The sequence below is a fragment of the Aotus nancymaae genome, unplaced genomic scaffold (assembly GCF_030222135.1).
Source record: "Aotus nancymaae isolate 86718 unplaced genomic scaffold, 86718_ANA_hifiasm-v0.15.2.pri h1tg000007l, whole genome shotgun sequence".
Lineage (NCBI taxonomy): Eukaryota > Metazoa > Chordata > Mammalia > Primates > Aotidae > Aotus > Aotus nancymaae.
The window spans coordinates 3776795-3848883 of NW_026988418.1; the positions used below are offsets into that span (position 1 = coordinate 3776795).

Sequence of the window (72089 nt, forward strand, 5' to 3'; positions counted from 1 at the left end):
GTCAAAGCAAAATTCAAGACTTCAAAAAAATGTGAAAATAAATAAATAAAAAGACCAAAAAAAAAAAGTGTACTTAGGAAGAGCAGTTCGCTTTGTTTATATCCTCAGACCCTGTGCTATGCACTCACTTTACTCTGCTATTAGTAATGATAATGAAAAGAGCTAATGCTTGATGTATCTGTTAGGATAGGCTAGCTTATACAGTAGTAAACAAACAAACAAAACTCAATGGCAACACAGTGCTTATTTCTTGCTTATGCTGTTATCCTTTATGGGCTGGCAGCTGGCAGAGAGTTCTTGCTTATCAGCTACACCGAAATCCAGGCTAATAGAGCAACCAACATATTCAGTGTTGTTGGTTGCCATGCCAGAGGGAAAGAGAAGCAGAAGAGTCTCAAAGCAGCAAATAGATGCTTCAGACACAAAGTGATACATCCATTCTGTTCAAACTCATTGGTCTTTCCCAATCACTTGAAGGCCAGGAAATAAAACCCTACCATGTTCTCAGAAGGCAAAACGCCAGAAATATTTAGTGAAGAGCACTAATTGTCTATCATTCACTATGTGCCAAGGGCTGTTCTAATTATATTACAGGGATTATCTCAGTTAAGCCTCATAATAATCTTGTAAAATAGCTACTATTAATGTTATCATCATTCCCATTTTATAGATGAAATCACTGAGGTACCAAGAGGCTAAGTAACCTGCTCAAAGTCACGCAGATAATAGGTGGTAAAAGCTGAGGATTAAAACCTAAGCATTCTTGCCCCAGAGTCTGTGTGCTTAACCACAAAACCATGAGATCTCTCACTAGGTGGAAAAATTTGAGAAACACTGCCACAGGCAATGGAGAGCCACTAAAAGATTTTTAAGCAGGAGAGTGTGATTCAATCAGATTTGGCATTTAAAAGCTCCCTGTAAAGAGCAGGGTGAAGGATTAATTTAACCAGATTTAGACTAAGGCAGGAAGGCTATTTGCAGAGTGAAGGGATGAAGATGAGGAGGGCTTGAACTAAGGCACAATCACCATTCACCACAATTAACTGGGATTTTTTTTTTTTTAGAGATGGGGTAATGGGGTACATTGGGGGTTGGAGGGATGATTTTTATGATGTTGCCTAGGCTGAGTTCCAGCTCCTGGGCTCAAGTGATGCTCTGGCTTCAGCTTCTTGAGTAGCTGGGACTACAGGTGTGCCACCACACCCAGCAACTGGTTAATCTTGATTGTTTGTTTCAACTGAAAATAGTGATGGTAATACCTATTTGGATGGGTTTTGTTTTTTTTTTCTTTCTTTTTTTCTGAGACAGAGTCTCATTCTGTCACCCAGGCTGGAGTGCACTGGCATGATCTCGGCTCACTGCAACCTCTCCCTCCCGGGTTCAAGTGATTCTCCTGCCTCTGCCTCCCGAATAACTGGAATTACAGGTGCCTGCCACCATGCCCAGCTAATTTTTGTATTTTTAGTAAAGACAGGGTTTCACCATGTTGGCCAGGCTGGTCTTGAACTCCTAACCTTGTGATCTACCCTCAGCCTCCCAAAGTGCTAGGATTATAGGCATGAGCCACCGCATGACCTGAACTTGTATGTTTTTAAAAGTGAGGTTTCCTAGGCATGACTAGAAGGGAAGAGGCTTCGCCAGAAAATTCAATTGTTCTGATTAATAAAGTAATAGAGGCCGGGCATGTAATCAATCCCAGCACTTTGGGAGGCTGAGGTGGGTGGATCACAAGGTCAGGGGTTCAAGACCAGCCTGGCCAAAATGGTGAAACCCCATCTCTACTAAAAATACAAAAATTAGCTGGGCATGGCAGCGGGTGCCTGTCATCCTAGCTACTTGGGAGGCTGAGGCAGAGAATTGCTTGAACCCAGGAGGCGGAGGTTGCAGTGAGCCGAGATTGCACCACTGCACTCTAGCCCGGGTGACTTCGCAATACTTTGTCTCAATAAATAAATAAATAAATAAAATAAAGTAATAAAAATGTTTAGTTTTCCTCTGATGAGATGAAAGCTTTGAGGGGATCCCGGGCACTTAGGAGAAAATAAGGAAATGGAGGAGAGTGTTTCACTAGTTTAGATAACTGTTTGCATCTGCTTACCATCTTCTCTGATTCATTATTTCCATGGCAGCCAGAGTGATTTATTTATTTATTTATTTTTTGAGACGGAGTCTCGGTCTGTCACCAGGCTGGAGTGCAGTGGTGCAAATTGGATCATGCTGTTTCCCTCTCCCCTAATGCAATGCCTGATACTTAGAAATTTCTCAGTAACTTTGTGCTCAGTGAATGAATGAATGAAAACACAAGCCAGATGGCAGGTTGATTCCTAAGGAAAAGGACAGCTAATGAGAAATTCTCTGTAGCAAGGGTGGCTTTGGACAATGATGCTTAATAATCATTTATAAGTAGTTGCCTGATCTGTGTTATGCTTTAATCTCCGTCCCCCCACCCTTCCCAAATATACGTTCAGTAAAAGTCTGCTACACAAAAGTCACTGTTGTGTGAGAATTTAAGAAATGGAAGAAGCAAACTGTCTGAGCACCAGGCTAACAATAACCAAAAATGGTGGGAGTCACAGAGGAGAGCTAGAGTATTAGTGGGAGCAGGTATTCCAAGTGAGAGGTGACCAGAGTCCTCTGAAAATCTGGGGAGGGGGTGACGTTCCTGTATCCTGGTACTCTTCTATTTGGCTGTTGGAAAAAACAAGCTGGAGGAATTTGGGTTATCCACAACCCTCAGGTTACATAAGGATGATAAGTATTTAATTCATAGTGTTGTTGTGGGGATTATATTGGGATAATTCATATAAAGCACTTAATACAGTGCCTGGCGCATAGTAAGAGCTCAGTCAATGTTAGTTGTTGTCTTCCTTCACTTTCTTCCATTCCCTCCACTCCCCTTCTACCAGGCTCCATTCATTCTCTTCCAAGGACACGCAGGGGGAGTGCCCACCCCTTCCCTCCGCCCCCATCCAAGCCCCGCCCCCCGCTTCTCCCCGGATTGGTTCCCGAGAGGCGGAGCCGAAGGAAGAGCCCAGTGCAGCGCCGTGGGGGCGGGGCGCATGCGCGGGCTGGGCAGGGTGGAGGTGGGGAGGAAGAGCTGCCGGAAGTAGGCTGCGGAGGTGGTGGTGGAGCTGGTGGCATCTGCCAGGGAAACCGAGGCGCGGGACATACGGCCAGCAGACAGGCCGGCCGGAGGGTCATTTCTGCGTCAGGCACCCAGGAGCCCCGAGGTCTGCCTTTGCCTCGGCTGAGGGTCCCTGGCCCCGTAGCCTCTCCTGGACGCGGGCCTGTCCCGAAGCCCGCCAGGGGGCGACGCGCAGAGGGGCTGCGGAGTGAGGGGCGGACGCCGCCGATCCGGGAAGGGGCGCCCGGCCACGCCGGAGGAGAAGGCTCTTCCCGCTCAGGAGGTACCCCTGGGCGGGGCACCGGGAGTCCTCACCCCCGGACTAAGGCAGGGGTCTCTGGGGGCGAGGAGACCCTCGGTCTCTGCCGCCGCCCTTTGCCCCCGCCGGCACCCTGGCCATGACAGGCAAGTCGGTGAAGGACGTGGATCGGTACCAGGCTGTCCTGGCCAACCTGCTGCTGGAGGAGGATAATAAGTTTTGTGCGGACTGTCAGTCTAAAGGTAGCGCATCCCACCTGGCAGGCCAGGGGTCCAGCTGGGTTGGGGTGGTGGAGGTGGGCTGCATGAGGAGGAGGTTTCTGGAGCTTAGGCCGCCCAACTCGGCTTATAAGTGGAAACGCGTGCTGCGCTTGCAATGAGCCTGCTGGGCTTTCTGCAGCTCGGGGATTGATGTTGGGAGAGCTTGCTAGAGCGAGTGTGTGTGTGTCGGGGAGGGTGGAGGTGATGGTGCAGGTGGAAGTTGCCTGGCGTGTTCAGGTGAGAATGTCTGTATTTGAGGGCTCTGAATGAGTTCTGGGCCGGCTGTCAGTCTAGAGCGCCCAGCATGTCACTTGCAAAGCTGGGGATGAACTGCAGTGCGTGTGTGTGTGTGTGTGTGTGTGTGTGTGTGTGTGAGAGAGAGAGAGAGAGAGAGAGAGAGAGAAAGAGAGAGAGAGAATGACGAGGAGGAGGAGGAGGGAAGTGAGATGGCGGAGAGGAAAACTGCTTAAATGATTTTTAAAGGTGGTGATTGTTGCTTCCTGCTATTTGGTTAGCAACTTCTGTCATTTTGTAGCCTTGCTAAGCTCTGACAAGAGTGCTTAGGTGGCTTTATGGATGTGTGCAGTGGGAAACTGCCTTATGCAGTGTGACACAGTGCGGATTTCTAGACAGCCTAGCCCTGGCTTGTAGAGTGCGTTGGAGGCCTATGTATGAGTGGTGGCAGAAACTAGCCGATTATGCCTGTAGTGCAGGATTCGTTTAATCAGTGGAGAAACAGGCAACGAATTCCATGAATTCATGGAATTCGTTGCTTCCATGGTGATCACACTTCTAAAGGTGAAATATGATCATTGTAAATTGACAGAACCATTTAGTCTTTGTTTTCTGTGCCCTAAAAGATTCGTGATTTGATACAATTAAAAGCCAATGCAATAGGAAATCTTGGTTATTAGTGAAATGTTGGCACTTGACATTTATACGAGATTCTATAATTTTTTTTCCTGTATTTTCTAATTCTTTTGGCATATAATTGGAGGAGTTGGGAAAATTCTTTTCCCTTTAGTTGGGGAGAAATGGATAGTTATATTTTAAGGGCGACTATTAATTTACTTTTGTTCATAATGCAGTGGATTTGCCAGGGTTGTTTGCCGTATAGCGTAGTAGGCATATTCTATTAAAGGATTCAATTGTATTTGTATTTATTTTGAGAAAGGAAGGATATACTTGATTGATGCTTTCACTTAATTATCTTTTATTTTTGAAGAATAAGGTTATAAACGGAGAACGGGGAATGATACATAGACACCTATAATGTATTTTAGTGACCTTTACCAATAGATAAATGGAATGTGCCATTAGGAAAATAAGTTCCTAGAATTCCTTCCTGAATTTTTGCATGAGCAATAATTCATTTAAAAAAGTATTTTGGAATCAATTTATGTTGAGTAGGTTACTTTCTTATAGGTTGATTCTCATTAGATCTTCTGTTAGATCTATGGGAAGATTAATTTTATTTTAGGAGTATATCTTGGCTTTATTCAAATTCCCTTATGTCCTCATTTGACAGATATTGAGTCACAGTGAAGCAACCCACTGGAATGAGCATTGCTGCAGTTGGAGAGTCAGATTCCATTTTGATGATTAGAATCACCCCCTCCCCCATTTCTCATATTACTCTTATACTTATTTGTATTCCAATAAAATATAGCATATGGAAGAGAGAGGCTGATTCACTACTTCTTCCTCCAAATTTCCATTGCTTTTTATTTATTTTTTTTGAGACAGAGTTTTGCTCTCGTGGCCCAGGCTGGAGTGCAATGGCACAACCTTGGCTCACTGCAACCTCCACCTCCCAGGTTCAAGTGATTCTCCTGCCTCAGTCTCCTGAGTAGCTGGGATTACAGGCGCCCACCACCACGCCTAGCTAATTTTTATATTTTTAGTAGAGTTGGGGTTTCACCATGTTGGCCAGGCTAGTCTTGAACTCCTGACCTCAGGTGATCTACCTGCCTGGGCCTCCCAAAGTGCTGGAATTACAGGCGTGAGCCACCGTACCCAGCCCCAAATTTCCATTGCTTTTTATTAATAACCTTACTGGGGATCAGATTATGAAATATCAGAATTCTTAATAAGAACTAGTAACTGCTGGCTTGTACACTTTATTGACTACTGTTCATGATAGAATCCTGGATCCTCAAACAATTTCTTTTCAAAAGTTAGTTTTACATTTTACGGAGTGGCTTCAGTGACTTGGTCGTTGTATTAAAAATGAGATGACAATGGGTCAGTCATCTTTCAATTATGACAAATCGGCATTTGTTTAGACCTCCGTTTATGCAATTTATGAATTATCTATGCCATTCCACCCCTCCAAGTCCTCTCCTTTTTCCCCTCCTATTTTCTAATTTTGGTTGTCGTAATGATCATTTGGACAACTGTCAGATGGTTGAAGGAAAAGACATTTGCATCAATAGATTGTTACCTGTTAGCTCTGATAAAAAATACATTTCATTGGAGGAGGAATTTAAAAAGTGTTGGCTAAAATGAGATTTGGATTTGAGTTTATTTACCTGTATTCCTGTGTCCTTTCCTAAAAAATTGAAAGTTAACTGAATATGGTGAGCAATTGCTCATCTATTATCCGGTTTGATGATGTGGCATAGACTATAGACCTATGAGCAGGTATTTTTGCAATGTCCCAAAATAACTCTTTGGCAATGACTTTTATTTTTAAATTCTTATACTTATTTAGGAACATTTATTAATTGACTTTTAAGGTATGTGATTTAAACTTCAGAATAGAGGCTGGGTGTGGTGGCTCAAACCTGTAATCCCAGCACTTTAGGAGGCCAAGGAGGGAGGATCACTTGAGTCCAGGAGTTCAAGACCAGCCTGGTCAACATAGTGTGACCTTGTCTCCACAAATAATTAAACAATTAGCCAGATGTGGTGTGCATCTGTAGTCCCAGCTACTCAGGAGGTGGAGGCAGGAGGATCACCTGAGCCCAGGAGGTCAAAGCTATAGTGAGCTATGATCGAATACCACTGTGCTCCAGCCTGGGTGAGCAAGCAAGACCCTGTCTCAAAAACAAAACAAAACAAATAAACATCAGAATAGAGAACAAGCATGTATTCTTTTTACTTAGTACAAGTTTTGTTGATCCTGGGGTTTTTAACTTGCTTGAGCATGAGTCTCACCAGTTTCTGGGACCACTAAGCCATTCCAGTAATTTCAGTGTGGGAAAGGAAACTACTTTGGTACTGCCTTTTAAAGAAATGCTGTGATTTGCTCTAGGCTCAAGATATGTTTTCTTCATTACCCAAAGTCCTGGGGTTAATGTGACTTTTAGGGTGAACTTTTGGACTGACTTAGGTAGTGACAGAACAGAGGACAAAACTGAAAATTCCAGATATGTCAATGGTAACTCTGGCTGGTTGAGACTGGGTTCCATTTTTGGGTATGGGTCATACCTCCTTTGTACTTGAGGTCATGCTGGTCCGAGGTTTAACCTCTAGCTCTGCAGTTCCAGATTTTATCAGTGTGAGAAATAACTGCTAAGCTGCCTCTTCAGAGACTGTGTTTTAAACTGGATACTATCTTATTTGCCATGAAAGGATCTGCAGTTGTCCTTTGGTATCCATGGGGGATTGGTTCCAGGAACCTGCTGGGGTACTAAAATCCACAGATGCTCAAGTCCCTGATATAAATGGTGTAGTGTTTGTGTGTAACTTATACACATCCTCCCTTACACTTTAAATCATCTCTAGATTACTTTTAATACCTAATACAATGTTAATGCTATGTCAGTAGTTGTTACTCTATATCATTTAGAGAACAATGACAAGAAAAAAAGTCTGCACATGTTCTGTACAGACACAACCATCCATTTTTTTACTGAATATTTTCTTTCTTCTTTATCTCTTTTAGAGACAAGGTCTTGCTCTGCCACCCAGGCTGGAGTATGGTCTTATGATTATAGCTCGCTGCAGCCTCAGACCCCTGGGCTCAAGCTATCCTCCCAAAGTGCTAGGACTACATGCATGTGCCACAGGGCCCAGCCATTTTTTCAGATATTTTCAATCTGCAGTTGGTTGAATCCACAGATGCAGTAATGGAGGGCTGACTACCTTTCTGATGACCTAAATATTTGTGTCCACTGTTGGGACACTTCTTTCTCAGTGTATCATTTTTTGAGAGAAGTTGAGAGCTGTTTGATGGGCAAAGATTTATTTATTTATTTACTGGCCTATCTACAAATGAGACAGGGTCTCACTATGTTTCCCAGGCTCGTTCTAACTCCTGGGCTCAAGCAATCCTCCCATCTCAGCCTCCTAAAGTGCTGAAATTACAGGTGTGACACACCATACCTGGTGGATGGGGCAAAGAGTTAAGAGTACAAGAAATCTGAACATCTTAGGAATACTTACTTCAGACTGAAACACCACGCAGAATTCTAGAGTCCGACAGAAACTAATAATTTTTTGCTTTTCCCTTCTTCTGCTACATCCTATCTCTGAAATGTTCCACCTCAACTCACCTAACTACTGCCTCTGTTCCAACTCCTATTATATGTTTTTAAATTTACATTTAAATTTACTTTCAGAAAAAGGTAGCACTTTCATGTAGTTCAAAATCCAAAAGGTCCAAAGGGGAATAGGAACAGTATAAAGTCATTCTGCTATCCTTCATCTCTGAGCCACCATTTTCCCTCCCTGGAGGTAACCATTGTTGGCAATTTTTTTTTTTTTTTTTAGTCAGAGTCTCGCTCTGTTGCCCAGGCTGGAGTGCAATGACGTGATCTCGGCTCACTGCAACCTCCGGCTCTTGGGTTCAAGCAACTCTCCTGCCTCAGCCTCCCGAGTAGCTGGGATTACACGTGCCCGCCACCATGCCCAGCTACTTTTTAACATTTTTAGTAGAGATGGGGTTTTGCCATGTTGGCCAGACTGGCCTCAAACTCCTGACCTTGTAATCCGCCTACCTCAGCCTCCCAAAGTGCTGGGATTATAGGCGCAAGTCACTGTGCCCAGCCTCTTCTTTTTCTTTTTCTTTTCTTTTTTTTTTTTTTTTTTTTTGAGGCAGAGTTTCACTATTGGCGCCCAGGCTGGAGTGCAATGGCACAATCTTGGTTCACTGCAGCCTTTCCCTCCTGGGTTCAAGTGATTCTCCTGCCTTAGCCTCCCAAGTAGCTAGGATTACAGGTGCCCCCCCCCCCCCCACCATGCCCAGCTAATTTTTGTATTTTTAGTAGAGACGGGGTTTCACTGTATTCGTCAGGCTGGTCTCAAACTCCTGACCTCAGGTGATCAACCTGCCTTGGCCTCCCAAAGTGCTGGGATTACAGGCTTGAGCCACCGTGCCCAGCCCATTCTTGGCAATTTCTCACCTGACTTTTAAGAGATAATACAGGCATAGACAAACAACTACATTTAAATATATTCCTTTGCAGTGCTTTTATACAAACAGTAGCATATTACCCACAGCTCCTGACATCTGCATTTTTCAATCAACAGAACATGGAGAGCATTCACTTTCCATGCACACTGAGGAGTGCTTTGTTCTTTGAAAGTATTTTCTAAGGCTGTGACTGGGTTATCCTGATTAAACTGAAAGATATTCTTAAATGATTTGGAAGACTTTGCTCTCTCTCTCTCTCTTTTTTTTTTTTTGAGATGGAGTCTTGCTATGTCTCCCAGGCTGGAGTGCAGTGGTGCAATCTTGGCTCACTGCAAACTCCGCCTTCTGGGTTCAAGTTTTCCTACCTCAGCCTCCTGAATAGTGGGGATTACAAGTACCCCACTAATTTTTATATTTTTAGCAGAGACAGAGTTTCACCATGTTGTCCAGGCTAGTCTTAACCTCCTGACCTCAAGTGATCTGCCCTCCTTGGCCTCTTAAAATGCTGGGATTACCGGCATGGGCCACAGCACCCAGCAGACACTGTTCTCTTTGAAGGCATCTTAGAAAGTGTCCTAGGCCCATAGACACATATAAGCCCACTCTTAAGATGGTGGAGAGACAGAGTAATGGAAGAGTCTGTAGACTTGGTGTTGGAACAGCCAGTCAGACTCCTTTACTTTGCTTATTGAATCTTGGTGACCTGATTCCACATACCACCTAACTTTCTAAGCTTAATTTTCCTAGTTTGAAATATGAAAGTACCTTGTAAAGTAATGTGTTACTCAAATGTCTGCATTATCTATTTTTATCATTGCTGATCATAATTTTTTTTATCTTGATTTTATTAGTTTTACTTTTGAGTTTATTCCCTTAAGATAGTCTGGTTACTGGAAGCCACAGTTAGAATGACTCACCCAGTAATTCCCTAGTCTTTAAGCCAAAACCATTTCCTATATATGGGAGTTCTGGCATTTTTGCAAATGTACTTTATGGTACCCTTGAGGATGGTCTCTGGTTTTTCCTGATTTCAAACTTGTATGAAGGATTAGACTAGGGAATTTCTTTGTGTAGAAATTTTCTAATAGTTGTCTTAAATTTTAACTTATGTACATTAATCTTTAGCTTTGCCTTACATTTGTTTTCTGTCGATAGCCAAGTCATTGCTTGTTAAATATTCTTTAGAAATGAACTTTCCTATCAATTTTACATTATTTTAGCAGTATCTGTGCCATTTTTTTTTTTTTTTTTTTTTTTTTTTTTGAGATGGAGTCTTGCTCTTTTGGCCAGACTGGAGTACAGTGGCACCATTCTCGGCTCACTGCAACTTCTGCCTCCCGGGTTCAAGTGATTCTCCTGCCTCAGCCTCCCAAGTAGCTGAGATTACAGGAGCCTGCCACCATGCCTGGCTAATTTTTTGTATTTTTAGTAGAAGACGGGGGTTTCACCATGTTGGCCAGGCTGGTCTTGAACTCCTGGCCTCATGATCCACCCGTCTTGGCCTCCCAAAGTGCTGGGATTATAGGCATGAGCTACCACGCCCGGCCTGTGGCGCCTTTTAAGAAGTAAAAAAATTCCATTAGATCTGGACAACAGAAGGAGTTCTGCTTCCATTTCTAGTTGTTAAATGCCCTTCTGTAGCCAAGATCACATCACTTTCTGAGTTTTTATAGCTAGTGCACTATAACTCTGACAGTCATGGTTAGATTGATAGTTTTACTGAAGTGATTTATCAAAATCCCCATTAGATTGTCTTTTAATGTCAACATATTAAACCTGTTCTCTGGGAGATACTTTCCTATGTGTTCTCCTTGCCCTTTAAATATCATTTTGTGCCAGTGAGATAAAGAATAGAAAATGCAGTATCTTTTAGGTGGAACTTTGCAAGCTTGAGATCCCCCACTACATATAGTCATTCAAAGAATGTTTCTTAAGCACTTACTACCTACTTTTTGTCAGACATTGTACCAGGACCTATAGATTAAAAGAAAAGGTCTTTGTTCTCAAGGATTTTGCAGTCTAATGGGGAAGCAGATGGGTAAAAATATAAATGATGCAATATAGTAATTATCATTGTGGCATGGTATACAGGGAGAAATGAAAGTATCAAAGAAGGCAAAGAAGTCTTCCTCAGGAAGTCATGGCTTCAAAGAGAAAAGTAGGCTGTGTCTTAAAGAATAAGCATGACTTTGCCAAGTGAATTTAGGGAACTTTGTGTTCTAGGAAGAAGGAACAGAATGTGCAAAGCTTCCAAGGTACACTGTTTTGTGTGTAGCGGGGGGATTCTTTTTTTTTTTTAATTAACCTGTTTCACTCAATATGCCTACAGTGGGGGGATTCTTTAGTATATTTTGACTGTATGTTGAGAAATGATGAGGAGTAGAGGTTAAAACCTGGGCTCTGTGGGTGACTTGCTCTGTAGCATTGAGATTTTGAATATGCGCTATGCTTTAGACTCCCTGTTGTGTCAGAAGCCCATAGTATTGTAGGTCCACCTGCTGTTGACATGGGATTATAAATATTGCAGGCATGAAATGCTCTTTAGTAGCTGAATAGTAAGAAAGGTCTGAGCATTGTGCCCATAAATTCTCCATTGAAATGTACGTTTGTGGGTACATTAAATTATTTTATCATAAGTCTAGTGAAGTGCCAGCAGTAGATATTATGTTATTTCTGGAGCTCATGATGTTGATTTTTGAGGCTGAACATGCTCTTATGCTCAAGCAGGTCCTATTTGGAATACCTGATGTGTGCTCCTGGTTGTTCACTCCTTAGGATGCATAAACAGGTAGCTGAAGTCTCATCTCTCAGTATACTTTTCAGTAAATCTTTATTTTTTTCTAGATAAATCAGAAAACTACCTTCTTGCTGCACGTTTAAACTGATGTCATTATGGTATGTAGGTGGCAGCTTTCTTGGGCACAGTTGTCTATATAACTGTTCACCACATGAGTCATTGTCTGTTTCTATTCTTCTGCCTGAAAATTCCATCTTGGAAATTGTGTCATGCAATCACTAACTGCAACATTCTACTTGTTATGTACATGGCCACTGGCTTTGTATGTTATGTTGATGGACTCTACCTGCGCTACAGAGAAGGAATAAAGTGACTTATTAAATTGAGTCGGACTCAGTTCCTCCAAATGGTATTTTCTGTAAAAATGATGCCAAGCAAGAATCTACATAAGACACACATATGCTTTACACTGTAAGCATACAGTGCCTAACTTTTGTTATTGTTCTGTTTAAATCCTTATCACAGTTGTACTTCTGTTTGAGCAAGTGGCCAGTTTAAGTAGATACTAGCTTTGAAGAAGTTCTGTATTGGCCCCTGGAATGTGACAGTTCAGCAGACCACATTGAAAAGGTAGGAAAGTCTATGTAGAGTAGAACACCTTAAAGTTAATTCACTTTTACCAAATTCCTCTATTGTTAAAGCAACAGTCTTGTATTGGTTAATTTTTAAAATTGTAATGTGCCACACTTAACATGTCCCTAGAATGTAAGCTAGGGGGTAGGGGTTTATGCCTGTTTTGTCCACTATAGTATTCCTAATACCTAGTACAGTGCTTGGCACAGACCAGGCTTTCAATAAATATTTGTTTGAATGCATGAATTGATTTTGTCATCTGTAAATATTTTGTTTCATATTAGAAGAGATCTTTTCTAGGCTATCTGAATAATTGTTTTAATTCTTAGGAAAGCTATTCATTTTCTGAAAAGTAAGTTTTCAAATATGTTTGGAAGGCCCTGTATCAGTCAAGGACCAGTCAGGGGAACAGAGGTCACTGTTGGTCTTATAAGCAGAGGGAATTTAAAATAGGAAATAGGTTACACAGCTGCTAGAAGAGCCAAGAAGCTAAACAGGGGCTAGTGAGGCACACCAGCGATTAGCAATGCCTGGGAACTACTGCGCCCCCAAGGAAAATAGACGGTGCACTAGTGTCACCAAGAGCTAGAACCCTGAGTGGTCTGGTGTAAGCTAGAAACATGGAAAGAGGAGCTGTCTGGTGACAGCTGGAACTAGGCCAAGTGAGAGAGCGCATTACCTTGGCTGCTCCCTGCTCTTGCCTCTTATCCTTACCAGTGCCTCCCATGGATGGAACTTATTCCGAAATCAATTGGCAAAGGGAGCCTGGGAGATATAGTTCCCTGTGATCAAGCCATGCAAGGAAGGGATCCCAGCGCAAACAGGCAAAGACACAAAGGCACTTAATTCTCCAAGATGTAATTTCTTTCAAAAACCTTAATAGTATTTGAATTATTTTGGACAAGCAAACAGAAGGGCTTTCCAGCAGTTACAGCGTCTCGTGCTTCTAAAGGATCTTGACTGTTGCTGAAACAATTGTTAGTCCCAGGAAGTAATGTAACAACTCAGCCATAGCCTGTATACTTAGGGGGTGTGACTAGGCAAATTGGCTTCTGTATTGAATCTCTATTTAACTGTTGGCTGTTGCCAGGAGGAACTTACCGATTGGTTACTCAGAAAATAAGTTCCTACCCTGTCAATTCTGGGAAGTCTTAAGTATGGTGCATCAACATTGAGTACATCTACAACTGGACAGCTTGAGTTAGTAACACAAGCTATACACAAAGAATGTTGAGGATTGCAGCCTTAAAACATGGTACAGCTCAGTCTTTTTTTTCTTTCTTCTTTCATTTTTCTGGAGACAGAGTCTTGCTCTGTCACCCAGGCTGGAGTGCAGTAATATGATCTTGGCTCACTGCAACCTCCACCTCCCAGGTTCAAGTGATTCTCTTGCCTTAGCCTTCTAATTAGCTGAGATTACTGGCATGTGCCTCCATGCCCAGCTAATTTTTTTTGTTTTCTTAGTAGTGACAGGGTCTTACCACATTGGCCAGGCTGGTCTCAAACTCCTGGCCTCAAGCCATCCGCCCGCCTCGGCCTCCCAAAGTGCTGAGATTACAGACATGAGCCACCGAGCCCGGGCCTCAGCCCAGTCTTACTATATTGTTAAGGTAACTGTAGTATGGCTGTTTTATCTTGTGCTACATGTCAGTTTAACTAGTCTTATTGATTTGTTTGTTTTACCCCGCAACTTCAAATAAGTTTGCACTGGGTAAGGGAGGCAAGATTACTGGGTCTGTTTTCTTCTATCCTGACCTGAAAAATATTTTGTGTTGTAAGGAATGTTGCTGCTGCTCCACTTAAAGGCAGAGCTTTCCAAGTTGTGGCTACTTGTTTTCTTCTTGATTATAAAAGTGTCTAATGAGTTATATGAGACAAGTTCAGCACTTGCTAGAAGTGCTTTTTTTGTCAATCAGGTCACCTGCATTTGGGCCCTTGCTATATTAATGGAATTGGTGGAACTAGGCCAGCAGACGTGTTCAGTGCAGTGTGAGTATGTTTGCTTTTAGGCTGTTACTTCCCACAGAGGCCACAGATAAAGGACCCTCATTGTTTGAATGAAGTTACCAACTGTAAAAATTGCAGAGGTTTCCTTGTTTCTCTCTCTTCTCCAAAAAACTCATTTCCTCTTGGCAGGTGTTACTATAATTCACAGGTGTAATGAAATGTAATTTGGGATTTGAAAAAGCGTATCAGACTGCCTCCCAGAGTACCGGTTCTTTTCACCTGGTCCATTTCAACTTAAGAGGTCCATCTGCATTTTTGAAGCTTCATATTTAGTAAATATAATATTTCACTGCTGTGTTTGACTCTTCCCTTTCCCACACTTTCTCCTTCCCTACCCCACTCTTCTGGATCCTGTGTTTCCCCACAGGCTTTGTGAATGCCGGTCCACTGATGGCTGAACTGCAGGTCTCTCCCCATTGGAAAGCCCCAGAGATGAGCCAGATCTGCCTCAGCTGTGGCCATCCGTCAGCGTAAGGTTGCTCTGGTGGTTGTCTTCAGTTTGTCCAGCTCTTCCCCTTATCCCCCATCCGCCCTCATGTGTGGCTGAAGCTTGCCCTGGAATCTCACCTTTGTAGCATGTCACTGAGTAGTAGTAGAATTTTATTATTGTTGCTTCTTTTCATTTTCAATTAATGTTAAGTGATTCTCTGACAGTTTTTGTTGACCATATCCCTTTTTCCCCCTCAGTTTATAGATTTCCTGTAGGAATTCTGGTTTGCTTTTGAATACATATAGAATACAATTTATTTAAGTTCTGGATTTCAAAGGTCACTTGGAAAATACTTTTTTTAAAAAAATTTCAGGTCAAAGCTACCAAAAAGAAATTTCTTAATCTGAAACAATGAGAACTGGGCCTCTCAGGCCTCATGTCATTTCCTCTCAACCACAAACCAAATATGTAATGCTCTCATTTTATGATATATTGAAATAGTGAAGCAAATGTGAGAGGGAGAGAGATCTACTCTCAGCTGTAGCTGATAAGCCTGTCCTAGCATGGTAATTTGAGCAAATAGATCACCTTTTCTTTTCCCTTTTTTCAAATAGCTGTGCTGTGTTTTGCAGCAGTCGCTAGTGATGGAAAGACCATAAATCCCCAAGCCTCTACCACAGAGCTTACATCTTTAGATGTGGGTTTACATGTTAACCCTACAATGTTACTTCACCTTATTAGTCTGAAGTGCACACACAGTGCATTTTGTTGTTTAACTTCCTCTTTCTTGTCTAACTGGAAGTCCCCAAATGTGTGGATTTAGAAATGAGTTCTCTAGTGTCTCTAGTGTTTTGAGTTAAGGAAATTTGGTCTTAATATGATTTAGGTGGTGGTTTTTGTTCTATGCCTTCAAAAAATAATTTCTTACGAAATTTTCTGTGTGAACTGGTAACATCATATGCTGTAGTGTAAAGCTTGTGGGGGCAGGGGGTGTTGGTGTCTTTTTGTTGTTGTTGACACTTTATCACTCTTTATAACTGACACAAACTCTGAGAAGAGAAATAGGAAGGAAACGTACCATGATGTTTTTGTTCAAAATAGCTGCAAACAGCAGAGCTGACGGAAATCAATTTGAGTGGGACAGCTGATTTTAGAAAGAATGAATTAAGAGATTTAGGCTCTTCTGCTATGTTGAAATCATTTTTACTGAAGGAATAGCTGTTTGGAACAGGGATTGACTTTGTCTCTATGAAAATAGGCATGAAGGGTTTAGTTAGAGGAACTGTTACAGATGGAGGAGAAACTTGAGGAAAGTCTTTCCTACAGCGTGACTACAGTATTAACATTCCTAGATTATATGAAAGATAAAGGAAGCTTCATTAAATCAACAACATTGGAATCAGGAAGACTGGCTTGGCTCCTCTGAGAATTCTAACTTGGTCTGGGCCTGGTCTGAATGGAAGTAGCCTGACATAAGAGGTTCAGATCAAGGGTCCATATTATGGGCAGAGTAAAAATAGGTCCCAGTTTCATTAGACTTCTCATACATTTAAGGAAAAAACAATTTGTTGCCATAGGAACAGACCAGTTGTTTTCTGTCTTGTGGGATTTTAGGAGCTGGGGAGATGGGAGGATCTCTGTGCTTATAATCTAAACATCATCAAATGCTGTTTTTTTAAAAAAAAAACTTTATTTTTTATGATTATGAAACCTATCCATATTTATGATAAAAATCATGGGAAAGTATGAAAAATATAGTGATGCTGAAATTTTCATAATTCCTTTCTTTTTGTTTTATTTTTGAGACAAGGTATCTCGCTCTGTTTCCCAAGCCAGAGTGCGGTGGCACGATCTTGGCTCACTGCAGCCTCCGCCTGCCAGCCTTAAGCAGTTCTCCTGTCTCTGCCTCCTGAGTAGCTGGGACTACAGGTGCATACCACCACTCTCGGCTAATTTTTGTATTTTTAGTACAGATGGGATTTTGCCATGTTGCCCAGGCAGCTCTTGAGCTCACATCATCTGCCTGCCTCGGCCTGCCAGAGTGCTGTGATTACAGGCATCAGCCACCATGCCCAGCCTTATTTTTCATAATTCTTATCACTCATTTACTTGAGCTTATACCAGAATGATTTTATATCATTCTTGTTTTGCTTAACATTTATTATAGGCTTATTTCATGACATTAAAAACATTTAAATACCTTTATTGTATCCCATCATTGGAACATGTCATTATTATCTCTTGCCCAGTTGTTGAATATTTGAGTTTTCAATTTTTCAGCCATACATTGTTAGAATGATGGGTTATTTATGTATGTGTTTATATTTGAGTAGTCAAGTGGGCCCTCTAATTTAGAAAGTTACCAAGGGAATTCTCTGGATTGAGCCCACGTAGAGATGGCTTTGCTGTGGGCATTGTCCTGAACTGCCTCATTGCAGTAGATGTCTGCTGAGGCAAGGAGTGGGGAACTTGGGAGAACCCTGGTTTCCCCATGAGGGAAATAAGGAACATGAGAAACAGTTTTATGGATATCACAGCAAGATGGGCCAGCACTTTCACTTTATATACCTGATGTGCAGAAATACCCTCGTGCCATTGACTAGCATCTTACGTTCATACAGTCCTCATTCACTTAAATTTAGTCCACTAGGAAGGTGGATTAGAGGTCCTACATTAGTAGAAAGGAGGTAACAGCTACTGCATTTTTATTTTTTTGAAGAAGGGCCTTCCTTAGACTGGAGATGAGGACAGGGACTGTGTTCTCACATTTATCTGCATACCTATTGCACTGTGTCTGGCACATGGTGTCTATGTCCCTGTTAGGAGCAGCATTATTCTATTAATGTGTGTTGTTAGGTCATACACTTTGTTTTGTTTTTTGATAGTCATCCTCATACTGTTAGCCTAGATATCTGAAGATCTGTAACAGTCCAGGAAGCTGAGCAGGTGAATCTCATGGTTGCTTTGTGGTAATTGCTTCTTTGTGCCATTTCATTTCTGTGCTTCTGCCATGTGTGCTGCTTTGAAAGCTGGAGCTAGTCATGAAGCTAATCCTCTGCCCTCTCAGGAGGAGTTTTTAGTGTGACACATAATCTTGGGGAAAATGTAGCATGAAGTGTGAAACAGGAGGCTGAAATAGCAGTCTTTTAGCCCTTTTATGAGATGAGAGTAAATATTTAGACATTGTTCTCAGGTGTTGTAGAAATTAATAACCTTGCAGCACTTTCAGAAGCTCTCCTTGTGCCCACTGGAACAGGTTTGTTTAATTTAAAGAATCTTACGTGGGCTCTTTTGAAATTATGATTTTTTTCCCCCCCTGGAGACCCGCCCTGGGTTCATTTGTGGAATCTTTCTATCCACATGACTGGTATCTTTGCCCTACCCCCTTGTGCCATATCTTTTGACCTCTACCTCATTGTACTCTATTCTGAAACGCCTAGGTTGTGAAACATCTTGGTGAATGTTTTCTTTTTGAAAGGGCAAATCTCCACCTTTTACTCACCTCCCTCAAGCCAGGGCTGTTTTGATGACTGATACTCAGCGTGCCACTGGACTAACCAACCATCTGTACTTTGATCCCAGAATTCATTTGGATTCTGCTGTTTGTTTAGAACTGAAAGCTCTCCAGTTTGTTTGGATGTGGTTGTGATTCAGTGAAACTGGCACTGATTTTCCATCTGTTTGCCATTGGTTGGGACTCCCCCAGTGTGTTAGGAAAGCTGCTGTGCTGAGTTGCGAAGATAAATTCATATGTCCATGGTCTTGCACAAGGGCTCATTTGCTCACTTAGAAGGTTTTGTGTAGAGCCTCTGCCTGGGTGAAAGGCATGAGCTTCCCTGGAAACAATTCAAAAACATTTTCTGCCTGGCCACTGGGTCTTGAGCTCTAGTAGGTTACACTCTTTTTCCCTTCTGGGCTTCTTTTTGAGGAAGGAGAGTGTGGATGGGAAGTCTTCATAAACAGTCTCAGATTATCAGCAGCAGGGAATGAATTGTATGTTGTAATTAAAAAAAAAACAAAACACCTGGCTGGGTGCAGTGGCTCACACCTATAATCCCAGCACTTTGGGAGGCCGAGGTGGGTGGATCACAAGGTTAGGAGTTTGACAGCAGTCTGACCAACATGGTGAAACCCCATATCTACTAAAAATACAAAAATTAGCCGTGCATGTTGGCATATGCCTATAATCACAGCTTCTCAGGAGGCTGAGGCAGAATTGCTTAAACCCAGGAGGTGGAGGTTGCAGTGAGCCGAGATCACACTACTGCACTCCAGCCTGGGCAACAGAGCAAGACTCTGTCTTAAAAAAACAAGAAAAAAAAAAAAAACCACCTAAAGAACCAGATATCAATTTAGTGACCATTGAGCATCTACTGTGTATAACACACATTTGGGTGTGTAAAGGTGATTGTGATTTAAGTCCAGCTGATCCTTTCTTCTGTGAACTTGAGCAAATGACTTGAGCTCTCTAGGCCTTAGTTTCTCCAACTGTGCCTAGACTAGATCATTCCTAGATCAATTTTTACAAATTGTAAAAAAAATCTAAATTTGTTATAATTTTAGAATTTTATACTCTAAATGTGGATCTGTTTGTTACAGAACAAGAGAAGAAGATTTTCCACAAAATTGACATATTCTTGTGTCTCACTTCAAACTAAGTGGCTTAAAAATGGTTCCTCTAGAGCAGGATTTCTCAACCTCAGACTATTGACATGTTGAGTGATTCCTTGTTGTGGGCACTGTCCAGGGCATTTTGGAATGTTTAGAAGCCAGAGTTCCTGTCCTCTGCCCACTAGATGCTTTACCTACCTCCTTGCCAGCTGTGATGATCAAAAATGTCTCTAGACATCAACATTTCCCTTTGAGGGGAAGTTGCTTCTGTTGGGAGCCATTGGTCTAGAGAGAGAAAGATGGGACTATGTGAATGTGGGCTGTTTTTAATACTAGTGTTCATATTGTTCCTCTCTTGCTTATTACCTGTTTAATCAGTAAGCATTAAGTGTATACTATACACAGGTGAATGCTGACACTTGATTATGAGGGAGTTTAATGACAACTCCCTCATACCTCATGCAGGTTTTTAAATGTTGAGTCTATCTGACCAACTTTGGAATGATTGCCCAGCTGTTAGCTCAGGAGTCCCTACATACCTACACCCACCGGCCTGCTGTTAGCCTTGGTCGGGGTAGTGATTTAAATGTATGAAAGCATTTACTCATGAAAATGTATGAAAGCATTTACTCGCAAAGGCTGTCAGGTAGCAACCTGGGAAGGCCCTGGACTTGTGAGTTATGGATTGGGACTGGGTCTTATGCATCCACAATCTAGTATTATGATAGTTATCCCTTCAGCTGCCTAGGGGAAAAAATTAATCCCTCATCAATGTGGTGGGGTGGGGAATCTATCCAAGGGATGGAAGATGAAGAGCAATCTCATTGGACAATGATCATATCACCGTTTTTAGTAGCTTCTTCTAAACATAGGCCCCTTCCCTCCCGCAGTGGGCAGGCTTACTTTGCAGCTTTAGTTCTTTGTTTATTTTTTTAAATATATGAGTAGATACTAGTTGTGGGGAAGAGGAAATTAACCTGAAGTAACCTAAAAATGTAAAGAACTGAGTATCCCCAGGAGATGAAGACAATAATTTGAGAATCAAGTTTGCATATATTACCTGAAGTGAGATCACTAGGGAATTGGTTTAATTATAATGTCAAGTTTTGAAATATCAGGTCCACCTGGCAGACTTTGAAATGATTTGCCCAGCTGTTAGGTCAGCAGTCCCTCCCTGCACACCATTTCCACCCAGCCTGTTGTTAGCCATTGAAGTAGTGATTGAAATGCATTAGATTTCCCAAGAAATCCAATCTCTGGACTTGACACATTTGCTATAAAATATCAGTTTAGGTTTAATAACTTTGAATTTGCTCCCAGTACCCCCCAGTTTTTCTCATCTCTTTTAAATTCACATTCTTCACTGGGTCGGGTGCAGAATGGTGCTTCTTGCTGATTGGGGCAGAGTGTGTGCTGTGAGCATCTTTGCTGGGATGCTCTGGGATTCCAAAGCCATGATTCAGACACTTGAGCCTGTGTCAGTCCCTATCCTTAGGTCCTGGCAGGCTCCGTGTTCCATTCCAGCTGAGCCTTTGCTGGAGTAATTACCCACATGGAGTCTTCAAGCCAAACAATTGTTTGTACTGAGATAGTCTCACTGTTTGGCTCCTAATGAAATAATCTCCTTCCTGCCCTCAATGAAAGCAGCTATTTTTTGTGCCCTCCCTCCCCTATTCAGAGAAGCCATGTCTCATCCACAACTCTTCTAGCTTATTCATAAATGCTTTAAGCAGGGTCTTTGTGTAAAGGAAATTGGCTAGAGCTGAAATATCATCAGCTAACCAGGAGACAAGGAGCATTTAGGATACCCTTTCCCTTGACTTTCTGTATAGGGTATTTAAATTACCTTTGTGTAATTTAAAACTTAAATCCACATAAGCAAAATACTCATGCTAGGTTTTTGAAAAATATACTGAATTAGTATACTTTTATTGTTGTTGTTACCTAAAGGAGCTCACAAAAATAAAAGCTGGCCAGGTGTGGTAGCACATGCCTGTCGTCCCAGCTACTCGAGAGGCTGAGGTGGGAGGATTGCTTGAGCACAGGAGATTGAGGCTGCACTGCAGTCTAGCTTGGGTAACAAACAAAGCAAGACCCTGTCTTAAAAAACCAACAAAAAAACCAACAACAGAACAACCACAAATGAGTGAGTGCCGTAGGAGAGGCAGCAGAGTGGTGGGAGTTGGAATAGGAAGGAGAAAAGGCTTCATGGGGAAAGTGGGCAGAGCAAGATTTGCACAGAAAGATGTTTTGCAAATAGAGGAAAAAGGCCCTGTAAAGCTATTTGTGAGAGACTGTACGTTGATCAAGAAAGGGTAAGTAGTTCTTCTAATCTTTTTTTTTTTTTCTTTTTTGAGACAGAATCATGCTCTGTCACGCAGGCTGGTGTGCAGTGGCTCAATCTTAGCCCACTGCAACCTCCGCCTTCCAGATTCAAGTGATTCCCTTGCCTCAGCCTCCTGAATAGCTAGAATTACAGGCGTTCGCCACAATGCCTGGCCAATTTTCGCATTTTTAGTAGAGATGGGGTTTTACCATGTTGGCCAGGCTGGTCTCAAACTCCTGACCTCAGGTGATCCGCTGGCCTCAGCCTCCCAAAGTGCTGGTATTAGAGGCATGAGGCACTGTGCCCTGCCTCTTCTAGTTAACAGAATTAATGAGTTTCTTCAAATTGACTTCTGACAATAGTCTAAATGGTCTCCATTTTCTGATTCACCTTTTTTTTTTTTTTTTTCCAATTCCAAGTTACCATTATCCATGTAATTGGCTCTAAAGAGAGCAAGCAAATCTATTTTCTCCAGCACAGTTTTAGTCATAGATTTTAAGCTGGCTCTCTTTATCATTTGCAGCTGAGTTCATTCATGTGTTCCAGTTTTCAAGAATTTTTTCCTTCCGTTCCTGAATGCTTTGCTTCCATCCTGCAGTTTCTTGGGAATACAGTTATAGGCTTTCTTAAGATAAGTGTTTCAACCACACCATCTACCATTTCCCTCAGAAGTTGTTCTCTCTTCTTATGGAGTGTGTTTAGGGTGTTTGGGGTGCCAGTCACTAGGGATTGGAAGGATTTTGGTGAATCTTCAAGTGACCATGTCTGTCCTTGAAGGTGACCCATCATCAGTTCACTCCATGAAATGAAAGCTTAGGGGTCTACTTTTTTTTTTTTTTTTTTTTAAAAAGTCTATTGTTCTCAAAGGAAGAAGTGGACTTGTTCAGATTTTTAAGTTTTGCCATATTCATTGTTTGTAGCATCAAGGGACTGGCCTCTTATGGGAGCAACTGGGGGCTTCATTGGCTTATGCAATCAGTCTTACCTCACTGACTTTACAAGATCTTCAATACTAGCAGAAAATTTCTTGGCTAGCTCTTTCTCCCGCCTTAAAATTTGTTGGCTTTTTACTATAAAAACAATCATAGCGGAACACACCAGAATCTCCTAGGGAAATCCCCAAAGACTTGATCCATGTCTCAGCTTTCAGGCATTACCACCAAGAGCACTGCAAAGTTCCCCCTGGACCAACTGGAAAGAATTTTTTTAATGAGGATATAATTGACAAATGAAAATTGTATATGTTTACAGTATACAAGGTGGTGTTTTTATATATATATATACATTGACTTTTGTGGCAGTCAGGAGGTCCTCTAGTTGGAACAGTGACTCACCACACCCGAGTCCCTCTGTCTGTATCCCATCCCCAAATCAGAAAAAGGCCTGTGGGTCTTTGTTGGTAGGATTCATTCAGATTTCTCTGAGGCAGAAACGTGACAGGTGGCATGTATACATACAGTTTTAAGAGGAAGTGATGTCGTTGGTGTATGGAAGTGAGAAGAGGAGTAATAAGAATTAAAGAAAGACCCAGATAGTGGGAGAATTTAAACCATACTTAGAAGTTTGGAGTTCAGTTGATGGTGGGGTCCAGTGACATATCTTTGAATGGGGTGATGACATTGTCAGAACATATGTTGGCAGTATGTCCTTTTTAAAGCCAACAAAGTCCAAACTAGGATCCTATTCTTTCCCTTCTGAAGTTGCCTGGGGAATTGAGTTGATAATAATGATACGGATGACTGATTGATAGTTCCTTATTCCCAGAAACATCACTCAGGTATGCACTAGTTACCTCCCACTGCTGGGAGAGACAACAAGAAAGAGTCACAGTAAATCCCTACCTGTTAATAATAAACCAATGGCCAGTCCCAGTGGCTCATGCCTGTAATCCCAGTACTTTGGGAGGCCAAGGTGGGAGGATCACTTGAGCCCAGGAGTTCACAACCAGCCTGGGCAACATAGCAAGACCCCATCTCTACATAGTAATAATAATAATAAACCAGGTCAGTAAGATTAATGTGGAGCCAAATTTAGTAAAAGTTAATTGCCTTCCCTTCAACCTTTTCAGAGTAGTTTAATGAATTTTTGAGATACAGTGACTATCTTTTAGAAGAGGCAGATTTGAGGTAATCTAATTTAGTTACGGAAATTGTCTCTCAGAGAGGTATATTGATTTGTGTAAAATCACACAGGAAATTAGTGCTATAGTTTAGATAATCCGTATTTTTAGCCTGTAGATAAGAAGGGCCAGTTAAATAACATGAGAAAGATGAAGAATGTCTCCTTCCTTTCTCCCAGTAGGCCTCAGTCTGCTTTCCTGTTGACTTCTTTGAGTTACAGGCTTTAATGTTTTTTGAGAGAAGCCATTTGAAGTTAACTGCTGAAATAGGTTTAGACATAGATTGACTAATCATTTCATTAGTGAGTACTCAGCCATGTTCTACTTTCCTTAACTTCCTTTTTCCGGTTACCTAGTAGGAAGATAATGTTGCTTTGCTTCATCTCTGTTGGTAATCACAGCAGTCTGTCTAATTGTTACATCTGTTCTATCATTGAGCTCCTGGATTAAGTTTGTTCAGCAGGCTTGTATTTTGGTTGAGTATATAAGTAGCTGCTCTCTTCTGCTAGAATCTCCAAACCTCCATCTTTATCTTGCATACTTTGTTACATAAGTATGGAGGGAGTAAAAGGCAGCACCAGGATATCAAAATGGTAAGAAGACAGATTAATGGAACTCAATATAAGGAAGGCCTCTCTAATAGTCAGTGCCATCTAAAGGACAAACCAACTACCTTTTGAAATGATACATAACTGACTTAGCGTTGGATGAGCCAGGTGGACACCCACAGAGGAGGGTGCTTTCAGTGGGAAGGTGGATCCAAGAGGACTTGTTCTTTCCACCCCGATTTTCTCATTTTAAACTTCTTGGTGTAGTATTTACCTTTATTCTGTAATCAGTCTCAGAAATGTTTTCGTTTTCTTTGTCTTAGACATTTTTAAGCTTAACTTATGCTCTTTTTTCAAGTGTACGAATGTGGACAGTGTTTCTTTTTGACAAACGGAAACAACATTCTTGCAAGATGGCCCAGATGGAAAGGGACTTCTCTTGCAAGTGTTCTGAAAGCAGAGGTTGATTGCATAAGCCTTTATTTTGGTCTCATGGTTCCTTAAAATGTTTGTACTTAACAGAAGTTCAAAGTTACTGTTTATTGTTATTTTGGAATAAGGAACTAGATGAACTCTCTTTTGTGTAGATGAAAACATAGAGGTAAACATACCTCTCAGCAGACCTACATAATTTTTCCAAGATCCCACTGGTGTTTCTGTGTATTCTTCCTTTGTAGTGAATCAGAGAATGGAGGGATATAATGAGTGGAACTGAGGTAACTGGCATTAGATTTGTTCTTAAAACAAATACTACTGTTTTTTTACTTTGAATTCCAAATTTTGGGTCGGCGTTAATGACAAGCTACATCACATAGCATTAATGTCTTATAAAATCCAAGTTTGTTGATTTAGGTTCTTCCTTATGTGTATGTTGCGTTTAACCAGTTTTCAGTGCCTATCCTAGGCTCGATGAACTGAATTTGATCCAGTGTTTTAGGTTCCTTAAGACCTAACATCTTCATCAATTGTTAATTTCATGTTTTCAGAACCATTGAATGGTAAGCAGGAAGGGACCTAAAAATTACCACAAATTATCCGCAGAAGTAGGACTATAGTAGAAAGAACCTTAGGGCTCATTGTTCACCCAGTTTACCACATGGGGATCATTTCTCTACCATCCCTGAGAACTGATTACCAAGCCTCTGTTTGAACATTGCACCAACTGAGATTCTACAATTTCTGGATATGCTGCATTTGTTTTTACACAACCTTAATTGTTAGAAAATTTTTCCCCAGAGTGTGCTAAAATCAACTTCTACTCCTTGTTGCCAGTTCTGCCTTTGAAGCGTCTCCAAAGTAACCTAATCTGTTTTCTGTGTTACAGCCTATCCTTTAAGGCATTTGAAAACCTCTTCTCACTTCATTTTGTAGAACAGGAAAAAATACTTTTATGTTGCTTATTGATGAATTTATTTAACACACATTTGTTGTGTACCACCTTCCATTTGCTAGCATTGTGTCAAGTGTTTGGGATAAATGATGAAGGAACATGGTCATTGCCTTCCAGAGCTCATAGTCTGTTTAGGACAAGAGCGACCTGTAAGAAACTGGAACAAGATATTAAGTATTAGAAGGACAAAGCATACCCTGGGCTATTAGCAATAGAGAAAGTTAAGGTTTATTCCACTGGAGGGCCTCACAGATGAACTGGATTTTTAAGTTTGTCAAGCAAGGAATGAGGGAAAAGCCATTCCAGTTTAAAAAAATGGTGTAGTCAAAGAGATTTGAGTGTGTTGCATATTTCAGAACGATGACTTCCTTGGTATGTGTAAAGCACAAGGCTCTTAACAAACTTTATATATCATGTTAAGGAGTTTCAACTTATCCTGCAGCCAGTAAGGAGCCCTGGATGTTTGCGTTGTTTTGTTTTTAAGACATCTGTACTGTTTTTTCCCATTGCAAAATTAATAGAAAGCTCATTGCAAACAATTTAGAGAGTATATATGGAGAAGAAAATAGATGTTTCACAACCCTATTATCCAGATATAATAATAATTTACGTCTATTCTTCTAGATGTATTTTCTTTGCATACATGTACATTTATTTTTATTTATTTATTTTTTAAACAAAGTCTTGCTCTGTTCCCTAGGATGAAGTGCCACGGTACAATCATGGCTCATTGCAGCCTTGAATCCTTGGACTCAAGCAGTACTCCCACCTCAGCCTCCCAAGTAGCTAGGACTACAGGGGCATGCCACCCCACCCAGCTCATTTATTCATATTTTAAACAAAAATGGAATTGTTTCATGTATACTCTTTTAAGATTGGATTTTAAAAATTACTCTATTATGGAGATACTTCTGTATCAAATAGAGGCTCCAAAATTTTTCCCCATTAAATGGTGATAACGTAATTGCTTTATGTAACCTATTGATGTTGCTAATTTTTGTAAAAAATGTAATAATGAACATTCTTAACATATTTCTTTGTGTGCCTGACTTGTTTTTTCCCTGATGAATTCTTACAATTAGGGTCAAAGGATTTACTTAGTTCATTTGTTTTTTCGAGATAGAGTCTCAGTATGTTGTACAGGCTGACCTCAAACTCCTGGGCTCAAGTGATCCTCCAACCTCAGAGTCCTGAATAGCTGGGACTACAGACATGTGCCACTGCACCTAGCATATTTAGTTTTAATGAATGTATTTATTTTTTATTTTTTGAGACGTAGTCTCTCTCTGTTGCCAGGCTAGAGTGCAGTGGCATGATCTTGGCTCACTGCAACCTCTGCCTCCCGGGTTCAAGCGATTCTCCTGCCTCAGCCTCCTGAGTAGCTGGAACTACAGGCATGCATCACCACACCTAGCTAATTTTTATATTTTTAGTAGAGACAGGGTTTTACCATGTTGGCTGGGTTGGTCTTGATCTCTTGATCTTGTGATCTGCCCACCTCGGCCTCCCAAAGTGCTAGGATTACAGGTGTGAGCCACTGTACCTGGCCAGTTTTAATTAATTTTTAAACAAATGTTGCCTCCCTGCTATGTGCAGGGAACCATGCTATGCTGTGAGTATATGATAGTGAATGTCACAGGTCTGGTGTCAACTCTTGTGGCACTCAGTTTAGTGGGAAAGCGATCTTAATCACACAAACAAATAGGTAGTAACAAAATGTGGTATGAGTTAGGAAAAGTAAAGGGTGGCAGGCACAGTGGCTCACTCCTGTGATCTCAGTGTCTTGGGAGGCCAAAGTAAGAAAATCGCTTGAGGCCAGGAGTTCAAGACCAGTCTGGGCAACATAGTAAGACCCTGTCTCTTTTTCATTTCATTTATTTATTTACTTTTCAGATGGAGCCTTGCTCTGTCACCCAGGCTGAAGTGTAGTGGTGCAGTCTTGGTTCACTGCAACCTCCACCTCCCAGGCTCATGTGACTCTCCTGCCTCAGCCTCCCAAGTAGTTGGGACTGTAGGCATGTGCCACCACATACGGCTAATTTGTTATTGTTGTTGTTATTGTATTTTTAGTAGAGATGGCGTTTCACCATGTTGGCCAGGCTGGTCTGAACTCCTGACCTCAGGTGATCTGCCTGCCTCAGCCTCCCAAAATGTTGGGGTTACAGACGTGAGCCACCCTGCTTGGCCCATTTATTATTTTTTCTTTTTCTTTTTTTTTTTTCCTTACTCTTAACACCACTCAACGACCCATGTCTACAAAAATAAAAAATTCAGCTGAGCATGGTGGCTCACGCCTGTAGTTTCAGCTACTTGGGAGACTGAGGTGGGAGGATTGCCTGAGCCCAACAGTCCAAGGCTGCTATAAGTTATGATCATGCCACTGCACTCCAGCCTGGGTGGCAGAGCAAGACCCTGTCTCTTTAAAAAAAAAAAAAAAAGAAAAGAAAAAGAAATGAAAGAGTAAAGGGTAAATGAAAGTTCATAACCTTTAAAAAAAAAAGTCCTTCTCTTTAGAGATACATGCTGAAGTATATACAGGCAAAATGGTAGAATATTTAGGATTTGCTTTAGAATAATCCAAGGTTGGAGTTGAGGGGCGGTGGGTGGGAGTATAGCTGAAACAAAATTGGCTAGAGGTTGATAACTGCTGAAGCTTGTGGTTAATTATGCTCTGCTTTTGTTTGTTTGAAAATTTCTAAAAGATAAAAATCAGAGGGTAGAAAAGAGATTACAGTCGGGTTTAGGCCTGGGAGCCAAGGAAAGACTCTTTTGAGGAAGAAGCATTTCAGCTGAGACCCTCGTGATGTATAGGAGTTGGCCAAGCTGCAAGTGGCATTTGGCAGTTAGGGAAAGAGTTTTTTTAGGCAGCGGGAGCAGCACGTACAAAGGCCCTAAAGAAGGAACCTGATGGTGCCTTGAGGAAATGACAGAAGGCTGCTGTCATAGGAATTGAGAGGCTGTAGAACAAGGCATGGCTAGACCTTTAAGACCTTGGAAACCATGTTAAGGATTTTGTTCTTTAATCCAACAGTAATAAAAGGATTTCAAGCAGCCAAGGTGGCTTTGCTTCTTTAAGAGCTCAAGTTGGCTGTTTTGTGGAGAATGGTTTTGGTTTGGGCTCAAGGGAGAAGAGAATGTAAAAGTGGAGAGAGAGCTATTAGGAGGTTATTGCACTGGTCCAAAAGAGTCTGATGGTTTCAGATTACAGAAATAGTGATACAGATGGAGAGAAGAGATACTGATTTGACAGATATTTTAGTCTTGGTAATGTGGGGGCTGAAGGAGAGAGAGGTTTCATGATGCATAAATTTCTGGCTGACGCAATGGAATGGATGGAGGTGTAGTTGACTAAGATGAAAAAAGGAAGAGGAGATTTTGTAGCAAGAGATTGAGAGCTTAGTTTGGAATATGCTATTCAGAAAACGTGCACCAATTTACATATTTACCTCTGTGTTTGAGACTACATTTATATTTAGAGGTCTGATCTGTACAGATTTGTGTTTTAGAAAGATTATTCTGGTGGGATTCTGGAGACCAATTGCTCGTTAGTCTGTGAGGTTTTTGAATTGAGGAATCTCATCTTTATTTTCTCTGCCTTTGTGTCCCCAGTACTTAGCAGGCAAAGTGCTTGGCATAGGTACACAAGAAATAATGTTAAGAGAATGAATGCTTGTAGGTGAGAGAGGAGAAGTCCTAGGTAGAAATGGATAGATTCTGGAAACGTTTCCAAGATAGATTCAACAGGATTTGGATGGAAGATGGGAGAGAGTTTTCTCTTCCTTCCCTTATCCCGCCCATTGAAGAACTTTTCGACTGGTCCATTATGCCAGCAGGTATAAATATAGGTAGCCATCAGTTTATCAATTTTTTTTCCTCAACTTTTATTTGTTTGGGACTTCAAAGATTAGAAGTCAATGAGATAATTATTATAATATTAATAGTAGCTTGAAGCCCTCCATCACTCTAGTTCCCCTTTTCTGTCTGCTGAGTTCTCAATCCCAGAACCCTTCTAATCCTGGCAGCTTTGGTGGTGGGGGAAGTTTCAGCAGCAAGGGGAATTTGCAGCACCACAGCAATAGTTACATGTAGAATGTAGAAGCTGTCCAGAAGTTGAGTTTAAGTTGGATATTACTTACATGCTTTCCATTTTACAAATGGAGACAGGAGCCCTAGAGAAACTTGTCAGAATACACGCAACAGGTACATGTAAACTCAGGTTTTTCAGATATGGAGCTGGTACTTAGGACAGTTGATCACTTGACTGATCAAATCCATCTCCATCTGCTCTTTTCGTTTTCTCTGTTTCCTTATTGCAGAGAGATTCTATGTTAATTTTGGTATTGCTTGATGCTGCGGGAGCCTGCTCCTAGACTCCTGTTGAATCTGTTCACTTAGCTGTGGCCTTGTTCTGTGTTGTGCTAATCACTACCAGTTTACATCACTTGTCTGTCCTCTTTGCTTTCAAAATTATTTGGCATATTGCCTCTCAGCATCTCTTTTCATTTTAAATTTCAAAATGGTATCTTTTGTATTTTTTCCTTCATTGCCATGGCCAATGTGTATTGAACAATTGGTTTATCTTTTTTTATTGATACATAATAGATGTACATGTTTTCAGGGCACAAGTGATATTTTGATACATTCACATGATGTGTAATAACCAAATCATGATAATGGTATATCCATCATCTTAAACATTTATCTTTTCTTTATGCTGGGAATGTTTGAATTATCCTCTTCTACCTATGTTGAGATATAGATTATTATTTACTACAGTACTGATTTATTGAACACTAGGTCTTATTTCTTCTAACTGTATTTTTGTTTTTGGGATTTTTTTTTTTTTTTTGAGACAGGGTCTTGCTCTGTTGCCCAGACTGGAGTGCAGTGGTGTGATCTCGGCTCATTGCAACCTTCGACTCCCAGGTTCAAGCGATTCTCCTGCCTCAGCCTCTCCAGTAGCTGGGATTACAGGCATGTGCCACCACACCTGGCTAATTTTTTGTATTTTTAGTAGAGACAGGTTTCACCATGTTGGCAAGGCTGGCTAACTGTATTTTCCTGCCTATTAACCTGAAATCATTCCCAATCCCCCTACTAGCTTCCTGGCTTCTAGAATATCGGTTTACTCTCTCTTTGTGAGATCCACATTTTTAGCTCACTGACATTTGCAGCAACATGGATGGAAGTGGAGTTCATTATGTTAAGTGAAACTATTGGTTTCACTTGCAATTTTGCAAGTTTACCGGATTAAAGTAGACTGGCCTTGTAGCGGCGATACCAGATACTATGGAATCCAAGCACCTACCACTTAGGCTGACAACCCTGGGCCTTCTTTCTTTGCATGTGTAATGGGGGCATATGTGAGCACAGGGGCGGGTGGGGATATGTAGCAGAGAAAGGGAACAGGTGAGGGTTTAGAAAGTGCATTTTCAAGAAATAGTTTAAGAGAGATAAAGGAAGCTGCTTAAAATGTCATGTTTTCTAGAAGACGTTGAAATCGGGTCTAGGGTAAATTTCTTCTTTCTGATACTCAGTTCATTTTGGTTCTGACATTTTAGGAACAGAACTCATATTCCTTTTTAAAAAGAAGCACTCTGGCTGGGCACGGTGGCTCATGCCCGTAATTCCAGCACTTTGGGAGGCCAAGGTGGGTGGATCACCTCAAGTCAGGAGTTCAAGACCAGCCTGACCAACATGGCAAAACCCCATCTGTACTAAAATAGAAACACAGGCTGGGTATGGTGGCTTGTATAGTCACAGCTACTTGGGAAGCTGAGGCAGGAGAATTGCTTGAACCTAGGAGGCGGAGGTTGCAGTGAACCGAAATCGCACCACTGCACTTGTGACAGAGCAAGACTCTGTCTCAAAAAAAAAAAAATTAAAAAGAAGCACTCCATGGTGTTTGCATAGCATGTTGGTATGTATTACATATATGAATGAGTTAACTGACCCTTATCGGGGAGATGAATGGGAAATGGGTTCTGGAAACCTCATTGTATGCCACGTTCTTATATATAGTCCTCAGTTATTATTGTCCCTTTGTGTTTTAGGCACTGTGAGGTGAATGCTATTGTACACATTTTATAGATGAGGAAACTGAGGCTCAGGAAGTTTAAGTATCTCTTAGAAGGTCACAAAGGTAATCATTGATGGAGCTGCATTCAAACCTAAGTGCTTTCTGGTAGCAAAGATTATACTTTTAGTAACTACAACTGGCAGAGCATGGTGGCTCACACCTGTAATCCCAGTGCTTTGGGAGGCTGAGGTGAGAGGATTCCTTGAGGCCAGGAGTTCACAACCAGTCTAGGCAACATAGGGAGACCTTGTCTTTAAAAAAATTAAAATTAGCCGGGCATGGTGATGCATGCCTGTAGTCCCAGCTACTTGGGAGGCTGAGGTGGGAGAATCGCTTGAGGCCGAGTTTGAGGTTACAGTGATCTTGCCCCTGCACTCCAGCCTGGACAACAGAGTGAGAGACCCTGTCTGAAAAAAATAAAAGGAAATAAAAGTATACCATTTCCTCATGTTTTCAGCCGTGTAAGTAACATTTGTCTATTTTATTTTTCTTTCTCCAATTTCAGAATCTTTTATGGAACATGTAATTATTCACTAATAAATCTAGCAGGTCAAAACGAAAAGAAACTGAGTATCTGGGATAGAACTATCACTATATTCACTGGAAAAAGGTTTCAGAAGGGATAGCAGGTGGGGATTTGGCGGGGAGAGGAGGCTGTCCTCTGGCTTTTCATGAAAATACAATTGCCTTTTTTTTTTTTTTGTACTGAGGTCTTGTCAGTGGCTCCAGAGTCACTCCAAGGTACCAAGTCTTAGTCTTGCACTCCTCAGAAGCAAAAAGACTTTAAGTACTCTGGATTGGGAGCTGTAACTGTGGCTTAGATGATTGGGAATTGCCTTTTCCCAATTTAGGGCCAGGAGGCAAACAGTGTAACATTTCACAGCTGAGTTAATTTTTAACTAATGTTTTTGGCTTCTGACTTTGTTAGCAAACAAATACATCTTACTTGTCTTATGAGTTCTAGACTCTGGAATCTAGAGCAAAGAAAAAATGCTTTAAGAAACATGCAATATTAACTTGGTTCCATTTTAAGTCATGTATAACTTAGATCTTTTTGGAGTTCCTTTATGAAACTATAAAATGGATATACATCATTTACATCAGTTTAATTTTCATTTGTGTTTGACGTGACATTCTGCCACCAGAAACAAGCATGTGAATCATTTTTGTGTTTATTAGATACATGGTGGACCAACTATGTAAATCCATCTAGGAATCTGAAGGGGTTAAATAAATATCTTTTTGGAAGATAAATCTGAGCTTGAGAGAACAGTAAGGTATTGGGATAAAATTTCAGGCAGAGAGCACCACCTGGTGGTAATAAGGAGAATGTGAGCCTTCTGTCCTTGGAGTATTTGCCATGGTAAGTAAGTGCTATCTTTGTCAAAAAATTACATTCTTATTTGTAATAATCATTGATTCAGATTTCTAAAAATAATTTTCTGCCACACGATTATGGCATTCCTTCATTAAAACTGCTGTCAAAACCTTCAGGCTGGCCAGGCACAGTGGCTCACACCTGTAATTCCAGCACTTTGGGGGGCTGAAGTGAGAGAATTGTTTGAGGACAGGAGTTCAACACCAGCCTGGGCAACCGAATGAGACCCAGTCTACAAAAAATGAAAATATTAGCCAGACAGGGTGGCACATGCCTATAGTCCCATCTACTCCAGAGGCTGAGGTGGGAGGATCACTTGAGCCCAGGAAGACAAGGCTGCAGTGAGCTATGATCATGCTACTGCACTCCCAGTCTGGGTGGCAGTGAGACTCTAAAAATAAAAATTAAAAACCTGCTGGTTAACCAAATAATTGTCTGTGTCCTAAAGAATTGAAGTCTGTGCTCCTTGTCGTTTCAAATGTAGGCCCCATGTATCTCTAGAAAATCAGTTAGTGTCGTTTCACTTGTTTATTGCATCCTCTAATTTTTATGTCACCCTTATTTTATGTGGTAAATTTCTGCCAAGTGGAGAATGGAGAAGGAAATATTTCTGGTTTTTCCGTAAGTTTTTGGCAGGTTTCATATGAGTCATTTTTTTCCTGGGTAAAAATTATGAAGAAGAATGTGATAATTTTTCAGAGGGATTATTAGGATGTGTAAATCCAGCAGGGGATGGGAGATTCTGTAACAGTTTTGAATTAAAATTCATATTTGAGATTTTTTTGTTGCAATAAGCATCTTTATTATTTGGCAACCTTGAAACGAGATGCTTCAGTAGTTGGGTAAAGTAGGGACATCAGCCTAAGGGGAAAGAATCCTATTAAGTTAATGCAAATGCATATTTTATAGGCCTGGGGTTGGCAGGAGGATAAACACAGTTTCAATTACAGGTTGAGCCATGGCAAGCATGCCATATCTATCTTTTCTCCTAATAGGAAAACTGAATACAGGCCACCACTAAAAAAGTGGTGAATACAGCCCCATCACCACTAAAACATCCCTTGGGTGAGGACTGTTTATGTAAGGTCCTAGGTCAAATAGAATATGAGATGGCTTTGCACTCCTGGGATTTTTCTTAATATAAGTAACAGTCTTATAACATCTGCGTTTCAACACTCATATTAACAGACAGTGTAAAAAAATTGTACAGTGCACAAATGCCCACATATTATATAATTCTGTTTATATTAAATATCCAGAATTGGCAATCCATAGAGATAAAAAGTAGATAGTTGCCAGGGAGGGGAGGGAAGAGTTCAGAGAAAATGAGTCGTGCCTGCTAGTGGGTTTGGGATTTCTTCTGGAGTAATGAAAATGTTCTGGAATTAGATAGTAGTAATCATTGCACAAATATGTGAATATACTAAAAACCACTGTATTGTACACTTTAAAAATTTAAGCAACTACGACAAAAAGCTGACACATGGAGGAATGAGCAGAGTCAATAAACAGGTGATCATGGTAAAAATTCTTTCACTTATGTTCTAGCAGAAATGTTGTCTGATAATTAATATTGTAGTTTATGCCTTGAATGTTGTAATTTGTACTTTATTGCCCTGTTCCTGACTTTCACAGGGCCACGATGGGCCTCCTGGAACATTGGTGTGTTCATCTGCATTCGATGTGCTGGAATCCACAGGAATCTGGGGGTGCACATATCCAGGGTAAAATCAGTTAACCTCGACCAGTGGACTCAAGAACAGATTCAGGTACTTAGCCCGAGTGAGTCAGCTGCTCCCATATATCCATGTAAAAGGAATTCCAGATGAATTCCAGTCAAACCAGGCACAAAGGTGAAGATAAAAGAAAATTTAGTTGTTAAACACTTATGTCAAATTCTTGTACCTTAACATAAATTTTTATTCTTTCTATTTTTTTTTCTATTTTTATTCTTTCTATTTAAGATACAGTTATTCTACCTATATTTTACCTCCTTAAAAACAGAAATAGTCTATGGTCTAGGATTCCATGGGTCCATGAAAGTATTAAGAGGGATCTTTGGGTGATTTTCTAAGGCTCTTAACATTTGCAGGTCTAAAATTTATAGTTTCAAATATTAACTTTTGGTCGGGCATGGTGGCTCATGCCTGTAATCCCAGCATTTTGTAAGGCTGAGGTGGGAGGATCGCTTGAACCCAGGAGTTCAAGACCAGCCTGGGCAACAGAGTGAGACATGTATCTCTACAAATAATAAAGAATTTAAAAATTAGCTGGGCCTGGTGGTACGTGCCTGTAATCCCAGCAGTTTGGGAGGCTGAGGTGGGAGGATTGCTTGAGCCCAGAAGTTGAGGCTGCAGTTAGCCATGATGATGCCATTGCACTCTAGCCTGAGCAATAGAGTGAGACCCTGTCTCCAAAAAAGAAAAAAACTTTTTTAAAAAACCTCCAAATCATAGACTTACAGAAATTTGTTGTTAAAATGCATGCATGAATCTTGTTTGCTGTTAGCTTGGTGGGCTTGGAGTGAGACACCTAAGTTAATGAGTCTGGCTGGCCTAAGAGCTGTATCTGGATATAGCTTCATTATTCTTTATTCTCTTCCTAAATTGAAATGCATTAATTTTAATTTTTTCTTTCTTGGGAGAAAAGGGAAGGCCCCCCCCCAAAAAAAAAAAATCCAGTTGCTAAAGTTGGTAATGGAAATAAGAGATTACTCTTAACCAGAAAATGGCTTTAGAAATTGCTTTAGACTGTATTTATAGGTGTATTAAAGGTCTAAAAGGGTGAGTTACATTTTTCAGTTACACTTTACTCTGTCTTAGGAAGGAAATTATGTGCTGTGGAGATATTTGGGAATTTGGAGATTTAGAAAGCTCTTGGGATTTATTCCTCACAAGTGTTAAGGGGTCTACTTAAAAGCCTAATGGGAAACACATTTATTAGAATTGATTAATTAATAGTATAAACTCAGAATGGTAACACTGATCATTGCCTGCCAAGTAGACATTTTAATTGGTAGCTGTGTATCTAAGACTTTCAAATAAGATCTTGAATTATTCCTGAGTTAAATGTATCTTGGCACACAAATCTTTCAGTAAAAGGAACCTACAGAGTAGGGGGAAAGGCAGCTTGGGGCAAATGGCTGGGAATTCCTAGTAGGGTGGAGAGAATCATGAATTGGAAATCAGAATACACAAGTTTAAATCTTGGTTCTGATACTCTCTAAGTTGGTTCTTCAATTGTACAGTAGTGGAATTAGGTGAGAAGTTTTTCAGTTCTTTCTTGATCTGACATTCCATGTTTCTACATTCTCTTTGGTCACAGTGCATGCAAGAGATGGGAAATGGAAAGGCAAACCGACTTTATGAAGCCTATCTTCCTGAGACCTTTCGGCGACCCCAGATAGACCCGTATCTTTTCTGGTGCAACTTAGAAGGCTGAGTGGTATTTTGATGTTTGGGGAGAGTCAAACAAGACTCAAGTCCTGTACTGTAACTGGGTCATCTCTATGTGGATTAGTCAGTGTCCCTGCTCACCCTCTGTCCTGCAACCAAAATGTACAAAGACCACATGTATTTGCTAATGTCAGAATTGTCATATAGTGTCACTTGAGGAAGACTCACTCTGGAATTAAGACTGCAGTGATTTCACTGTCAATTCTTCCTTAAAGTTACATCTCCACTAGTTTATTTTGGATCTCTGGAACTATTGTTTCATAAAAAGAGTAGTTTACTGTGCTCTGTTAACCCTGGCAGTCAGCAAAACTGCCATTCATTTTTATCATCTTTTTATCTCTTGGGTGAAAGAATTAACTGTTGTTTACCAGTTTATCAATAACCAGTGACTTTCTTCCACCATCCGCTCAACAGAGGATAGCACCTGGGACACAAAACCAAATCCCTTAGAGGCAGTGCTTCTCAAAATGTAGTTTGTAGATCATCTTGTTAAGGTTTTATTTATTTATTAATGGCTGCATATGGAACCTGTTAAATGCAGATTTGGGGCCTTGCAGAAGACCCACTGGTCAGAATCTGATAGTGGGGCACAAGAGTTTATGTTTTTAAAGGGCACTTATGTGCCTTTGTTTGAGGTCTATTGAACTAAGTGCTTTAAAATAGACATTTGACTGTTTTACCTATATTCTAGAATAGCCACAGACACCTCTAATGTCAATATGCAGGTTAATTCCACTTGCTGCTGTCATCACTCTGAAGGGAAATCATAGGAAGTAATGATTCCCTGCTCTAACTGTGAAGGAGGCATTTTAAGGTTTTGGTCAGAGAAATTGCATATAAAGAGGCAGGAGCCATGTGGCAAGAGGGAAGGAGAAGAACAATGCTCCATGGAACACAAATTGACCTTTTATATTCTTACCATTTGAGGGGATTCATCCTTAATAAGCTTTTTGCAGAGCTGTCGAAGGATTTATTCGAGATAAATATGAGAAGAAGAAGTACATGGACCGAAGTCTGGACATTAATGCCTTTAGGGTTAGTTATAAATCTTTCAAGTTTTGTCCATAATAAGTAATTTACTTATTAAATCAGGCCAGAGAACACTTTGAAGAACTGCTACCAAAACACTCCAAAACTGTCTTTTAAAAAATGCAAAAGTAGATCAGGTATGGTGCCTCATCCCTTAATCCCAGCACTTCGGGAGGCTGAGGAGGGAGGATTGCTTGAGCCCTGGAGTTTAAGACCAGCCTGGGCAACAAAGCAAGACACCCATCTCTATAAAAATTTTAAAAATTAGCTAGGCATGGTGTGTACTACACCTGTAGTAACCAGCTATTTGGGAGGCTGAGGCAGAAGGATCACGTGAGCCAGGGAGGTTGAGGCTGCAGTAAGCTGTGATTGTACCACTTCACTCCAGCCTAGGCAACAGAGTTTGATCCTGTCTCAAAATAAATTTTAAAACAAAAGTAAAAAGTACCAGTTACTGAGTCAAGACCATGAAATATCATGGAACAAATTTCTGCCTCAGGGATATGCAGGGGAAACTATCAGTGAATTCTTTGCCTTAATCTGTAGTTAGAAGGTGTTAGTGATGATTCCCGGTTTGGAATTATTTTTTGAGATGGGCATGTTACATATACTAGATCAAATATGATAATATGTGTGTATGTGTACTACAGATATATCTATCTACATAGATATATACACATATATGTACTGTTTTTTCTGTAAATGAAATCAACAAAAGTAGGTGTAATTACATCACCAGAGTTTCCTTCAGTTTGACCAATGTCTATTTCCAGCATTACCTGCTGATAACCAGTGTGTTGGTGGACTGTTTGCCAATGGGGGGACCCTTATTCCTGAGAAGGGTTTCAGAGGGAGACTGACTACCAGTTGCCAAGTACACTTTCCATCCTAGGCATGTTTAGAATCTCCAGCATACTATACGATAACTAGGACAAATATAACACACAGGGGGAAAGACAGCATGGTTTCTGGAAGAAGAAAATAGGCCTAACTAATGACAACTAATAGGGAACCAATAGATATAACTATTTTGACCTTTAAATAACCTTTGACAAGATTCTACAGAAAACTCTCTTAGGAATAATTGGCCATTTCTCTTGTCACAGAAGTATTGAGAGTAAGGGATTCTCCAGTTCTAGCCCAGGTCCTACCTATCTGTCATCTATTCTAGTTATATGATAATGATATAATAGCCAGTGAAATTTGCATGGGGCTCTAAGACCTTCTGAGTAATTAAAAGTTAAGCTAATTGGAATCTGCTTCAGATTGATCTTATGAAGCTGTGTGAAAGGGGCATTAGCTGGTGGGTGATTTTCAACACAGGCAAGTGTAAGGTAATACATGTAGTTAGGAAAACATGATTCCTTCTCAATTTAGTATGAAGGACTCTTACCTCACAGTTATCCAGAAAAGGGACTTGTCAGTATCATAACTGTGACAAGAAAGAATTAACGTAGTGTGCAGCTACAGCTTGGATGGCATCATCAAAAACAGTTTGGAACCCAAGCATACACATTTCCTTTTATTTGTAGAAAACTGTGGTCTGTCTGTCCAGCACTGTTCCTTGTGCCTGAAGATATGAACTCAGATGAGGTCAGAAAAGGGTAACTGAGATAATCCAGATGATGAAGGAGTAGAGTTGCTGTTTGTACACAGCTATTGTAGAAACAACAGCTCTGCCCTCAGGCGTTCATGATTATGTTGCTGGTATACTGTACCCATGAAAGCAAGCCCGGTTACTGGATGTTTTTCTTAGGAATGAAATACCTCCCATTTACCAAAAAGCTATTTCATACTTTGTTATTTAATGTACTTAGATTTTTTTCATATTCTTGTGAAGATTTTTATGCCAATAATTAATGTTTGCTAAGTGAAGACATTTAATATCAAATGAGAAGAAACTGGCTTTGTTAAAAACTATTCTCTTTTTAATGGACAGATAAAACATTTTTAACTTAAACATCTGCATTAAAGACATAAACTGTATATGAAAAAGATAACTACATGTATTGATTATAAAGTTATTTTAGAGAAAATATGAAAATTAAGTGAAAAAAGCCATGCATACTCTCACTCTCTTTGCTAATAATTATCTTCTTGTTATGTCCCCTTTTTTTCTATGTAGTTTCTTTTTGGAGGTGTAATTATAATACAGTTACGTAGGTTTCTCTCACTTTCATTCCACTTAATATTTCTATGCTGCTTATATGGTATTTATAATTTTTAATTGTTGCATCACCTTTCAGTGAGTAGCTAAATCACTGAAAGCAATAGTTTATTTTGCCATTCCCCTTCTGTGGCATAAATATAGTTATTTAAGGTTTTTTTAGCATGAATAATTCCAGGCTGAACTTCTTGGTGCATTTAACCTTTTTCATATTTTGGACTATTTTCTTAAAATACATTACAAGATATTGTATCATATAGTCAAAAGGATTTCAACATTTGTCTCTTCCTAGTTTTGCTAATATACTTTCCAGAAGTTGCACCATTTTACTCTGTCTTCTCAGCATGTATAAAAGTATTCGTTTCACATCATCCCTCCCAATATTATATAAAGATCTTTCTCCCTGCATAAAATGCATTTTAAATTGCATTTTTTAATCTCTGGCAAGACCAAACATGTTTTTCATATTTATGCTATACTCTGTATTCTTAAAATAACCTTAAGAATACAGAGTATAGCATAAATATGAAAATAACCTTAAGAATACAGAGTATAGCATAAATATGAAAAACATGTTTGGTGGTTTTGTTTTACATTTAGATGTTTATTTGATTTTAAGACTTTAGTTTATGTTCTTCTAATCTGTAAACTTGAAATTAAGGTTTATTTTCTGACTGTTAAAAAAGGAGATGAATATTGAGAGGATCCATCATTGAATTTATGATATCACAAAGGACGTAAGCTGAGTAAGATGCATATGAACTTATTCACTGGTATACCAAGATCAGTCAGGGGAGACCTCTCAAAGCATGGGCAAATTAAATTTGGGGCACAGATGGGCAGCATACTGGTAAAATGTTTTAACCTCTGTACATAGCCTTGACTGCAAATATCAAGAGTCATGAGTGGGTTAGGAGGGCGGGTGCCTAAGATGCATTGAGGCTAATTTGGAAGAGGTCAACTCTCATGCTCCACACCAAGACACCGTCCCCAAAGCTTGTCAGACACCTGCATCAGAATCAACAGGGATTTGGGGTATCCTTTTTGGACACTTGAAATTACAATTTATCGAACTATTAGTCACCTTGGGCCCTGTGTTCTTTGTCTTGTTTTGTTAAATCATTATAGAAAGAAAAAGATGACAAGTGGAAAAGAGGGAGTGAACCAGTTCCAGAAAAAAAATTGGAACCCGTTGTTTTTGAGAAGGTGAAAATGGTAAGTTGGAAAGTATTTGCACTGTATGAACAGCCTCAGGTATGTGTATATTTGTGAAAGGGAGAGTAAGAGGCCTTGTGGTAAGTACCATTGCACCATCACACCTGGGACTAAAGGATTCTGCATCTGGATTGGATCGCCTGTTGACATCTCTGTTTCTTTCCCATTACCTGTTGTTGCCTAAATCTGTTCTGTAAGAGCTTCTTTTTAGGGCCAGATGGGAGCTTGGGAAATGCATCTGTTCCATCTAAGCAAGAGGCACAGTCTAAGCCAGAATGCCAAGGCTGTGGGACACCTTCTGAACAGATGCTATTTCCACATTAGTCCTTCTATTGTCAGAACAGTCCAGAAGTCAGGCCATACTAGTCCATTTTACATGATCCCTTCTTATATTCTTGCTTTGTCATATTGAAACAGACACCTTTCTTTTTCCACAGGACATATTATGCCTGTAGTAGTAGAATCTCTAATATAAAAACTTGGAATCTTGGGAGAGAGAACTTTACTTACTATTGCTTAAGGAAAAATCTTTTATCATCGTTCTGAATCACATTGTCTGTGGACACAGTCACTAGTGATATTGGCAGAGTGAATTAGGTAATCTTTAAACCGACCTCCCTTTTGGTGTTACAGTAAAGGTTTTCTAACCACTGGGAGATGTGTTGGCTCTTGGCTCTTGTACCATCAGATATCTACCTTTATTCTTGGCTTTTCCTGGGACCAAAACAATTGCTTCTGTTGGATCCCCTGTTCTGCGGTTGTCTTGGTTTCAGAAAGATCTGTCTCTTCAGGAAGCCAGACAATCACGGGCAATATCTTTGTTTTTCACTTTAGGTTTGATTTATGTACTTCTGCCTCCTGACTTGATTCTTTCACCTGACACTTCCTGAGTTTCGTTTCCTCAGTAACTCTCTTTGAATAACAGCAGCCCTACCCACAAGAAAACCGTGGCTTTACAGTGGAGATGGGAGACAAAGAGTTTAAAAACACCTGCTTATTTCTTTCTATAACATATTTTCACCTTAGCCACAGAAAAAAGAAGACCCACAGCTACCTCGGAAAAGCTCCCCGAAATCCACAGCACCTGTCATGGATTTGTTGGGCCTTGGTAAGAGTTGGACTTTTCAGCTTCCATGTTCTTACACGTTTTGATGAATTCTCAGTGACCCTGGAAGATAGGTAGAGATGGGCTTCTCCACTTTTGTCTTCATGGCTAAGACTGTTCTCTCACATTCTTCCTGGTATGTTTCACATCTAAGCAGTTGCTCTAAGGAAGTGTTTACTGTGACACTTTTCAGAGCGACAGTGTGGTGTAGTGGTTTAGAGCATGGCCTTTGGAGCCAGTGTCCCGCTGTTACTTACTGTCTGTGTGACCTTGGGTAGTTGACTTAACCTCAGATTGTTGCTTTCCTAATCTGTGCAGTGAAAACGAGTCTCTACTTCAAAGGTGGCATTGGAAGGGTTAAATGAGATAATGCCTCTAAAGCTCTTGGCCCCATGCCTGGCACATACTGAGCCCTCCATAAATGTTAGCAGTTTTGCTAAACAGCACCTTTGAGCCTCATGTCACTTACCTGTACTCCACTCCCTGCCCCGATTCCTTTCATTTTTCAGATGCAGACTGTTTCTGAGATGGCCTGTGGTCATTTTTCTCCAAATCTTTGAAATCCTGAACTAGTGATTCTGCCCTTTCAGAAAGCAAGCCTATTGTCTACCTTTCACAGCACTGATGGTTGCACTCTGTTTCCATCCACTTCTGCTGATTTAGGTTATTGGCTGCTTAGGCTTCTAATTTCTGTACCTTTCCTTGCTCTCTGAAAATGAACCCTCCATACCTTGCCCTTCAAATAGCCAGAAGGGAGCCAGCCCCCCACTGAGGTGCTGAAGTAACCTTCAGGCCTAGGTTTCTGCTGCCCTGTGCCTGATAACTGGGCTACAGGCTTCCCCAGAGCACTCTGGGAATGGTGGGGGAAGCTTCTTTTGAGAAGCCCCATCCACGCTAGTTGGTTCCAAAAGTCTAGATTTCTAGGTCCATGAGCTTATGGGCCACCTTTGCTTTATGTCTAGAATAGAAGGAAGGCATGGGCTTAATAAGCAGTGCTGCATCTTAACCTCGATCTCTCTTTCTAGATGCTCCTGTGGCCTGCTCCATTGCAAATAGTAAGACCAGCAATACTCTAGAGAAGGATTTAGATCTGTTGGCCTCTGTTCCCTCCCCTTCTTCAGGTTCCAGAAAGGTGAGTCTTACAGGCTTCTTAGGATTAAAGAACATTCTGAAATGAGTGATTTCAGTATCTTAATCACGGAACCAAGTCATACTTCCTTGGTGGGGTTGAACTTTGGTTTTCTTGATTCTTCATTCTTCCCTTAACATTGTATCATTTCTGTCATAGTCTTAAGATTCTAAGATTGTTGTTCATGCCATTTTGTCTCCTGCTCAAAAAGAGTGGGCCCTTTGAATTGCCTCTATGGAGTGTGTGATATTGTGAAGGCTGATACTTGAGGCTAGCTCCTCGGCCTGAGTTACTGCCAATTGTAGGTAGGAAAGACTTGAAACTTTTAATGGCCACCAGTTGTGAAATGCCTGCTATGTCTCAGGCACAGTGTGGGGTGGTTTTTGTATATTATTTTGTATATTTCATTAATAATTTCACATCTTCACCACAAACCTGCAAAGTAGGAATTTTACAGATGTGGAAACATGAGTTCATAAAAGTTATGTGACTAGCCTCTGGTTATACTGCTAAATGGCTCCACTGGGATCGAAACTCAGTTCCTCTGCTGCATCATTTGTGGGTTGTTTTGTGTGTTTGTTTCTACCAAATCACATGTTTTGGTGAAAGGGAAGAACTGTAACAGAGCTTAACTATCAGGAGTTTTCAGATATTTGAATGGTAAAAATGTCAGGAAGCTATTAACTTGAGTCATGAATTCTTATTGCAGATGTTAGGAGCGCAGAGAGGGAAGGGAGATCCTTAAGGAGACCCCCATCAGAACCATTTCAATTCTCCCCCTGACCTCTTTGCCCTAAGGTTGTAGGTTCCATGCCAACTGCAGGGAGTGCCGGCTCTGTTCCTGAAAATCTGAACCTGTTTCCAGAGCCAGGGAGCAAATCAGAAGAAATAGGCAAGAAACAGCTCTCTAAAGACTCCATTCTTTCACTGTATGGATCCCAGACGCCTCAGATGCCTACTCAAGGTAGATTTCATGGGTGTCATGGCCATGTACCAGGTAGAGACATGAGGGCTTCCGTGCAGGAATTGCTTATTGTGACAGTTGCTTTGGGGGCCAGGATGTCATACACCAAACAAACCTGAACATGACCAAAGTATCAGCAGATGGAAATTATGTAACCCAGAGTCATACTTCTGTGGAGTCTGGGGTCACACTTCTGTGAAGTCTAACTCAAGGTCTGGATCTGGACCCTAAAAGGAAAGTGGCTAGGTCAGCAGCCCGTTGGTAAGCCATAGCAGGTCTTGTAGAGATTTTAACTTCTTTGCTGTGTAAAAGAGCATTGTGAGTTGAGCAATCCTGAGAATTCCAGCTGGAACGGGGTAGCCAGGAAGACTTTGGGCTGACTGTATGTTTTTTCCTCTTTAACAGACCTGTATGTGTGTTTTCTTGGCAGCAATGTTCATGGCCCCCGCTCAGATGGCATATCCCACAGCCTACCCCAGCTTTCCGGGGGTTACACCTCCTAACAGCATAATGGGGAGCATGATGCCCCCACCAGTAGGCATGGTAGCTCAGCCAGGAGCTTCTGGGATGGTTGCCCCCATGGCCATGCCTGCAGGATATATGGGTGGCATGCAGGCATCAATGATGGGTGTGCCAAATGGCATGATGACCACCCAGCAGGCTGGCTACATGGCAGGCATGGCAGCTATGCCCCAGACTGTGTATGGGGTCCAGCCAGCTCAGCAACTGCAGTGGAACCTTACTCAGGTAAGCTACCCCATTTTACTTGTGGCAAGAGTTTTGAGCTTCCTGAAGGTTGTCTCACTTTGTATGTCTTTGCTATCCTTTGAATTATTTCCATGTAGAAGAGATAATACCAGAGACATTGTTAGGTTTGCCTTTTTTTTTTTTTTCTAGAAGGCCTGTCTAAAGTCAGACTTTCTGAGGAGTTCTGGGTTCCTGTAGAATAAGGGCAACTGCCTAAATCTGAATCTCTCCACACATTCTCAAAAGCAAAAACAAACACATAAACCCTATACAAACAATGAATGCAGATATTCTCATAGCAGTCTCAGCAGGCAGAATACTACAAGGTTCAAATGGCGTGGCAAGGGGCATATAAATGCCAAATCTAGCAGAGCCAGCATCACAGAGGAGACTATAAAAAGGAAAGAGGGAGCAGGGGCCTAGCAGTAACAGCACAGATAAAGTAACCCCCCAGAAGGAAAAGGACCTACCCTCGTCAGAGACATACTGAAAACGGGTCTGAGATGTGGTAGGTTAGAACTCTGTTTACTTGGAGGATCAAAAATAAGAGACTTAGATATATGGGAGTATTGGTAGTAACCTTAGGAAAGCATTGCTTCTTGGGGAGATGGGCATGACTTAAAAGGAGGAGGTACCCTTAGGAAGACCTGGTGGTGAAGGGAAAGAAAGATCTGAGAAATGAAAACGAGAATCACAAAATCAGATATACAGCTTCCTCCCTCTTCCAAAATAACCACTTTACTATCAAAAGATGATGCTCCTAATCTAAGAAATTTAGTAAGCCTCCCCAAACCCTTACACCTATCAATGCTGATTGAGAAAAAAATAAGACCTTACAAAATAACCCAAACATGGCAGCTGACATTTGTGCAAAACTGCAAGAAGAAAATAGAAAATGAAAATCAAAACATTTCACATAATGAATATTCTCCCTCAAAAAACAGTCATGAAGCAAGAGAAAATTGTTACACAGTCTATCAACCTGAATTAAATGTCCTTAAACAAATGTTTGCAGGTAAGACCAAACACCTTAAATCAGAAATTCAACAACTTAGAGCCAAAATGGATGAAAAAACTGAACGTGTGAAATGAAAGTTTACTGAACTCGGAAAAGAAATTGAAGAAAAAACCAAAATTATCATATAAAGACTGAATTACAAGTTAACCAAAGAACAATAGATTGAGCTGAAAATATATTTGGCATTGAGGAAAGGCATGAAACAGCTAAGAGAATGAAAACTAAATATAGAAAGAAGCAAAAAGAATCAGACAAATTAATATGGAAGTTAAGCAAAGAAAACCTAACATACTTGTATTTGGAGATGTCCAAAGAAATAAAAACAAAATAAATAAAACATGAGACAGACTTAATGTATTTCAAACTATAACACAAGAAAGCTTTCTAGAAATAAAAGACTTGGATATAGTAAGGAAAGAGTTCACTGTGTATCTGGGAAAATTGACCCAGAACAGTCAACTCTGAAACATATCCCAGTAAACCTACAGACTTTAAAGAACATTAAAAATGTTTAGGGCTCCAGCCTTTTCCATGCCTCCTACCCACAAAAAATCTGTCACTTACACCAAATAAAAAATACCCAGGTTGACACCAGACTTCCAAATAGCAAAATACAAAAACAACAACAAGGGGAGTAGTAGTTTAAAGACACTCAAGTATATGCAAGACAAGACAAGCATTTTACAGCCAACCCCGCCAACTACCCTTAAGGTATCAAGGCTGTAAAAAATAAATATGAAAGAACTCAGGGAATATCACACTTACAAGACTTTCCTGGGGAATCTAACAGAAGATAAGCTTCATCCATCTAAGAGATGACTGGGGTCATTTTCATTTTTGGCAAAAGAACTGATGGTGAGGCCGGGCACGGTGGCTCACGCCTGTAATCCCAGCACTTTGAGAGGCCGAGGTAGGTGGATCACGAGGTCAAGAGATCGAGACCATCCTGGTCAACATGGTGAAACCCTGTCTCTACTAAAAATACAAAAAATTAGCTGGGCACGGTGGCGCGTGCCTGTAATCCCAGCTACTCAGGAGGCTGAGGCAGGAGAATTGCCTGAACCCAGGAGGCGGAGGTTTTGGTGAGTGGAGATCGCACCTTTGCACTCCAGCCTGGGTAACAAGAGCGAAACTCCATCTCAAAAAAAAAAAAAAAGAACTGATGGTGAGAATTGAATGTTTAATTGAGAATCTAAGACTAAAACAAAGGTGATGACAAGGGTTGCAGGATATATATTATATTCTGGCAAACAAATACAACTAAAAAATGGAAGGAGAAGGGAGAAAAGTTGAATAATAAATACTGTATAGGAAGTAAGTAGAAGTCAAATGATGTGATAAGCTGACAAACCAAATCATGGAAGCTTGAATAAGGAAAAAGGAGACCAAGGACATTGCTAAAAGTATTAATATAAAAGTAATCAGTAGAACAAACATGTGAAATGTTCTGAATACCAAGAGAGTTTTTTTTTTTTTGAGATGGAGTCTCACTCTGTCACCCAGGCTGGGGTGCAGTGGCAGAATCTTGGCTCACTGCCACCTCTGCCTTCTAGGATCAAGTGATTCTCCTGCCTCAGCCTCCTGAGTAGCTGGGATTACAGGCACCCGCCACCATGCCCAGTTAATTTTTTTGTATTTTCAGTAGAGACAGGGTTTCACCATGTTGGCCAGGCTAGTCTTGAACTCCTGACCTCAGGTAATCCACCCGCCTTGACCTCCCAAAGTGCTGGGATTACAGGCATGAGCCACTGCGCCCAGCTGACAATTTGTAAAAACAGACTACAAAGTGCAGCAAATACAATAAACACAGTAAAAATATAATATGATAGAATTGAGACCAAACATACCAGTCATATCAGTAGGCAACTCTTCTATCAAAAGAAAATGATGTTCAAATTGGTTTACAAAGCAACACTAGTTTTGTAGTAGGTACAAAGCAATACGAAGCGATTTAATGTGAAAACCAGGAGACAAGCAAAGGATTACCAGAGAGGTGGTGCATGTGTACTGCACATGTACATGCATATGCTATCTTTATCAGCTTAGTATCAATGTTATACTTGATTTAGAAAAAGTATTTTTATGTTTTTCTTTCTCTGTAGTCTGGAATAATTTATGTAGTATTGGTCTTTGAAGGTTTTGTAGAATTTCCACACAATTTCCATTGTTTGGCCTTATGGCTTTCTTTTGTAGCAAATCTTTGATAGTTTTCTGTTTTTTCTATGGAAGTTAATTTTGGAAAAATGTATTTACTTAGATTTTCCATTTCACCAAGGTTTTCAAATTTATCAAAAGTTATGCCAAGCAGCCTCATTAATTTTCTCAAATAACCAGGATTTTGATGTATTGGTGCAACATTTTTCGTTTTCTACCTCAATTTCTGGTGTATCTTTAGTATTTCTTTCCATATGCTTGCTATGGGTTTACCTTGTTATTTTCTGGCTTTCACAGTGGAGACTTACATTCACTTATTTTCATTGTTTCATTTTTATTTGTATAGGTAGTGGAATGCTGTAAGTCTGATGGGAATATGTCAGAGTGGCACATGAGCCAACTTCCAGTGGCTCTGACTGGCCAAATGAGACAATTTGAACATCAAAAAGAGTAACAACACTAATGGATTATGACACATTGAATGGAAAAAAATAACCATGAGTCCATGGTTATATTTTTAAAAACCAAGTGTGGAATGGAGGGAGGAAAATCCTTCTTTACAGAAGAATGATAGTAATTATAAAAAGAACAAGGGATTCACACATTTGCAAAGAAATGCCCTTCAGATTATTTATTAATTATAATGAAAAAAATATATAGCCACTACCTTAGCCAAATGATCAAACATAAAATTACTGACAATGGAACAAATTAATATCATATGCTTCCTGATATTTTGTACTAAGAAAGACATCACATCACCTCCATAGAATCTTGTCAAAAGTATTTAACCTGGATCCAATTACAAAAAAACATGAGATGAATCCACATTGAGGGATATGCTACAGAATAACTGTCCTGGGTTCTTAAAACTGTCAGTGTCAGGAAGAAATGCAAGGAAGTAGTAGGGAAACTGTTCTGGATTAAAGGAAATCTGAAACTGAAATGCCATGTATTAAGGAGTGTATTAATGTTAGAATTCTTAAGTGTGTTCATTGTTCTGTGATTCTATTAAAGCGTTCATTCTTATGAGGTGCCTCCTGACTTAGGAGTGTAATGTCATGACAGCTGCAGCTTTTTTTTTTCTTTTGATATCTGCAACTTTTGATGCTCATCAAAAAACATAAGTATTTTTTTGTAGGAAGGGAGAGAAAATATGGCAAATGTTAACAGTTGGTGAATTTCAGGAAGAAGATATATAGGTTTTATTGTACTATTCTTTAAACTTTTATGTAAGTTTGAAATTTACTTTAAAAGTTGGTACAAGAAAATAATACTTTCTCCTAAAGAAAAAGAGTTTATATAGAAAATGCACTAGGCTCAGGAAATTCAAGGCATTTTTCTCAATAAAGTATTTTTCTGTTCACTGCTATGGGCCTTTCAATTGAATTCATGAAGGACCTCCGCCCATCCTCCCGCTTGCCTCAGGCCTTATTCCACTGACTTTCTCCCAGCTCCTTCCCATCTCATACGCTGAAGATACAGGGTGGTAGTCTTTCTCCCCTACCCTGCCTTTGTTCATTCTCAACAGTCCAGTTCCTTTTGTTCCCCCTTCTGCAAACTAGCGAGCCTGTTCATGCGCTTTCCCTGACACTGACGGTAATAGCTGTGCTGAAGATGAGGCGGGAGCATTGGGGAGGGGGCTTTTCTTTCAGCTTTTAGGGTTGGCCAGGCAAGTTAACAATAGGCCACTTCTATTTAGGATGAGGGACTGGAAAAGAAAAAGAGAGGAACTCGTGCTGATTTTCTGTCGATTGGATCCAGATGCCAGGATGCCTTCTTTCCCTCCCTGAGCATTAGTCTCCATCAACTGGCACTCCTGAAAAGTCGTTCATGTACATGGTCTTGAAATGATCTGACTGCTAAGGTCCAGGGTTTACTATCCATAACAGAGTTTCCCTTTGTCTCATTCTCCCCATCCTGGCAGAGAAAGAGAGTCCTACCCTGCCTTTTGCACTAATTGGCAGAATGCCCACAGCCTGGTCTGAAAGTCTCCTCTCTCCGTTTCAGATGACCCAGCAGATGGCTGGGATGAACTTCTATGGAGCCAACGGCATGATGAACTATGGACAGTCAATGAGTGGCGGAAATGGACAGGCAGCAAATCAGACTCTGAGTCCTCAGATGTGGAAATAAAAACAAACACCTGTATGGCTGCCAGGCTGCCATTCTCTTCAGCCCTCGCCCTCCCCTTTCCACAACCCTGACCCCCATCCTCTTTTCCTACCTCTCTGTTTGGTTTAGACATTGCTCAATAAGTCATTTGGGGTTTGGCAGTCTGCCCAGCCACTTCCCAAACATGAAGACCTCTCTGTTGCTTTATGTTGTACATGCCCCATAGCCATCCCCTCGTCCTCCCCAGTCCTCTCCTGGCACCAGCACCTTAGAAGTTGTTGGCAGAAGGCACTTAAACTGTGGGAGAAATGTGCATACCTTTGAGTACCTTCCCTCAAGGTTAAAGCTCCTATCAGACTCTCAGAAGGGTCCGTAGGTGTTACGTATTAGCCAAAGAGGGGAAAGCTTAGAGGTCCTTCTATATGTGTTAATAAGCTGTTTCTAAGTTTTTAAATTTGAAGAGGAGACATCATGTTCTCATGATTTATGGGAATGAAGCAAGTACCGAAATCAATATATTAAATACTCCCTGGGTCCTGGGTCAGTTTGACCCTAGCCCTGGGGTGAGGCAAGCCCCCTCCTGTGAGGATGAGCAAAAATATTACTCTCTTCGCCCTGAGTTGCTTTCCGGATCTGGGGCTTCAGGACTTGCTGCTTCAGTCAGCCTTTATTAGCACCAAAGACTTTGTGAAGATCCCACACACAGACACACGTCCCTTCCCGCCTCCCACCTACCTTCAATAAGATCTGGCTCCATGGCTGGAGGACCAAGCCTATAGTGGGAATGCAGAGCTTAACGTGTACTGCTTGTGTGTGCGCGTGTGTGTTTGTGTGCGTGTATGGGTGTGTGTTCCGCCTCCCACCCTCTCCCCATCTGCTCTGGGTATTTTTGTTTTTGTTTAGTTTTAGGTTTACAACAGAGAGGAGTTAATTTATCAGCAGCCTAAAACTGTTGTGTTTTTCTTATGGTTTAAAAAAAAAAATGCCATGTCATTGATAACTCCCTTTCTCCTTTCCCTTCTCCCAGTCTGCAGATCACCCTCTCATGCCTGTGTATCCAGGGTGCTCTGTTTCCCCACCTTTCCCAGGTGTATGAGGCAGAGGGCCGGAACAGCGTTCCCCTCAGTCATTGTTCACCCCACTTGAAAATTCAGACAAGAAAACTTTGCTTACAAGATTTCACGTGTGGGAACCACAGTTCCTGGCTGCCTTTCTCCTGTGTATGTGTAAATTCCTTAATAAATATTGCAGGGAAGGACTGTTTGCTTGGCCATTACTATGTGTCACTATTGGAGGAGGGTGCGTTACACTCAGGTTTTCTGTTTTCCAAAGGCAATTCTTTCATTTCCTGTATTTTAGAAAATTCTGTACTTCTCATACCCAAGGGTGAGGCCCAGGCTCCAGCAATCAGAAAGGAGGCCTCTCTCCACTGGCGTCTAGAGCTGAGCTGAGGGAACTCCGGAGATCGGCACCTGCCAGAGTCACAGATCATCAGAGCAGCATGCCTCCTGCCCCACAGATGGAGAAACTGAGACTCGGAGAAAGGACATGGTTGGCCAGATGTCCACTAGAGAACCCTGGGCAGAGCCGGCAGTAGCCTCCAAGTGTCTGGATTTCCAGCCCCTTGTTCTTTCGCTATAGTATGGCAATTAACTAGCGAGCTGAAATTTCTCTTGTCCAAGAGAGCAGTAGCTTTGGCTGGTAAAGGTAATTCAACCCTCTCTGAGCTATTGGAACTGGGCCTTCCGAATCTGTGTCAGGAATTAGAAACAGAACATTCAGTCCTGGGGGCAGTGTGAAATACACAAGGCAGAGACCTTCTTTCGTCTGTTTCCTTCTTCCTCTGACTCCCTTTCTGCTCTCAACAAATGTGATCTTTGGACCCTTCCTCCCTGCTTTTCTTTGAGTACACCCTTTAAGTCCTTAAAGATGTAAGTGGGAGGACAGTGCAGTGGCTAAGAAAGTCGGCTCTGGATCAGGCCTCCAGTGTTCCTGTCCCTTCCTACGCTGGAATCGAGCAAGCTACTGAACTCCTGTGTCTCTGGGTAAAACGGAGACGATGGTAATACTTAAAGAAGCAGTTCCTGTGATGTATTTAGCACACTATTGTGCACTTAGTAAGCACTCAGATATAAGCAAGTATTACGTGCCAGATCTGTGTTAGGCAGTAGCTCATTTGACAAACATTTAGTAAGTATCAGTAATACGCCAAACACTTTTAGGCTCTAGAGACAAAGCAGTGAATAAAAACTCTTCGTTTTCATGGGATAGTGTGGAAGGAGAAATGGACAATAAACAAATAGATTTAATTCAGACAGTGTAAGACAAAGTAAGGGAGAGAGTGAATATGGGCCCACTTGGATGGAGTGGTCAGGAGAAGGTTACATTTGGACTGAGACCTGAATAAGCTGCCAGTCCATAGAGATCTGGAAAGAGTTGGAAATAGTTTGACTGGGGGCATCAATTTGGGAGTCATGAGGGTACAGGTGTTATGGAATGTCACTTGAGAAAATAGAAGAGAACTGATCCTTGGAACCCATCAGCACTTAGAGTTTGGGAAGGATAAATATGAAAAATAAGATGAATATCATATAGTTTCTGCTTTTAAGAAGTTCATGGGGCAGCAAATTTATAATTTTTTTCCTTTTTTTTTTGAGACAGGGTCTTGCTCTGTTGTCCAAGCTGGAGTGCAATGGTGTGATCATGGCTCGCTGCAGGCTTAACTTCCTGAGTTTAAGCACTCCTCCAACTTCAGCCTCCCCAAGTAGCTGGGACCAAAGGCATGCACCACCATACTGGGCTAACTTTATATTTTGTAGAGACAGGGTCTCCCTATGTTGCCCAGGCTGGTCTCAAGCTCCTGGGCTCAAGTGATCCTCCCGCATCATCCTCCCATAGTGCTGGGATTACAGGCGTGAGCCACCGTGCCTGGCCTGTAATTTCCTATACAGGTGGATTATGAGAGCTGAGGTGAAGAGGTACTTAGCCCAGTCAGGAAACCTTCCTGAGCAGAGTGGCACTCAAGCTGAGTCTTAAAGGGAGAAGTAGTTAACCAGTGAATTGGTGTGGATAATAATATTCTAGACAAACAGCATCATATGAACAAAGACACAGAAACCTAAAAGGGCATGGAGCATTTTGGGAGGCACAAACATATTTCTAAGGTATGATGTGAATGTGGTGTGTGGTGAGGGAGGTGGAGCTGGACCAGGTCACGGGGCCTTGTGAGTGGTAGAGAGACATGGTAGATTTGAGTTTTAGGTGGCTCACTCTTGCATCACTGTGAACAGCATGTTTGAGGAAACAAGACCAGAGCTAGGGAACCAGAGATGGCAAGAGCTGACCTATGGCCATGGTGGTGAGGATAGGGGAGAATGGAGGGCCTTAGAGTAGCAGTTAATGATTGATCATGAGGCATGTGAGATGCTAAATGGTGTTCTACAGAAATGCTAAAACCAGCGTGGAAAAGACTAAGTTGTATCACCTCATATCTAGAATATAATATCTACGTAGTTATCTGTTTGAAAATTCCTGTAATAAACATTTTTCTTAGTTTTCTAGCACTTACCAACACTTACTTTACCATAGAGTCAATTTTTCTGGTATGTCTAATAACCATAGAATACTATTTGGGGAAAAAACAACCAGAAGAACCAGAAGAATAGGACAGGAGTGTCCAATCTTTTGGCTTCCCTGGGCCACACTGGAAGAAGAATTGTCTTGGGCCACATGTAAAATACAGTAACGATAGGTGATGAGCTAAAAAAACTACAACAACAACAACAAAAAAACTCATAATGTTTCACGAATTTGTGTTGAGCTGCATTCAAAGCCATCCTGGGCCACATTCGGCCAGTGGGCTGAGGGCTAGACAAGGTGCTTTAGGAGGTAGAATTGGGAGGTGTCATTATTGGATAAGATGTGGGTGGAGAGGGAGGAAGCAGTCAAATCTCCCATCTTTCTAGATGATGTGAAAGAATGTACAGAAGGAAGAGAAGCTGGCTTTTCTCTCCAGGAGGGGAGAACTAGATAATTAAGAGTTTGGTTTTAGGCTTGTTGAATTTGGGTTGCCTGTGTTATATCCAGGTCTGGTTGGCCAGCTGGAAATTGGATTTAAGAGTCTGAAGTTCAAGGAAAAGGTCAGGCTGGAGAAATTAATTTGGGGGTTAGCCCATAGAGGTGTCAACTGATCCCATAGGAGATGGATGGGAATCACATAGGGTGGATTTGTAAAATAACAGCAGTGGGCTGGGACAATTTGTGGGGAAATATTTATTTTTAATAGAAGCTAGGGAGGAAAGGCCCAAGAAGGAGAAGAGGTGGAATGGGGATGAGGAGGAATAGTCAGAAAGTTATGCAAAACAAAACTCTAAGAAAGCACAGTGTCAGGGAACCCTAGAAACTATAATATCTAGAAGAAGGGGTGATCACAAACATCAGATCAGTAGGAAAATCCAGTGAGATAAGGATTGGTAAAACGACTACTGAACTTAGCATTTGGAAACTGCAAACTTCCGTTGGAGTGGTAGGGCCAGAAACCAGATGATAGTGAGTTGAAGAGTGAATTGAAGCAGTTGTAAAGTAGAGAAACAGGCTCTATAAAATCAAATATACATGGTAAGATTTAAGGGTTACCCTTAAGAATAGAAATAGAGTATGTAAATCCAAACCAATAAAGAGGAAAAAATTAGAATAAGAAATGCAAATAAGCAAAAAAAATCAACCATCTTCCTAACCCCCAAGAAAAAGGCAGAGTAAGAATTTTTTTTTCTTTTTTTTTTTAATAGAGTCTCACTCTGTCACCAAGGCTGGAATGCAGTGGTACAATCTCGGCTCACTGCACCCTCCACCTCCCGGGTTCAAGAAATTCTTCCTCAGTCCCCCAAATAGCTGGGACTACAGGCAACACCACCATGCCTGGCTAATTTTTGTATTTTTCGGAGACGGGGTTTCGCCATATCTAGGCTGGTCTCGAACTCCTGACCTCAGGTGATCTGCCTGCCTCGGCCTCCCAAAGTGCTGGGATTATAGGTTGAGCCACCGCGTTTGGCCAACAATTTTTTTTTAAAGCTCAGAAAAGTGGACCAAACTGAATTAAAATGTAATATGATTGAAAAAGTCTAAATACAAAAAATACAATGTAAATGGAATAAATACAGTTGGAATACTGAGATTGTCAGATTGCCCTTTTAAAATCCATTTCTAGCCTGGCGCGGTGGCACATGCCTGTAATCCCAGCACTTTAGGAGGCTGAGGCAGATGGATCACGAGGTCAGGAGTTCAAGACCAGCCTGGCCAACATAGTGACACCCCATCTCCACTAAGAATACAAAAATTAGCCAGGTGTAGTGGCACACACCTGTAGTCCCAGCTGCTTAAGAGGCTGAGGCAGAAGAATCACTTGAACCCAGGAGGCGGAGGTTGCCGTGAGCCAAGATCACGCCATTGCACTCCAACCTGGGCAGCAAGAGTGAAACTCCATCTCAAAAATAAAGAGAAAAGAAAAGAAAGCTGGGCGCAGTGGCTTACGCCTCCCAGCACTTTAGGAGGCAGAGGTGGGCGGATCATGAGGTCAAGAGATCGAGACCATCCTGGCCAATATGGTCAAACCCTGTCTCTACTAAAAATACAAAAATTAGCTGGGCATGGTGGTGCATGCCTGTAGTCCCAGCTAGTTGGGGAGGCTGAGGCAGGAGAATCGCCTAAACCCGGGAGCAGAGGTTACAGTGAGCTGTGATGGTGCCACTGCACTCCAGCCTGGGCAACAGAGCAAGACTCCATCTCAATAAATAAATAAATAAATAAATAAATTCTACATAGATTGTAGATCTAGTATGAAACTTAAAATAATAAAGCTCCCAAACGAGAATAGGAGAGAATATCTTCATGTCTGTGTGGAGAAGCCTTAAGCATTAAAAAGCACTAATCATAAAGGAAAGATTGATAAAGTTGATTAGATTAAAATTAAGAACTATTTATTGAAAGATTCCATTAAGAGAGGAGAAAGACTTGGCACAGAGTAAAATAAGATATTTGAAACACATGCAATGAAGGCATTGTATCTGGAATATATGAAGAATGCCAGCAAAATAAGAAAAAGACAATTTATTAGACAAATATATAATGGAGACCTGAATAGGCACTTCAAGAAGACTAACGAAGACTAACTTTGAAGAATGACTAACACTGAAGAAATGCTCAATCTCATTAGTAGTTGGGGAAATTAAAACAAAACAAAACAAAACATGAGACATCATTAAACACCTACCAGAATGGCTAAAATAAAAGATCATTCTAAGTGTTGGCAAGAATGTGGAGCAACAGAAACTAGTAGAGTGTAAATTGACGTGACTACTTGGAGAATTGTTTAATAGTATCGTTTGCGAGATAGACAAACCTATGACCCAACAGTTCTACTCCTAGGTATATATCAAATAAAATAGATGCACTTGAGCATTGAAAGACATGCACAAGAATGTTCTGGAAGCATTATTCATAGTAGCTTCAAGCTGGAAACAATCCAAATGCCCATCAGGAGAAAGCGGATAGATTATAATATAGTCCTACAATAGAATACTATACAGCAATGGGAATGATGGAACTATAGTTGGCTGGGCACAGTGGCTAAACATAGGATATCAAATCCAAAATCTGTAGTAGGTGCATTCATATCAGTAAATCCCACCAGACCTTAAATGACATCTTTCTCTTCTTGACTGAACACTCAATATTTTCATAAGAATTGCTCATGTTTTTTCCTCTGTGTGCTTCCTGTTTTTTTCCTAGAGTGATATGATGTACCCAGAATAAACTGAGACATCCTTGACAAAAATATTTAACCTTAATCTCATCAAGTTTCTAGACCTAACTTCCAGCTTCTAGGAAGATTAAAAACATATTTCTTCTCTTTCTTTTCTTTTTTGAGACAGTCTCACTTTGTGGCCCAGAGCTGGAGTGCAGTGGGGCGATCTCAGTTCACTGCAACCTCCGCCTCCTGGGTTTAAGCAATTCTGCTTCAACCTCCCGAGTAGTTGGTACAACAGGCTAATTTTTGTATTTTTAGTAGAGAACAGGTTTCGCCATGTTGGCCAGGCTGGTCTCAAACTCCTGACCTCAAGCCATCTGCCCAGCTCAGCCTCCCAAAGTGCTGGGATTACAGGCATGAGCCAGTGCACCCAGCCTGCACCCTTACATTTTATATCACTTAAAATCTGTCCATTTTCAATTTTGGCATTTATCCCAAGAATGCCTTTTGATGCTTTTCTTTTTAAACCAAGATACAGTCTAGTTTCAGGCATGGCATTTGATTGTTATGTCTATTTGGTTTCCTTTAGCCTGGAACAGTGCCTCTCACTTTTTTTTTTTCCTCGTGAGAATGACTTTTTGAAGGGCTCAGGCCAATAATTTGGTAGAAAGTTCTGTGTTTTTTAATCTTCCTAGAAGCTGGACATTAGGTCTAGAAACTTGATTTGATTAAGGCTAAATATTTTCGTCAAGAATGTCTCAGTTTATTTTGGGTACACACTAGGAAACAAACAGGAAGCACACAGGGGAGGAGACTTACACGGTCATTGGAAAAAACATGCGGAATTCTTACGAAAATATTGAGTGTTCAGTCAAGAAGAGACAGATGTCATGTAAGGTCTGGCGGTATAGCTATGAATGCACCTACTACAGATTTTGGATTTAATGCCCTATGTTTAGCTGCTGGCATATTTTTCATAGAGAAAACTGAACATAATATTGACCTACCATTCTAAAAGCTGAGATGACAGAAATGCCTTTGTATAATGTAAAGAAAGGAATTTAAGAAGAATTCTGGAACAAATTATCAAATATGTTATCCCTTTTCCCAACCTATGCCTGCCTGGCAGGAGGATGAAGACATTCCCTTTACCAAAGTCTTGAGGCATACTTTGTTCACAAGAGTACTGGCATCATTACATGATTTAGTAGAAGTTCATAGAATGTTGGTGAAGTGTATTTCCTTCTTCTTCTTCTTTTTTTTTCCCACCCAGTCTGAAGTGCAGTAGCTCACTGCAGCCTCAAACTCTTGAGGTTAAGGGATCCTCCCACCTCAGTCTTCTGAGTAGCTGGGACTGCAAGTGTGGGCCTACATGCCCATGCCCACGTATTTCCCATTTTCAGTATCATTGTAATGATTCCAGCAGTAGCCTTTAACAATGACCCCCATGCGATTATGACATTCAAAATGAATACAAAGATCTTTGGATATGGTTAATTGGAGATAGGGTCCTAGATAAATGGCAGATCACCGAAGTCCTACTTGGTCTGTCTAGCCAAAAATTTCTCCAGTTTTGGAGGCGGATATCATCGGGACGGAAATGCAGCTCTGGATTCTATTGCTAGACTTAACCTAGTTTACGCCTCTTAAATGATGGAGAGGCCACGTATCCTGAGGAGACAGCTTGTAAAAGTGCTGCCAGTACAGAATGTGTATCGTGACTATTTTACTGATAAATGTGTATTACCATTTTGTCTGGATAACTGTACACTAGGGAAACTGTGCAAACACTTGGGCAACAAGTGGACACTAGCTGTTAGCTATTACTCATTCCCAGATACCCACGTCATTGTCTGCTTCTGAGAGTTCCTGTGGGGACTCTCAGGTAATTATGAAGTTTTGTTTTGTTTTGTCCGTCTGTCTGTTTTGAGACGGAATCTCACACCGTCACCTAAGATAGAGTGCAGTAGCACATTCTCGGCTCACTGCAACCTCCGCCTCCCAAGTTTAAGTGATTCTCCTGCCTCAACCTCCCCAGTAGCTGGGATTGCAGGTGTGCGCCACCATGCCTAGCTAATTCTTGTATTTTTAGTAGAGACCAGGTTTTGCCATGTTGGCCAGGTTGGTCTCGAACTCTTGACCTTAGGTGACCCATCTGCCTTGGCCTCCCAAAGTGCTGGGATTACAGGCATTAAACTCTGCATCTGGCCATGATGGAGTTTTTACCTAAGTCAGCCTCACCATTGGTCCAGTGGAAACTTAAACCTCTCCTAACATATCAAAGTTCCCCAAGTTCCTGAGCATCTAGTTGGAAAAGATGTCCTTAGCATGTGATAGAATCCCCGCATTGGCTTGCTCACCTGCAAAGTGAAGCCTGTTAAGAAAGGAATGGATTCAGTGAGTCTTCTGTAGCTGATAGAAAGAAAAAGTAAAAAAAGAAAGCGATGGAGATGAGGAAGCTCCTGGAGCTCTTCCACATCAAAACAATAAATGGATATAGTACTGCATCTCTAGGGGAATTGCAGGGATTAAAAGACTTCACAGGTGTGGTAGTGGTGATTGCTATCACATGGCGTTTTAACTTGTCAGTCTAGCTGGTGCAGAAGATGAGTGGGTTTGGGAGAATAACAGTAGATTATCCTTAACTTCATGAGGAGCAGATACCCATTGCCATTGCTGTTCCAGAAGTCATTTCCTATTGAATCAAATCAGGATAGTGTGAGACACCTGATATACAGCTATTAATATGACAGTTTGGGTGGGGGACAGTCTATCCTGATAAAAAAAATCAGACGCAGATTGCTTCCACTTGGTAGAAAAGCAGTGTGATTTCCATCCCATCTGGGGAATATGTCAGCTCTTGGATCTATGCCGTAATTTAGTCTATGGAGGCTTTGGTTATCTCACTATGGCATATTGTATTTTCCATAGATGGCCACATCAATATATGTCCCATCCTTCATACTCATAATGTGACATTGGCATTCTTCCCCTGAAAGGTGGGGTCTCTTTTCTCTCCCCCTGAACATGAGTGGACCTTTGCCTTGACCAATAGAATGCAGCAGCTATGGCACTGCATGACTTCTGAGGCTAGGCTAGAAAAGGGCAGGATGGCTTCCTCCTGCCTCTCTCTGTGGTAGGACTCTTGCCTTTTTATTTATTTATTTATTTATTTATTTATTTATTTTTGAGACGGAATTTCGCTCTTACTGCCCAGGCTGGAGTGCAATGGCACAATCTCAGCTCACTGCATCCTCTGCCTCCTGAGTTCAAGTCATTCTCCTGCCTCAGCCTCCTAAGTAGCTGGGATTACAGGCACCTGACACCATGCCCAGCTGATTTTTGTTTTTGTTTTTTAGCAGAAACGTGTGTCACCATGTTGGCCAGGCTGGTCTCAAACTCCTGACCTCAGGTGATCCACTCACGTTGGCCTCCCAAAGTGCTGGAATTACAGGTGTGAGCCACCGCACCAGGCCTGACTCTTGCCTTTGAACCCAGCCACCAGATTCAAAGAGAGCCCAGACCATATGGAGAGGTCATGTGTGGATGTTCTGGCCAACAGTCCTAGTAAGGCCAACACGGTAATGAGTAAGCCTTCAGATTAGTTCAGCTCTTTGCTTTCAAGGCTTCCAGCTAGGCTTCCAACATCACGGAGCAAAGACAAGTTGTCTGCACTGTGCCCTGTCTAATCCCTGACTCATGGAAACTGGGAGACATATTAAATGATTATTGTTATTTTAAGCAGGAAGTAATGGGCAATCTATAACATGTCATAAACTATAAGGAGTCTTGTCACACCAGTGAATTATTTTAGGCATGTTAGGCTAACCCCTTTAAAGTGAGGGACAAGTTGCTGAAATTTTTATCTCTTTCTATTAAAAAAGAAGTACAGTACGTGGTGAGTCTTTTTGGATTTGTGAAGCATATGTGTCATATTTGAGTGTGTTGACTCAAACAATTTTTTGGACAACTTGCCTACTTCAAGTGGAGCACAGAATGATGGAAGTCTCTTCTTGTTTAGGCAACAGGCAGCTCTTCCACCCAGCCCTTATGATTCAGTAAATCACTAGCAGAGCTGGAGGCTGTAGAGACTCTTACAAGCCCCAAAGAAAGAATCACAAAGGAGGCAACTACAATTTTTGAAGTTATGCCTTCTTTGGCAAGTAACTACTTCCCCACCTGGCCCTGGGGAGATTGACACTCTTGGTGTCCTGGGACCAGAGCTGCCCATATGAACTGGGTGGGCCATGTTCCTGGGGAAACCCCCATGTCAGTGTGCTTAGCTCTTTTCTCTCAAGCCACCTGGAGTCACTGGAGATGTTTCTTCAAATTTGCTGCCCAGAGAGTGTGGACCTGGGTGGCAGCATTCTGGGAAGGAGGCTGGGAGATTCAAGTGGGTGAATTTTCATTTATCCTCACCCCATCCCATCCACCTTTTTCAATATAGTAGCCTGTCCTCAGCTGTGCCTGGTGTCCTGCTGTTTAGAGACTCCTCTGTGTTATTCTCTCCTGAAACGACTCATTCAGTCTCCTTGCAAAAGAACAACAGTCACCTATAGAGTAGTGGAGGGACACTGGGAAACCCCATCTCTACTAAAAAAACTGCCTCCTCAGCAGATTTGCCACCTGTATTCAATTTTTATTTTATTTTATTTACTTATTTATTAGGAGACAGAGTCTCGCTCTGTCACCCAGGCTGGAGTGTAGCGGTGCAATCTCGGCTCACTGCAACCTCTGCCTCCTGGGTTCAAGCGATTCACCTGCCTCAGCCTCCAGCATAGCTGGAGGTACATCCATGTACCACCATGCCTGGTGATTTTTTTGTGTTTTTAGTAAAGATGGGGTTTTGTCATGTTGCCCAGGCTGGTCTCGAACTCCTGAGCTCAGGCAGTCCGCCCACCTTGGCCTCCCAAAGTGCTAGGATTACAGGCGTGAGCCACTGCACTCAACCTGTATTCTATTTTTACCATTGCTTTCACTCCGCATTTTTAGGGGGTACTCCAGGCAACTTATTTCTCTGCTTTTCAGGATTCTGCAAAGGAAGTTGGGTTCCTCTCGGCCTTCCCCTCTGCCCACTTAGGATTCAGGCTTTTCAGCTCTCGTAAGTCCGTCACCATTCATCTATTTGTTTTCCAGTTTCCCAAAGTTTTTGTTATTTTTCTTCTCTTCTATTCGATGTGTCCCTGTGGGTTCATGCCTCTGGCTTTAAATCCCCTTTTCTTTCTTCTTCTTCTTTTGTTTTGTTTTGATTTTTTGAGACAGAGTCTCACTCTGTCACCCAGGCCAGAGTGCAGTAGTGCAATCTCAGCTCATTGCAAACTCCACCTCCCAGGTTCAAGTGATTCTCCTGCCTTAGCCTCCCGAGTAGCTGGGATTACAGGCACATGCCACCATGTCTTTCTAATTTTTGTATTTTTAGTACAGACGGGGTTTCACCATGTTGATCAGGCTGGTCTCAAACTCCTGACCTTATGATTCGCCCACCTCAGCCTCCGAAAGGGCTGGGATTACAGGCGTGAGCCACCGTGCCCGGCCTTTAAATCCCTTTTTCTATAGTAATGATGGAATTGATGAGGGAACAAAATGCATGTTCCAACTAGTCCCTTTAAATAGAATTTAAGACAGAGACTAGGAAGGAAGAAAGGCCAGGGAAGGAGACCCTTCTTTTGAGAAGGAATTCAGTTTTCCAGGGAAGGGAATTGTAGACTGACAGTCCCTCAAAGAAAAGGGCACTTGCCGGGCGCAGTGGCTCATGCCTCTAATCCCAGCATTTTGGGAGGCCGAGGCTGGCAGATCACAAGGTCAAGAGATTGAGACCATCCTGGCCAACATGGTGAAACCCCGTCTCTACTAAAAATACAAAAGCTAGCTGGGTGTGGTGGCCTGCGCCTGTAATCCCAGCTACTCAAGAGGCTGAGGCAGGAGAATCGTTTGAATCCGGAAGGCGGAGATTGCAGTGAGCCAAGATCGCGCCACTGCAGTTCAGCTTGGCGACAGAGGGAGACTCTGCCTAAAAAAAAAAGAGAGAGGAAAAAAAAGGGCACCTGTGGGCTGAGGGTGGGGACCGTCGTCCTTGTGAAGTCCTACATTGTTGAGTACTTTCTCTTTAGGAAAGTCCAAGTTAACTACAGATTTAATTCTGAATTTCCCTGATTCTCTTATAAAATTAGCATAAAAACTGCAGTCTGCTTTATTAATTTTGTGGGGGCTTAAGACAAGAAAGATGAATGTGGCTTTGTTCTGTCCCATTGTCTCCCAGGAGAGAGAAGGGGTATTAGCTTTGAGTATCCATCCCAAGTGAAACCAGTAGCTGCAAAGTGACCCAAGATCCTGGAAGATTGTTCCAGGGAGGAGGACAAGAGAAAAGCAGTAAGTTTCTGTTTACCCTCATATGTTAGTGAAGGCTGTTCTTTGAAGAGAAAGGATTCCAGCAAAATTCTAGATAAAGTAGGGTGGCAAGATGATCTGTAAACTGAATGAACTCACTGGAAGGAGAAGCTCAGAACCAGAGGTGACTGTGACTCCGAAAGATGATTTCAATTGTTGCATATTTATGTCTTTAACTGTGTAATTAAAGTGTATCCTACATATAGGAAAGTATGCAAATTATAAATATATACCTTGATGAATTGTCTGTGTATTCGTTTTTAATGTGTACTCAGATAAATGTAACTGGCACATTAAATATGAAATTTCAAGGATGTCATTGCTTGGGATGAGGGAAGTGTAGGCTGGTAATACATGATAACTCACTTTACAAGAGCTCCATATCTTACAGGCTCATTGTTCATGCATTCAGTGACTGCCTGGTTTATGTTATCTCAGAAGCAGACCCTGAGACAAGGATTGCGGTGCAAGTAGTTTATTTAGGAAACACAGGAAATACCAATAGGGAGCAGGGGAAATGAGACAGGGAAAGGAAAATGACCAATAAAAGATACCCTTTGAAGTTAGCTACCATCACGAGACCAGAGCTTAATCTCAGTGAAACTAGCAAACTGCAAAATACAATATTCAGTTATGCCACCTAGTGGTGAGAAGACTGGGCATTCTCATACCAACTGCCAAATGTCGTTGGTTGAGGGCTGTTGGTGGCACTAGGGTGGAATGGTCACTATTAATTCTCTGATATTTGGGCAGCCCAGCTTCCAGCAGAGAGATACAGATACTGGCCTCTGGCATTTGCCAGAGGCACTGGACGGTCTCAAGGATATGCACAGGACAGAAACAGCATTGGTTACTGTAACTAAACCTTCCATGATACGTGCTCAGAAGTATGGATAGTACAGATGATGCCGAGTGCTAGTGCGAATTCCTTCTGCATTGTTTTCAGCATTCTTCTGCTGAAAGTTGACAATCGTTAGTCATGGAAAATATGTAGGAGGATATATAATTGCAAATTGGAACTGGACCTCACTATCTGTGGGTAATACCCCTCATTGGTATTACTGAGGAAGGAGAGCTGAGCAGACCCCAGGCACAATTAGTGCCTGAAGTATAACTCACTGCTTACTTATATCTGGCTTATATATATAATCATACTTAGTCCCATATAATCTTTTGATATAATCATATAATAACTTACTGCTTACTATATCTAGCTTATATATATAATCATACTTAGTCCCATATAATCTTTCTGTATAATCATATAGGTATTGTAGTCGGAGTTGTACTGACACATTTAGTGCTGATTTATAGATTCCTTCTATATAACCATACAGTAGCTTGTAGTAGGAGGAATGCCTAGAGCAGTCACAGAACAGAAGCAGTACCCAGGACAAGAACCAAAGACCCAGGTAGTGGCGTCCCTGTCTGAAAGGGCATACGCTGTATGGCAGGCTTGGAGCAAGAGCCTCTCCTCCTGATAAAGGAGTTGTAGTACCTTGCATCCAGTCCCTGTGGAAAGTAGGCCTCAGGCCTGAGATCCCGGAAATAACCGAGGGAGAAGAAGCCCTTTGGTGTGACCAGTCACAGTGGCTATACACCCTGTCATTCTTTTCTCGCTTCTGTGCTAGCTCAAATCATCGTCCCATAAATATCTTAAGAGAAGAGCACAAGTCTGTCAGCTCCCACTGCATTGGCTTACAGTATCCTTCAATTAGAAATCCTTTGAAGTCTCCAGCCCCTAGATAAGAAGTGTTGCACACGACACCTGTTGCACACAGCCCACCTCCTTGCCTTGGTGACCTAATGGGGGTGGACCCCTTTTCTGTACACGACCCTCTGCTACTGTGCACAGCACAGTGCGCACAGCCCACCTCTCTGCCCAGGTGACGTAAGGGGGTGGCCCCCTCGCTTGTGACTCACGTGATTATGTATGCTCTATCACTAAGTCTATAGATGATGACCTCACTTACGACCCTTCCCCCTGCCTGTACCTAATAAATACAGACGCTTCTGCGCGTTCGGGCTCTCGCCGATCTCCACTCATAGGTTTCGTGGCTCCCCAAGTCCTGCTGCTCTTCAACAGTTCTTCGGTGTCCTGTGTCTTTACTTCTTGGATCCTGCACTTCAGCACAGCATAAGGGACACCCCACGACCCTTTGTGGCCCAACAGCCCTACAACTATCAGTATTGATAATATGAATTTCCTTTTGATTGTATCATGAATCAGTGGTGAAAATGGTATTTCTAAAGGATACAGCTGGAGATTGTAATGGAAATTGAACAGGGTGGTGATTTGAATAAAGTTTACTGATTATGCACAAGGAGAACCTGGGCATGAAGGTTTAAGATAAATATCTAATAAAGCTGTTAAAATTGCCTGTTATATAAGAATGGGTCACTGATTTCTCTTTTTTTCTCAGTTCTATGAAGAGATGGGCAGTGATTTCAAGCAGCTTCTCTTTTTGTTCAGAAGTTCATTGGTTTTCCCTCAGAAGCATTCCTATTTATCTCTTCAAGATGCTAAAATATCTTCATCTTTCATGATTACATACCCTTTGTAAGAGAATGTGCCTAACTGGCGCTGGCACAAATATATATGATGTGAACAATCTAAATTTAGTCCTGCAAGGCAAGGTTTAAACCAGTTTTCCACTTGAGAGATCAAGTGCATTAAATTACAGTGTTGTATAACTGGAGTTGTGGTGCACGCCTCTTTATAAGGGTGAGTTGGGCTCCCTTTGTTTGAATGATATGGTTATTAACTCATCTGAACTACTCCCTGAAACTGTATTTTTGAAGATTATGAAGAGACACTTAAAGGACTTCATAATATGTCATCATAGGGGTTTTCTGAATCCGGTGGCAGAAATGAGTAGATGAGGAACCCTTTCCTCGCTATCTTTGTAGACATAACCAAATAAATAGACACGTTTTGAAGAACAGATTCTAGATATTGTATTAGATGTCCCATTGAAATAGCTTATTAAACAAAAATTTCTCATTTTGGTTAGTTTATAATTATCAGAGAATACAGTTTAGTATGTTGCCTTTATGAACTATGCCTATTTATAAATTAAGGTTTCCAGTGGTGAAAAATGGAAACATAGAAGCTCATCTTTTTTTTTTTTTTTTTTTTTTTTTTTTTTTTTTTTGGAGATAGAGTCTTACTCTGTTGCCCAGGATAGAGTGCAGTGGTGCAGTCTCGACTTACTGCAACCTAGAGTTCCCGGGCTCAGGTGATCGTCCCACCTCAGCCTCGGAGTAGCTGGGACTACAGGCATGCACCACCATTCCTGGATAATTTTGTTTATTTCTTTAGAGATAGGGTCTCCCAGTGTTGCCCAGGCTGGTCTCAAACTCTTCGGCTCAAGTGATCCTCTCACCTTAGCTTAAGCCCATCTTTTTTTTTTTTCTTAAATAAGGCCTATCTTTTTCTGTTTTGTTTTAAATAAGTGATAACAAGCCAACTATCTCTCTCCCTTTTAAAATGATAAAGATTTTGTTTTATCTTAAAATAAACAAAAAAACTTACAAAATTTACTTAGTTTCACTCTGTTGCCCAGGCTGGAGTCTGCGGTGGTATGATCTTGGCTCACTGAAACCTCTGCCTCCCAGTTTCAAGCAATCCTCCCAGCTCAGCATCCAGAGTAGCTGTGATTACAAGCATGCACCACCATGCCTGGCTAATTTTTTTTGTATTTTTAGTAGAGATGAGGTTTCACCATGTTGGTCAGGCTGGTCTTGAACTCCTGACCTCGAATGATCCACCCTCCTCAGCCTCCAAAAGTGCTGGGATTACAGGCATAAGCCACCATGCCGGCCTTAAACTGATACAGTTTTATTCTTCTCAATGAGAAATTTATTTTCAGATATATGCTTTTGTAAATTGATTGGATTTATTAATACTTCTTTTCATTATTGTATTTACAAGTTGAATGTATCAGATTTATTTTGTATTTTTTTATGTCATGTAATGGTTTCCTATGTACAGCAGATAAATTGTTCTCTTTTGAATACATTTATTAAAATTAAAAAGGGAATCCAGAGCTTCATCATAATACAGCCAACATCATTTGGCATAAATCCCTAGTTAAAGTCAGTATTCTGAGAAAATAATCTGATTTCAATGTTGTATTTATTTTTAAAATTGTGTGCATGTGAACAATCTAGTTTGTATTTGCCTCTGTATTCAGATAATCCATACACCACACACACACAAATAATAAGTGCACATACTTGTGGGGTAATTATTAGGCTGAATCACATGAAATTGTCCCTCTTGTAAGTTTTTTTGTTTTGTTTTGTTTTGTTTTTTTGAGACAGAGTCTTGCTCTGTCGCCCAGGCTGGAGTGCAGTGGGACAATCTTGGCTCACTGCAACCTCCACCTCTGGGGTTCAAGCAATTCTCCTGCCTCAGCCTCCTGAGTAACTGGGATTTCAGGCATGTGCCACCACAGCCAGCTAATTTTTTGTATTTTTAGTAGACAGGGTTTCACCATCTACTGGCAAGGCTGGAGCTTGCTCCTTACCTCAAGTGATCTGCCCACCTCAGCCTCCCAAAGTGCTGAGATTACAGGCCTGAGCCACCTCTCCCAGCCCCTTTTGTATGTTAAAACTGATTGACTATTAGGAAGTTCATATGGTTTAATCTAACTCATTTTTCTACAATTTTGTTTTCTCACTTGGAAAAGATTTTATGGAAATCCTGCCAAGTGATGGCATAGTTCTAATGGATTCCTTTGAAAGCCCTTTTTAAGTCCTTGGTATGACTGTATCATTTATTTAGCAAATCCCTTATGGGTGAGCATTTACTTTCCTATTTTCTGCTAGAAGAAGCAATTCTGTAATAATCACCTTTGTACAACTGTCCTTTGAAACAATGCTTTTATTTCTAAGGGGTACATTCTTAGGAATGGGATTTCTTTGTCAAAACTACATATTTTTTTTAGCTGGGTGTGGTAGCACACACATGTGGTCCCAGCTGCTTAGGAAGCTGAGGTGGGAGGATTGCTTGAGCCCAGAAGGGGGAGGTTGCAGTGAGCTTGGATCATGCCACTGCACTCCAGCCTGGGTGATAGAGTGAGGCTCTGTCTTAAAAAAAAAAAAAAAAGTACATATTTTTTGGCTGGGCACACCTATAATCCCAGCACTTTGGGAGGCTGAGGTGGGAGGATTGCTTGAGCCCAGGAATTTGAGACCATCCTGGCCAACATAGTGAGACTCTATCTCCACAAAAAATTAAAAATTTAGCCAGGCATGGTGGCATGTGCTTAGAGTCCTAGTTACTCAGGAGGGTGAACTGGAAGGATGGCTTAAGCCTGGGAGTTTGAGACTTAGAAGAGTCATGATTGTACCACTGCACTCCAGCCTGAGTGACAGAGTCTCTGGTCTCAAAACAAATAATCAAAAAAAGTTACAGGGTTACTTGACATTACAATAAAAAAAATGATCATTGTTGGAAACAGATGCTCAGTGCCACAAAGAAAAATCAGCACTGAGACAAAGGATCTCTCAGCAAGGCAATTTTACTTTCTGCAGAAAGGGTGCTCTTGTTAGCCATCTTGCCATGAGAGTACAACAAACAAAGGAAAAGCAGGCAGAGATTTTTATCCCTTACACATTCAGGGTTGTCCTTACTGCTGTGTCTGATCTCCGTGGGCTGGAGCCAGACCTCACAATCTAAAACTGAAACTGATTGGCTAATAACTTAAAACTTTCTTGAATAGGTAAAAGCAACGGAGAACAAAAGGGAAAGAGGAAGTCCAAATAAGGAAGGGAAAGGAAGTTGCTTGAGAAAGGACTTAGAAAAGTAATAGCACAAATATCTTGGTTAAAGTACAAGGACATAGAACGTACCACGTGCCTGTGAGCATGTCTAACAACTACGTAGGATAGGGCTTAACAAAGAGTTATTAGCGAAAAGCAAGAAGGCTTTGAAAAAAGTCTTTAAAACAAACTATCATTTCTAACACTTATGATTTATTCTTCAACAAAAGAGGAAACTTTGAAGAGGAACTTTTTGCTTTTCTACTTCCTACAATCATGTACATTAAAACGCACAGAAGCAGAGCAGCATGAGATGTGTTAAAATTTCTGCCCGAAAAGTCCAAAATACCTCTTTTGTTAGGTGTAAAACTCTAAATTGTAAGAAAACATTGTGAATTAATTAAATTGTATCATTTTAAAAATTTACTTTTCCTTTAAATGTATTTTTATTTTTATTTTTTGTTTATTTTTTTGAGACGTAGTCTTACTTTGTTGCCCAGGCTGGAGTGCAGGGGTGCAATCTCAGCTCACTGCAACCTCTGCCACCCAGGTTTAAGTGATTCTCTTGCTTCGGCCTCCCAAGTAGCTGGAATTACAGGAAACTGCCACTGTGCCCAGCTAATTTTTATAGTTTTAATAGAGACAGAGTTTCTCCATGTTGGTCAGGCTGGTCTCAAACTCTTAACCTCAGGTGATCCACCCGTCTCTGCCTCCCAAAGTGCTGGGATTACAGACATGAGTCACTGTGGCTGGCCTAGTTTTATTTTGTTTTGTTTTGTTTTTTGAGACAGGGTCTCACTCTGTCATCCAGGCATGAGCCACTGTGCTCAGCCTAGCATTTTTCTTTTTTAGTAGTACATAAAATAATGATGTTTCTCAAATTAAATGATGTTTTAGAGTCAATTAAATACTGATTTTGTCTGACATCTGCATTACATATTGTTTTCAAGTGTGTCATCTGTATATTGACTTTAAGACATCTTTTGTCTATAAAAAGCATCTCTCCCACTAGATTTTCAAAGACTTTTGATCTATTTTTATATTTTATATTTTAGAATTAACCTAGCTGGAATTATTTCTGAATATGGTTTAAGATGGCTCATGTCAAAACTTTATTTTCTTCTAGATTGATCAATACTAAAATTCTGTAGGCTTTACTTATTAAGCAATTCATTCATTTCCTACTGAATTGGGACTCCATCTTCATCATTTAATAAATTCTCAGATGTACTAAAACCAATTTTGGATTCTCTATTCCTTTTCATTGGTTTCTTTGTCACCCTTCATATCAGAATCATAATTATATGGCTATAGTGACTGCTATGGTTTGAATTTCCCCCAGAAAGTAGGTGTTGGAAACTTCACCAGTGCAACAGTGTTGGGAAGTAGGTTCTAATGGGAGGTGTGCATGTCATGAGGGCTTTCCCCTCATGAATGGGCTTTCCCCTTATGAATGGATTAATGCCAATTATGAAAGAGCTTGAGGCTGTGAGTTCAGTCTCCTGCTCTCTCCGGCTCTCTTGCACTTCTGCCCTCTGTCATGGGATGACAGCAAGAGGGGCCTTGCCTGATATGGGCCCCTTGATCTCAGACTTCCTAGACTGCACAACTGTAAGAAATAAATCTCTCTGTGTTATAAATTACCCAGTCTCAGATAGTCTATTATAGCAGTAAAAAATGGACTGACAAACTGAATTTTCAGTATGTTGTGCTATGTGGTAAGGAAAGTCCCCCCTCACTGTTCTTTTCCTTACTTTTCTTGTCTCATCTTGGACCTTTATTCTTGCATGTAAATTTTAAGATTTTAAAATCTAGTTCCAAAATCAAAACAAAACCCTGTTGGGACTCTAACGAGAATCATAATCATTTTATATTATCTGACATTGTTATGATAGCAAATCTTCTCTATGAATGATATGTATTTTCATTTATACAGATCTTGTTTTATGTCTTTTAATAATTTTTATTTGTATTTTCTTCTCCTTAATTTTCTTTTCTCTTTTTTTGTCTTTCTTTTTTTTTTCTTTTTGAGATGGAGTTTTGCTCTGTCACCAGGCTGGAGTGATCTCAGCTCATTGCAGCCTCTGCCTCCTGGGTTCGAGCAATTCTCCTGCCTCAGCCTCCCAAGTAGCTGGGGCTATAGGTGTGTGTCACCACGCCCAGCTAATTTTTTTGTATTTTCAGTAGAGACAGGGTTTCACTATGTTGGCCAGGATGGTCTTGATCGCCTGACCTCATGATCCGCCTGCCTTGGCTTCCCAAAGTGCTGGGATTACAGCCTTGAGCTACTATGCCCGGCCACCTTTATTTTCTTATTATTAAATTTGTTCTAAATATGTCATTGGTAGGATCACTGCTACTGAGGTATTGTTTTTTTTTTGAGATGGAGTCTCGAACTGTTGCCCAGGCGGGTGTGCAGTGGTGCAATCTCAGCTCACTGAAACCTCTGCCTTTCTTGTTCAAGAGATTCTCCTGCCTCAGTCTCCTGGGTAGCTAGAATTAGAGGCGCCCACCACCACACCTGGCTAACTTTTTGTATTTTTGGCAGAGACAGCATTTCACTATGTTGGTCAGTCTGGTCTCAAACTCCTGACCTTGTGATCCACCTGCCTCAGCCACCTAAAGTGCTGGGATTACAGACATGAGCCACCGCACCCAGTCTTAGGTGCTTATTTCTAAAGCAAGGAAGATATTTATTTTATGTGTATTTCTTATGAGGCAACTATTTCAGACCTATTCTATTAATTCTAGCAGTTTTTGTTAGAGACTTGGGTTTTTCTAGATGTTGTGTCATGTCATCAGCAAAAAGATATAGTTCTTTCTCTTCTTT

General features: G+C 41.1%; 1 protein-coding gene across 6 annotated transcripts; it reads left to right on the top strand.

Moving 5' to 3' along the window:
* Positions 1–3091: 3091 nt before the first annotated feature.
* Positions 3092–52179, top strand: SMAP2 (small ArfGAP2). 6 transcript variants are annotated; one of them, XR_002478808.2, is made up of 11 exons: positions 3396–3625; positions 34896–35029; positions 36585–36670; positions 37672–37750; positions 41040–41126; positions 42153–42234; positions 43257–43363; positions 44159–44324; positions 44755–45071; positions 50254–51578; positions 51718–52179. XR_002478808.2 is itself a non-coding variant. In XM_012439107.2 (11 exons), exons 4-11 carry the CDS (start codon positions 36588–36590, stop codon positions 50377–50379), a joined length of 1047 nt encoding a protein of 348 aa, XP_012294530.1. In that variant the 5' UTR covers positions 3562–3625; positions 12265–12369; positions 34896–35029; positions 36585–36587; the 3' UTR covers positions 50380–51617. The 6 variants fall into 6 exon arrangements, 5 of the variants coding, with proteins under 5 accessions (XP_012294529.1, XP_012294530.1, XP_064228282.1 ...); XM_012439107.2 differs by lacking the exon at positions 51718–52179 and adding an exon at positions 12265–12369 and having other exon boundaries at positions 3562–3625; positions 50254–51617; XM_012439106.2 differs by lacking the exon at positions 51718–52179 and having other exon boundaries at positions 3092–3625; positions 50254–51617.
* The last annotated feature ends 19910 nt before the right edge of the window (positions 52180–72089 follow it).

Bases quoted from the DNA above. Each gene is read 5' to 3' on its own strand.
- SMAP2 (XM_012439106.2), top strand. From the start codon at position 3,523: ATGACAGGCAAGTCGGTGAAGGACGTGGATCGGTACCAGGCTGTCCTG. The intron at 42,235-43,256 runs GTAAGAGTTGGA...CTCTCTTTCTAG, and splicing joins CATGGATTTGTTGGGCCTTG to ATGCTCCTGTGGCCTGCTCC. The intron at 45,072-50,253 runs GTAAGCTACCCC...TCTCCGTTTCAG, and splicing joins TGCAGTGGAACCTTACTCAG to ATGACCCAGCAGATGGCTGG.